The 71,426-nt window shown below is 42.4% G+C and overlaps 2 protein-coding genes and 1 non-coding gene across 6 annotated transcripts in view; 2 read left to right on the forward strand and 1 right to left on the reverse strand.

Annotated features, from left to right (window-relative positions):
* The first annotated feature begins 6,722 nt into the window (after positions 1-6,722).
* Ric3 (RIC3 acetylcholine receptor chaperone) lies at positions 6,723-56,146 on the forward strand. Of its 4 annotated transcripts, none has more exons than XM_027410041.2 (6): positions 6,723-6,846; positions 34,106-34,326; positions 35,270-35,342; positions 37,575-37,668; positions 44,535-44,683; positions 55,707-56,146. In XM_027410041.2, the coding sequence occupies exons 1-6, from the start codon at positions 6,723-6,725 to the stop codon at positions 56,144-56,146; spliced, it is 1,101 nt and encodes a 366-aa protein (XP_027265842.1). The 4 variants fall into 4 exon arrangements, with proteins under 4 accessions (XP_027265842.1, XP_027265843.1, XP_035297219.1 ...); XM_027410042.2 differs by having other exon boundaries at positions 44,538-44,683; XM_035441327.1 differs by lacking the exon at positions 6,723-6,846 and having other exon boundaries at positions 34,129-34,326; positions 44,451-44,683.
* LOC113835093 lies at positions 54,345-54,453 on the forward strand. The gene has a single exon (XR_003484325.1). It is a non-coding gene; the product is annotated as a U6 spliceosomal RNA (small nuclear RNA).
* Positions 56,147-64,004: 7,858 nt separating the features above from the next.
* Positions 64,005-71,426, reverse strand: part of Tub (TUB bipartite transcription factor) — a 19,103-nt gene continuing 11,681 nt past the window's right edge. Inside the window, exons 4-12 of the mRNA XM_027410040.2 lie at positions 71,035-71,178; positions 69,634-69,801; positions 68,530-68,648; positions 67,497-67,694; positions 67,105-67,217; positions 66,384-66,501; positions 64,909-65,007; positions 64,520-64,691; positions 64,005-64,138 (exon numbers count right to left, since the gene is read on the reverse strand). Coding sequence (XP_027265841.1) covers positions 64,005-64,138; positions 64,520-64,691; positions 64,909-65,007; positions 66,384-66,501; positions 67,105-67,217; positions 67,497-67,694; positions 68,530-68,648; positions 69,634-69,801; positions 71,035-71,178 — 1,265 coding nt within the window. The remainder of the gene's footprint in view (positions 64,139-64,519; positions 64,692-64,908; positions 65,008-66,383; positions 66,502-67,104; positions 67,218-67,496; positions 67,695-68,529; positions 68,649-69,633; positions 69,802-71,034; positions 71,179-71,426) is intronic.

The following is a 71,426-nucleotide window of genomic DNA, read 5'->3' on the forward strand; positions in this document are numbered from 1 at the left end:
GATCCCCTTGCAGAAAGAAAACAGTCATTATCAAAAAGCCAGTTGTCGTTATGCCTCTTTAGAAAAATTTCCATTAAAGATAAAGCAAATTTTAATTAGATTAAGTATCCAATTACTGTAATTACATTTTTTAAAAATTCACATCAGGAAGATGACCCTTTTTAAAAGGGTTACAGGAATAATTAGTGTATTCATATTAACCAAAATGTATTGGGTAATATTTATACCCAGAAGACAAAGTACATTCTACACATTTCACCTTTGGGGAAAGCTTGCAAATGTTTTGGCAGTGGCATGAATATTTATAGGCAAGAGTGTGCTTTAGTGAGATTATGTGAGGAAGCATTTAAATGCTCACCCATTTTTACCCAGGGGTAAAGTATACAGAAAATGTAGTTCGGAGATTATGGATATGCAAAGTGTGACTTAAGCAGGGAATTTCTATTAGTTTGCTTAATTAATTGGCACCAAAGATTATTTCTCCTTTTTCAGGGCAAAAAGAAGGTATCTGGCTGTGACTTCTCTTTGGAAGTAGAGAGGTTATTGTCCTTTTGTCCACTGGCCACCAGGAAGCATCTGTCTTCATATTCCTTACCTTTGCCTAGCCTGCCCTGTTGGGAAAGGAATCTGGGCATTCTAGCGGCTTTCTCCCCAAAGCTTTTCTTCTCATTCCAGCTTTCTTTCTCCAGGCGTGCCTTTCAGCTGCAGCTACACCTGCTCTTTCTGTTACACATGCACAGGTTCCCTCAAGCTTAGTGGGAGAGAAACCACAGTTTCCATAACACAGATGAGAAAATCACTGGTTCTCTAGAGCTTGGATGGGCTCTGAGTGTTCCACTACAGAACTGGTCTCCTGGAAGCTCTGCTGACTGATCCTAGTGGCCTTTACTCTGCCCATTAGGATCAAGAAACTTTTGCTAGATCCTGGTGTGAGGCAGATGGGACCGGAACCTGTGGACAGGGAGCCTATTTAAGGATATCTGTTTTCTTATTTTCTTGGCTCTTCCCTGGTTTTCTTCTTGCTGATTTCTCTTGAATCTTATTTTCACATCTCGATTGAAGTCCCTCGTCCTCCAGACTTCCCAGGAGAGATCTCTGTCCTTGTCCTTCTCTCTTCAGTCCTGTGAGCACATGCCTTCCAGGGAGGCCTCACATTTAGGCAACAAAGAAACAGCTGTCACGTTAATCCAATCACTTGACAGTTACTTATGAGTAAATACTCTGCAATTATATTTTCCCCTGCCTTTCTCCCTGTAAAAACTCTGCAAACAATTTTATGTTAAAGATGTTTAACTTCAGGATTGATTTCATGGACCTAGCTCAGCTGCTAATCACCAAGGTCACCCCTTTTTGAGGCCCTCATGACCAGGAAATGACCATCCCGCACTGAGAACTTCAGTTGTTCCTTTGGTCTAATACTGAGGGTATTTTAGTTTCCCCTCCTCTCTCTTGCCCACCTTTACTCTTCTAGAATGGGTCTCTTGGAGGCTTCCAGTCTTAAGGGATGCTGTCGGGATGCTAAAGTCAGCCTAGAATGTACCGGTAGGAAGATGCTGTTTGTTTCTAGGGAGATTACAAGTAATCCATTGTGATCTGTGGTCTCTGGCTATCCTTATGACCCCTTTGCCATGCTGGAATGATTTCCTACACTCAAAAGTCCTTTCCAGAACCGTTTCCTCAGTTAATGGCTGAATATATCCTTTTGCCAGGAGGACTGCAACCTTGTGAAACACACTCCCATGATCTGCTGTCACTACACCATTCCTTTAATGTGTGCCTGAACTCATTCCTGGCCCCTTGCTCTACACTGACTCCACAGCTGAGTCCTTGGTGTGTGGCCCTCATGTCTGCTTCAGCTCTGGCCTTTGCTCTAATATTGGTCCCTCTTGCTTCTAGATTTTCCACCATCCTTTTTCTGACATTTCCTGCTAAACACAAATATGTTTGTTTCTTCCCTTAAAAAAGAACAGCCCTAACCAGATTTGGTGGCACATACCTGTAATCCAGCACTTAGATGGAAACAAGAGGATTAGAAGTTCAAGGACAGCCTCAGCTACGTGGCAAGTTCTAGGCTATCTTGGGCTATATAAGACTCTGTCTTTGAAAAACAAACAAGGAATATAGGCCTTCGTCAACCTTCAGACATCCCAAATCATCACTGTACACCACTTCTTTCCATGCAAATCATAAACAGAATGGACTTGACTCACCAACTCTACCTCCCTGACATTTATTTAGTATATAGCTCATACCCATCAGATTTGTGGTCCTCATTCTCCAATACTATATTGAAAAACCTAAGCCCTTGCTTTGAGATAAGACCTTCATTTTTCTAGAGGATTTTAATTATAGTATATTTCTGGATCCAAGATGCCCCCTAAGCAGGCTCCTGTCACTTCCAGGACCACACTTCATCTGGCTGCAATGCTGAATGTGGACCCAGTTAGGTAGTCTGGACTTTAACTTGGTGCTCACTTTTCACTAGGCGGCTCCCCTGGTCTAATGTGATCACAGTCTCTGTCCATTCACTGTGGCTACTGGCTGAAAGCTAAGCCACCAGTTCATTCGTCTTCACACGGTCCTCCATCCAGGTACTACTATAACATATTTCATCTCTTAACCTCCCCTGGAACGAATCTTTCTCTGTGGCACTAGCTCCCAAATAATGAATGGAGGCTTCTTATTAATTATGAAAACTTGGTCTATAGCTTAGACTTGTTCCTAAGTAGCTTTTATGTAAATCAACCCATTTATTTTAATCTATGTTCTCATCTCTCTGTCCTGCTTATTAGGCTTCCTCTGAGTCTGGTTGTCAACTCCACCTTGTTCTTTCCAGAGTTCTCTCTCTCTCTCTGCTCTCAAGTCCTGCTTATATCTCCTGCATAGCTATTGGCTGTTCAGCTTTTTATTACACCAGTCACAGCAATACATTTTCACATAGTGCACAAATGTCCCGTACTTCACCCTGGTGCCTCCTCTCCTTTCTGTACTTCTCTTAACTTTTCTTATTCTAATGGATACTTGGCTATTTCCTCTGTGCTGTTTCCTTTGCACTTCTTTCCTAAACAAGATCTATTTTTTTCCCATGGCTCAAAGCCTAGAAATATAATATGTATACAACTCAACCCTCCTTGATGCTTTCAAATAGATGCTTCTTTATAAACAAACAAGCAAGCAAACCATTGCCACTAACAATAACAATAACAAAAATATAGCTCCAGGGGCCAAGGAGACAACCAAGACAGCAAAGGGCTTTGTCTTACAAGTGTGAAAAACTAGGTTCAATTTCCAGGACCAGTTAAAAACAAAAACAAACAAGTGTGGTGTCATATTCTTTTCAGTCCAGTGCTGGTAAGTGGACATAGGTGCATCCCCAGGGCTTGCTGGCCAGCTAGCCTACCTAGGCTAATTTACTTGGTGACCTCCAAGGCCAGTGAGAGACCATGCTTCAAAATATAAAGTGGATGTGTTCCTGTGACACTTGAAATGCCCTGGGGTTCTCTTCTTGATGTCCACATGCATTTGATTATACACACACACATACATGCACACCTGTATCCACATATACATGCACACACACACACACACACACACACACACACACACACACACACACACAAACACTTTTCACACCTCCTTAAAAGAACTTATCAAGTTCTTTGTTCATCATAGTTGTTTGTTATATCTCTATAATATTACCTTTCAATCTTATAACTCTCACTCAAGATTTTAACGTCTGGGTCATTATCTTCATCTGCCCATTTCTGTCACACATGGGAACTTCAACATAGCACTGTTAACTAAATTTTCATTGTTACCTCTTGAGTTTCCATTGGTGCACCTCTGGGCTTGGGCAACCTGTCCTGAGTTGATTGGTCAGCTGCAGCTGCAGAAAGAAGGTTGCTATGCCTAGAGGCCCTCCCAGGGCAGTTGCTATGCTCTACATTCCACTATTATCAGTAAAGCACATCCAGAGCCTGTCAGCTAACTTCTGATTTGTTCCTTGCCACATGGAGGGTATCTGGCTTTCTAGTGGTTAGGGCAATGTCTGTGGGATGGGGGTCAGCACATGTTGCTGAGTCAGAGGCCTATGTCTTGCTGGGTCTTTTCTGCAGCCTGTCATGGCTGCCAAAGCAGGGGGGCTGAGTGAGGGTCTGGGCCTTTCAGGTATTTCATGGAATATCAATATCAAAATTTGAACCCATGATCTTCTTGCCAACTTTATTATGTTCCTGTTATGAAATTTTTTGTTATATAGAATCAATGCTGATCCAGTCATACAAACAAGAGTTTGGGAGATTATTTCAGATTCCCCTGTATCTCTTGGTGGTCACATTCCATCAGTAATAGCTTCCTAACCTACACCTGTTGTCCATGAGCTCAGAGCTTCTTTGGCCCAGCCTTTGCAGAAAGTAAAACCAGTAGTACTAGTGAAAGTATCCCTGGGTTTAAATCACAGATTCCAAATTATTTCAGGTCGTTGTTGGCAAGTTTCTTAAGTTTTTTGTGCCTTGTTTTTCTCATCTCTCAAATGGTCATATACTATTGCTTACTTCATATAGTTACTAGGACAATCAATTGAGTTATGCTTGCTGAGTAGTTTTTGTCAACTTGACACCAAATAGAGTCACCTGGGAGGAAGGAACCTCAATTAATAAATTACCTCCATCAGATTTTCCTGTGGGAAGTATTTTCTTGATTGCTGGTGTGATATAAGAGTGCCCAGCCCACTGTGGGTGGCTCCATCTCTGGGCAGTTATTTCAAAACAGAAGCTGAGTAAGCCGGATGAACAAACCAGCATTCTGCTTCGGTTCCTGCCTCTGCTTCCCTTGATGATGGACTAGAAACTGTAAGTGAAATAAACTGTTTCCTAGTACAGGTTGATTTTAGTCATGGGTTTTTCACAGCAACAGAAAAGTAACTAAGGCAATACTCGCGGCTCTGAGAACACAGTAAATACTTCACAGCTTTCAGTGGTATGGATGACATAAATAAGGGTGCCAGCAGGGACAAACATCTGTAGGAAAGAAATTTGAAGGATATATTTACTTCTTTTTTTTTTGAGACAGAGTTCTCTATTATATAACATTGGCTATCCTAGAACTCACTCTGTAGATCGGGCTGGCCATCACTCACAGAGATCCACCTGCCTCTGCCTCCCAGGTACTGGGATTGAAAGTGTGCATCACCATGCGTAGTTTGGATATCTGCTTCTTAACTAGACCCTCAACCAGTTCTTCTTGATTCAGCTGCATGCCACACCCCGACCTTCAAAGATAACCAGTGCTTCTAATTACTAGGATTTATAGGTTCTTGGGAGCAGTCACTAAAATGTGACTGACTAGTGCTACACAATCTGAAATAATATTTTGGATATATATGTTTGAATAAAACTTACTTAAATTAATTTCACATATTTATTTTAACCCATTTAATATGGATATTAGAAATTATGACTTGGGTTTCTATTGGATGGTGTTGCTGTGCACCTTACACAGTTTTGACCCTTCTCATCTGCTATCCTTTTTTCTAGCATTCTCTTTAGTCTTGTAGGTTTATAACCCTTTTTCATTTTGGGAGGTGTCTAGGGGAAAGCAAAGATCAATTCATTTGTTATGCCCTTCATGTTTAGCTGGAAGTTCTCCCTATACCTTTTCAGGACCTAGTTCTGAGATCTACAGTCTCACCACTTTATGACTGGTCACCAGCTGCACATCCAGTTAAAATAAATTACTGGTAGTTCTCTGAACACAGCAGGAAGCTCCGGGCTTCCCCACCTTAGCTTTCTTTGCTTTTCCTGGAATGCACCCTAACCCCTCTCACCTGTCTGCCTACTAAATAAAGAACTCAAATTTCACCCCAGCAGAGCCTTTCCTGACTCCTCTTTGCAGCTGGGCTGCAGTCCAGATATTGTTTAGATACCTACCTGTTTCCCAGTGGAACCCATTTGATTTGTTACACCCTGCGATGCTAACTTCAGAGTTTCATGTGTACTTTAAAACTAAAAGAGTACATTTGTTAAAGGAGCAGGGGCAGGTGACATAGCCAAGGTTTTGTAACATAAAGAGGCTGGCTGAAAAGTTTCATTACAATGGTTGATCTAAGCTGTTTCTTCTGATGAGTTTTTGACAGGTGAAGATGACAGCAGGAATTTTCCAGGTATAGGAAACAGAATAAACAAATTCCCCTCGAATCAAGAAATTTAGTAGTAAATGAGTCATCCAGTTTCCAAAGAACACTGGTAAGACTAGGTCATGCAGGCCCTTAAGGTCAGATAAAGAAGTTTGATGTCATTTTTGAAGGTCATGGTAGGTTCTGGAAGGCTTTGAGGTACGGCTAGAGCTCAGCAGTCCTGCGTTTTGGTTTTATCGCCTTTGATTGCAGATGGAGTTGTGGAAGAGATGCTGGGAAAGTGAATTACTCCTGCAAATGAGGCAAGGAGTTAGAGGTGAGTGATGAACAGATATAAAGAGGAATGCAAAACAACCAGGTTCAGGTATGGGGATGCTCGTGCCTGGGTAACAGCTGCAGGGCGGGCTGAAGGCAGAAGCTTGCGGTTGACAAACACCGCACCACCCTAGGGCACTCGGCGTGGAGGAGGGCACAAGAGTCTTGGCCCTCGCGCGCCGCCGTCTGCGCAGCCCGCGGGTCGGTAGTGAGCCGGCTTGCGCGCTGCGGTTCCGGTTCCGGTTTCAACTCCTGGGCCCCGCAGTACGCAGCCATGGCGTACTCCACGGTGCAGAAAGTGGCGCTAGCCTCGGGGCTTGTCCTAGCCGTATCGCTGCTGCTGCCCAAGGCCTTTTTGTCCCGCGGGAAGCGGCCGGAACCGCCGCCGGGCCCCGAAGGTGAGCGCCGGCGATGCTCAAGGGCGGTCTTGCCCTCCCAGGCCCACACCATTCCCCTCAATAGCGTGCATGTCATCTTGTCACCTGTGCCTGAACTTAGTAGGTTGATTCTGTAGGAACCTTAGGGTAGCGGCGTTTCAAAGTGGTTTTGGATGCTCACTGGTTCAGCCTTTTGTTGCCTTGATCTAGCACACCTGTAATGAATGCTACTATTCCAGAGTCAGGAGGATCACTGTAAGTTCAAGGCCAGCCTGACCTGCTTAATGAATTCCAGGCCAGCCAGGGTTACATAGTACGACCCCGTCTCAAAACAACAAAGTCATCAAATTTTTGCTCAGTAATTTAAACCATTTTTTTATTGTTGTTCCTGAGGTAGAGATAAGCAAGTTTATACTCATACTTGTTAATTCTTGTTTTGCTTCTCTCTCTCTCTCTCTCTCTCTCTCTCTCTCTCTCTCTCTGTCATGAATGTGATGTTTCAAAATCAGCCCCCTTGACTACTACATTCTGGCAGTTTTACAGAATCTGTAAATGCATGGTCCTGAATGCTGGGAGAAGGGACTGGAATAGCCCTTGCTATTGTTCTCAAAGTTCTGCTGGCAACTTTATTTTGTGAATAATCTCTGTAACATCCCTGAGCCATGTATGTGAACAGTCTGTGAACATTTCCTCTGATTTCAGCCTGTTGGTTGCTGGACAGCTCCCTTTGAACTGTAATCCTCTTTGAATATGTGCATATTGGCTGTCCTTCCATCCTTCGGAGCATTACAGATTAAAAATACTATAAATGCAAAGCACCATGCTCTAGGGGCTGAAGGCAGGTTGAGCACATTATTCTGCCTGCAGAATGTTTTTGATGAGCTGTGCTTGTAAAGCTGCCATTTCCCCACCCCTTTCTGTCATTACAAAGTTTTGCTCATTTTTTTCTATCCCTTTTTTTTTTTTTGTCTTGAAGAGTGATTATCATCAAGATCATCTTCAAAATCTGTGATGATCCTGAACAGTGAAGAGTTGTAAAACCCTCTTTCCCCTGGCTGAAGTAGCTTTAAGAAGTACTATTGAATATGAATGGAAGACACTTCTGCTTCTCACTGTTGTAGAGGGTATAGAGTTCATTGTAGATGTAACTTCCTTCTCTTGAGATCCCAGGTACTGATGGGCAGTGTTCCCATCTTGATGTTTTTTTGCCGTTCCTGTTTTCTTCATTCCTGGAATGCTCTTCTCTTTCTCATTATTTAAGTTTCTGCTCAGATGTGCCCTCTTTAGACTTTGCCTGATGGACCCAGTTAAAGTAAAGCTTCCCTCAGGACCACTTTAAAGGTAGTCTTGACTAATAGTTATGGTACATCCTAACATATGTCATGCACACAGTGTGCAGACACTCACTGAATTCCAAGGAACAGTAGTTAAATCCCTGCCTCAGGGAACTCCTGGTTTAGTATGTCTAGTAGAGGAAAATAGATGAGCACCAAAGTATCAGTTGCTGGTATTCATCTGGTCTACACTGGGAACAGTGGAGATGTGTATCTACAACAGTTTGTTATTAGAATTTAACAAAGGTTTTATAAAGGTTTTTCTTTCTTCCCTGCTCAAGATCTAATACATATATCATGCAATTTTTCTATTTAAGCACCTGAGTCAATTTTTTTGATTATTCACAGTTGTGTAGCCATCACCCCAATAAGTTTTAGAACACTTCATCACACACACCCCCTAGGTAATCTGTCAGTTTTAGCTGTCATCACCTTCCTCATTTCCCCATCTGTAGTCAAGGGCAACCAGTCATCTTTTTCTGCCTCTGTAGAATTACCTATGCTCTTCCTAACTGCTCCCCCCTCCCAGATAGGATTTCTCTGTGTAGTCTTGGCTGTCCTGGAACTTGTGCTATAGACCAGGCTGGCCTCAAACTCACAGAGTTCTGCCTGCCTATGCCTCTTGAGTGCTGGGTTTAAAGGTATGCACCACCACTGCTTGTCCTGACTGGCCTTTTAAAACCAGCACGAAGTCTCAAGGTTCATTCATCTTCTAGCGTGTACTTCCTTCCTTTTAATGACTAAATACTAGTCCATTGTGTTGATAGGTCACATTTTTATTGATCTCTTTATTAGTTGAGGAAATTTGGGGTTTTGTTTTTGTTTTTTGTTTTTTGTTTTTTGTTTTTTCCTTTCAGCTCTTAGGGATAATGCTACCATTTGTTTAAAGATTTCTGTGTGCACTTATATTTGCAATTGGAACTAAAAATTTAATTTCCTAGTCGTATAGTTACATTTTACTTTGTGAGATACTGCCAAACAGTTAACAAAGCAACATTACCACTTTACTGGCCTACTAGCAGTATGTGACAGTTATGACTCCTCTGAATCTTGCAAACTGTAGGGACAAAGTTGAAATGACTACAGCCGTCTTGGGTCGTAATCACAATGAGTGCCCTTGAATAATCCTAGTGAACTTCCTGACATAGTTTGTAGACAAAACCTTTAAGTGGTGTATGGGACTGTATGAGAAGAGCCTAATGTTGAGAATATGTCTGCCATCTTTGGCATTAGATTGAGACAAACATGGTGTGTTCTTGGTTTTGGAGAAACCATTATGTCCTGATGGTAACAAAATTGTTCTTCTTCTGACCCAGGTAATGGAAAATCACCAGTCTTTTTGCTGTCTTGACCACCATACTTCTGTCAGAAAGTCCCAAATTCATGACACAACAGTCCTGGGTCCATCTACCTTTTTTGGTCTCATGGCCCCTTGCAGCTGTTGTAGCAGTGATCATGCTCTTCTGATTATAGCTGTCCTAATGAATCAGTCAGAAGTGGCATCTCCTTGTGGTCATATTGGTACCTCTCTGGGAATTGATGGCATTGAGGAACTTTTTTTTTTTTTTTTTTTTTTTGGTGTGTGTGTTTATTTGCTTTTTGAATGTCGTCTGTAGAGAAATAACTATTCAAGTCTTATCTTTTAAGAATTGGGGAGCTCGTCATTTTGTTGTTGAGTTGTATGTGTTAGTATGTCCATTATCTAGTCCACTTACTAGTCCATTATCTTTTCTCATTCAGTGTGTTGTGTTCACTTTATTCAAAAAAGGAAAGTTTTAAATTTTGATGAATTTCAATTTTCTTTTGTTGCTTAAGACAAATAAATCATTGTCTTATCTGACAATGTATTCCTATGTTTGCAAGTTCTATTGTTTATGCTCCTGCATTTACATCTTTTTTTTTTTTGTTTTGAATATATAAGCTTTACTTCACACTTATGTCAAAGTAACACACACAAGCGTAAGCAAACAACCTAAGAACCACAGACAATAGGCTCATAGAAGGGGACTTGTGTTCCTCTGAATTCAGGCTGTGGAGTCTCCTGAGGCCCCAAGTGGTATCGGATTTCACAATGGGCAGCTCTCAGCTTAATGGAATAATTGTTTCAAGTTAGTGGAGGAGAGCTCCAGGACATAGAGTTGTGGTACACTCTAAAATTCCCAGTTCTGAGCTGGTTGCTTAAATAGCTTATTAAATCTTGCTAATCACACTTTGCCACACACCATACATTTTCACTTTTATCTCTGGGTAGTGGGCCTATGCTCCTCAGGGACCAAAAATTCAAATTAATAAAAAGTTTAAAAACTTAGGCCCTGAAAGGGAACGTCTAGTGATAAAGGAAAATATAACTCCTTAAATCAGGAGTGCATGACTGGCACCTGATCCCCTGCTCTCAAAGAAGGAGATGTAACTGTCCACCACTCCTGTTAACTTTCCTTTGCTAATTGCTGGTAATAAATGGCAGAGGGGTGGGGGTGGATAACTGACAGACTCTGTAACCCTGCAAGCCCATGCCCTGTCTTAGCTCAGTCAAATGTATCTCCCTTAAAATGTATAGTTTCTGGCTGGAGAGATGGCTTAGAGGTTAAGAGCACTGGCTGCTCTTCCAGAGGTCCTGAGTTCAATTCCCAGCAACCACATGGTGGCTCACAACCATCCGCTATGAGATCTGGTGCCCTCTTCTGGTGTGTAGATATACATGGAAGCAGAATGTTGTATACATAATAAATAAATAAAATTAAAAAAAATGTATAGTTTCTAACTCTGTACTTTGTATGACCTTAAGCAACCATGGAAACTCTGTAATTTGTGGCCTTCAACCTTATGGTCTGTCCCTTTAAAAGCTTCTCTTTTTGGCTGGGTGGCATCTCATTTGCCTGCCATGCAGTGAGATCCTAGCTGGCCAGCTTGAAATAAAAAGAAACCTTTTGCTTTTGTATCAGAGTGTCGACTCCTTGGGTTAGTCTCTGGACTCTGCAAACCTGGCACAACACTCCCTTTCTTTTAATCTTTCTTCAGCCAGGCCTTTGCCTGCCTGGTTGTAAACTTCTGTCTTTTTTTTAAATTTATTTATTAGTTCTAGTTAGGGAACAAGCTTGTTTCACATGTAAGTCCCTTCTCCATCTCCCTCCCCCCACCCCCATCCCACCACCCAACCCCCACCCCATCCACCCACCACTCCCCAGGCAGGGTAGGGCCCTCAATGGGGGCTCTGCAAAGTCCACCAAATCTTCCTGTGCTGGTCCTGGGCCCTTCCCCATGTGTCCAGGGCCAGAGTGTAACCCTTCACGTGGGATGGGCTCTCAAAGTCCCTTCTTGCACCAGGGAAAAATACTAATCCACCACCAGAGGCTCCCTGGAGTGCAGAGACCTCCTTATTGACATCCATGTTCAGGGGTCTGGATCAGTCTTGTACTGGCCTCCCCGACAGCATCTGGGGTCGAAGTGCTCTCCCTTGTTCAGGCCAACTGTTCCTGTGGATTTCTCCAACCTGATACAGACCCCTTTGTTCTTCATTCCTCCCTCTCTTCAACTAAATTCCAGATTTCAGCTCAGTGTATATCTGTGGATGTCTGTCTCTGCTTCCATCAGCCACTGGGTGAGGGCTCTAGGATGGCATAAAGAGAAGTCATCAATCTCATTTTAGGGGAAGGGCTTTTAGGTTATCCTCTTCACCATTGCCTGGATTGTCAGATCGTGTCATTCTTGTAGGTCTCTGGAGATCTCCCTGGTTCCAGATCTCTTCTCGGACCTATTATAGTAGCTCCCTCTGATATGGTATCTCTCATCTTGCTCTCTTTCCTCTATTTTCCCCCAAACTCAATATTTCTGCCCCTCCATTTCCTCTCCTCTACTCCTCTTCTCTTGCTCTTATTGTAGCATCTCCTTCCCCCTTACCCTCATGCTCCCAATTAGTTCAGGAGTTCATGCCACTTCCATTCCTGGGGACCATTTATCCCTTAGAGTCCTTCATGTTTCCTAGTTTCTTTGGTGAAGAGGATTATAGGCTGGTAATCCTTTGCTCTATGTCTAAAATTCATATATGAGTGAGTACATACCATGTTTGTCTTTTTGTGACTGGGTTACCTCACTCAGGATGGTTTCTTCTAGTTCCATCCATTTGCCTTCGAATTTCAAGATTCCATTGCTTTTTCTCTAGCTGAGTTAGGCATCTAGGTTGCTTCCAGGTTCTGGCTATTACAAACAATGCTGCTATGAACATGGTTGAACATATGTCCTTGTTGTATGTACATGCCCTATTTGGGTATATACCCAAGAGAGGAATGGCTGGATCTTGAGGTAGACTGATTCCCATTTTTCTGAGCAACCGCCATACTGATTTCCAGAGTGGTCTTACAAGTTCGCACTCCCACCAGCAATGGAGGAGTGTTCCTTTTTCTCCACATCCTCTCCAGCATAGATTGTCATTGGTATTTTTGATTTTAGCCATTCTGACAGGTGTGAGGTGGTATCTCAGAGTTGTTTTGAGTTGCATTTCTCTGATGGCCAATGATTTTGAGCACTTTCTTAAGTGTCTTTCAGCCATTTCAGATTCCTCTGTTGAGAATTCTCTATTTAGTTCTGCACCCCACTTTTTAATTTCATTGTTTGGTGTTTTGGTGGCTGGCTTCTTGAGCTCCTTATATATTTTGGAAATCAGTCCTCTCTCAGATGTGGGATCTTTTCCCATTCTGTGGATGGTCGTTTCATCCTACTGACTGTTTCCTTTGCCTTGCAGAAGCTTCTCAGTTTCAGGAGGTCCCATTTATTAATTGCAGACCTCAATGTCTGTGCTACTGACATAATGTTCAGGAAGCGGTCTCCTGTGCCAATTTGTTCAAGGGTAATTGCCACTTTCTCTTCTAGAAGATTCAGTGTGGCTGGATTTATGGTGAGATCTTTGATCTATTTGCACTTAAGTTTTGTGCATGGTGACAGGTATGGATCTATCTGCAATTTTCTGCATGTCTGAATACAATTGTGCCAGCACCATTTGTTGAAGATGCTATCTTTTTTCCATTGTATAGATTTAGCACCTTTGTCAAAAATAAGGTATTTGTAAGTGCGTGGGTCAATATCAGGGTTTTCAATTCGATTCCATTGGTCTATCTGTCTATTTTTGTGCCAATACCAAGCTGTTTTCAGAACTATGGCTCTATAGTAGAGCTTGAAGTCGGGGATGGTGATGCCTCCAGAAGATCCTTTATTGTAAAGAGTTGTTTTGGCTATCCTGGGTTTTTTATTTTTCCATATAAAGTTGAGTATTGTTCTTTCAATGTCTGTGAAAAACTGTTGGGATTTTGATGGGGATTGCATTGAATCTGTAGATTGCTTTTGGCAGGATTGCCATTTTTACTATGTTAATTCTACCTATCCAAGAGCATGGGAGATCTTTCCATTTTCTGGTATCTTCTTTAATTTCTTTCTTTAAAGTCTCAAAGTTCTTATTGTACAGGTCTTTCACTTTTTTGGTTAGTGTTACCCCAAGATATTTTATGTTGCTTGTGGATATTGTGAAAGGTGATGTTTCCCTGATTTCTTTCTCATTGGATTTATCATCTGTATATAGTAGGGCTACTGATTTTTTTGAGTTAATTTTGTATCCTGCTACCTTGCTGAAGGTGTTTATCAGCTGCAGGAGTTCCCTGGTAGAGTTTTTCGGGTCACTAATGTAGACTATCATGTCGTCTGCAAATAGTGAAAGTTTGACTTCATCCTTTCCAATTTGTATCCCTTTGATCCCCTTTTCTTGTCTTATAGCTATAGCTAGAACTTCAAGAACAATATTGAAGAGATATGGAGAGTGGACAGCCTTGTCTTGTTCCTGATTTTAGAGGAAATGCTTTGAGTTTCTCTCCATTTAGTTTGATGTTGGCTATTGGTTTGGTGTATATTGCTTTTATCATGTTTAGATATGTTCCTGTTATTCCTGTTCTCTCCAAGATCTTTATCATGAAGGGAGATGGATTTTGTCAAAGGCTTTTTCAGCAGCATCTAGTGAGATGATCATGTGGTTTTTCTTTTTCAGTTTGTTTATATGGTGGATTACATTGATGGATTTTCATATGTTGAACCATCCTTGCATCCCTGGGATGAAGCCTACTTGATCATGGTGGATGATTTTCCTGATATGTTCTTGGATTCGGTTGGCCAATATTTGATTGAGTAGTTTAGCATCGATGTTCATGAGGGATATCGGTCTGTAGTTCTCTTTTTTAGTCATATCTTTGTGTGACTTGGGTATCAAAGTGATTGTAGCCTCGTAGAAAGAGTTTGGCAATATCCCATCTGCTTCTATTGTGCGGAACAGTTTGAGGAGTACTGGAATTAGCTCTTGTTTGAATTTCTGGTAGAATTCTGCAGTGAAGCCATCTGGCCCTGGGCTTTTTTTGGTTGGGAGGCTTTTGATGACTGCTTCCATTTCATTAGTGGTTATAGGTTGATTTAAACTGTTTATCTGATCTTGATTTAATTTTGGTAAGTGATATTTATCCAGAAAGCTGTCCATTTCCTTTAGATTTTCCAATTTTGTGGAATACAGGTTTTCAAAGTATGACCTAAAGTTTCTCTGGATTTCCTCAGTGTCCATTGTTATATCCCCCTTTTCATTTCTGATTTTGTTAATTAGCATGTTCTCTCTCTGCCTTTTGGTTAGTTTGGCTAGAGGTTTGTCTATCTTGTTGATCTTCTCAAAGAACCAACTCTTTTTTTCATTGATTCTTTGTACTGTTTTCCTAGTTTCTACTTTGTTGATTTCAGCTCTCGGGTTGATTATTTCCTGACATCTACTCCTCCTTGTTGTGTTTGCTTCTTTTTGCTCTAAAGCTTTCAGTTGTTCTGTCAATTCTCTAATGTGACTTTCCTCCAGTTTCTTCATGTGGGCACTTAGTGCTATGAACTTCCCTCTTAGCACTGCTTTCAGAGTGTCCCATAAGTTTGGGTATGTTGTGTCTACATTCTCATTAAATTCTAGGAAGTCTTTAATTTCTTTTTTTATTTCTTCCTCAACCCAGGAATGGTGCAATTGGGTGTTATTTATTTTCCACGTGAATGTAGGTTTTCTGCAATTTGTATTGCTGTTGAATTCTAGCTTTAATGCATCGTTGTCTGATAAGATACAGGGGGTTATTTCAATCCTTTTGTAACTGTGGAGGTTTGCTTTGCTGCCAACTATGTGGTCAGTTTTTGAGAAGGTTCCATGTGGCGCTGAGAAGAAGGTATATTCTTTTGTGTTTGGATGGAATGTTCTATAGATACCTGTTAAACCCAGTTGTGCCATAACTTCTGTCAGATCCTTTGTTTCTTTGTTAAGTTTCTGTCTGGTGGTCCTGTCTAGTGGTGTAAGGGGGTTGTTGAAGTCTCCTAGCATAAGTGTGTGTGGTTTTATGTGTGGTTTGAGCTTTAGTAATGTTTCTTTTACAAATGTGGGTGCTTTCGTATTAGGGGCATAGATGTTCAGGATTGAGACTTCATCTTGATGGACTTTTCCTGTGATGAGTATGAAATGCCCTTCTTCATCTCTTTTGATTGTTTTCAGTTTAAAGTCTAATTTGTTAGATATTAGGATTGCTACCCCAGCTTGTTTCTTGAGCCCATTTGATTGGAAAATTTTTTCCCATCCTTTTACTCTGAGGTATCGCCTGTCTTTGAAATTGAGGTGTGTTTCTTGTAAACAGCAGAAGGATGGATTCTGTCTTCATATCCATTCTGTTAGCCTATATCTTTTTATGGGTAAATTAAGACCATTGACATTTAGGGATATTAATGTCCATTGTTCATTGGTTTTTCTTTGTTTGGATTTTGTTTTGGTGGTGTCATTGTGTGTGGATTTCACCCTCCTGTTTCTTTTTGTGTTTGGTAAAATTAGATTATCTATTGCCAGTGTTTTTGTGAGTGTAGTTATGTTCGTTGGGTTGGAGTTTTCCTTCCAGAGCCTTCTGTAGTGCTGGATTTGTGGATATGTATTGTTTAAATCTGTTTTTGTCATGGAATATCTTGTTTTCTCCATCTATAGTGATTGAAAGTTTTGCTGGGTACAGGAGTCTGGGTTGACATCCATGCTCTCTTAGTGCTTGTAGGGTATCTATCCAAGACTTCCTTCACTTGTTTGGATGTTTTTTCTTGGGTTTCTTTAGATTCTTTAAGAGATTTGTTTATTTCTTGAATTTTTTGGTTTGTCTTTTCCTCCAGTTCCTGTAATTTTTTGTTTGCTTTTTCTTCTATTTCTTTAAGGGATTTTCTTGTTTCCTCTTTAAAGGTCTCTATCATCTTGCTGAGATAATTTTTGAGGTCCATCTCATCTTCATGCTCTGTGTTGGGCTTTTCAGATCTTGCTGGAGTGGAGTCCCTAGATTCTGGTGGTGTCATATTGGTCTTTCTGTTGTTGAGTGAAAATCTTATTCTGTCTTCTTCCCATATCTTCTTTTAGTGGGTGCAGGTGGGGGTCTCTTTATCTCCTCTTGTGACCCAGTGGTGTTTGGGGGCCAGGAATTCAATGTCCACAACTCTGGGTGGTCTTGCCTCTCCTGGTAGTCTCCTCACTCCTTGTGGATCGGTTGACAGAAAGAGATGGAAGAATGGGGTGTTCCCAGATTCAGGGAGCTCCTCCTTGTCTGTGTGTGTCTACCCCAAGCAGGCGGGCGCAGGCCCGGGGTGGTCAGGGTGAGTGATGGTTTGGGTGGGGGTTGAGTAAGGGCAGAGGCTCACTCACTTCATTCCTGGGTCGGTTGGCGGAAAGGGATGGAAGAGTGGGGTGCTACCAGATTCAGGGAGCAGGGAGCTCCTCCCTGCCTGGGCGTGTCTACCCCAAGAAGACAGGCACAGGTGTGTGTGGGGGGGTGGTCGGAGTTAGTTATGGTTTGGGTGGGAGTTGAGTAAAGGCAGAGGCTCACTCACCTCGTTCCTGGGTCGGTCGGCAGAAAAGATAGAAGAGTGGGGTGCTACCAGATTCAGGGAGCAGGGAGCTCCTCCCTGCCTGGGCGTGTCTACCCCAAGAAGACAGGCACAGGCGTGGGGGAGGGGTGTTGGGGGGTGGTCGGGGTGAGTGATGGTTTGGGTGGGGGGTTGGTAAGGGCAGAGGCTCACTTACCTCATTCCTGGGTCAGTAGGCAGAAAGGGATGGAAGAGTGGGGTGCTACCAGATTCCTCCCTGCCTGGGTGTATCTACCCCAAGCCAGCAGGTGCAGGCAGGGGAGGGGGGCGGGTGGTAGGGGTGAGTGATGTTTTGGGCGGCAGTTGGGTAAGGGCAGAGACTCACTCACCTAGTTCCTGGGTTGGTCAGCGGAAAGGGCCTGCATTTACATCTTTAGGCCTTTGTTTGCCATATGATAGGAGGCAAGAGTCCAACTCGATATGGGGGTGTATAGTTGTTCCAGCACCATTTTTTGAAAAGACTGCTCTTCTCATTGAATTGTTTTTGGCACCCTTGTAAAACTCATTCAGCTATAAACATGAGTTCATACCTACATTTTTATTCTGTCCCAATAGGCTATACATTGCCTTTTTTGAAACTATGAAGTTTCAGCCCCCTAAGTTTTACTTTTACAAGATGGTATAGGATTTTCTGGGTCCTGTGACCAGCATTTCAATGTTAATTTCATCACCATTTAATTGATTCCTGAAGGAAAACAACAAAGAGCCTAAGGGTAGCTGGGACTTCGATAGATTGTGTTGAATCCATTTTGAGAATATTGCTGTCTTACCAATGTTAAGCTCTCAATCTGTGAACACAAGATTTCTATCTTTTTAGATCTTTTTTTTTCAAAGAACATTTAGTTTTCAGTATTTAACCCTTATTTTGTTAAATGTACCCCTAACTATTTTCTTTTTAGTGCTATATTGTGAATATTTTGAGGTTGTTACTTGTTAGACTAATGTATTGAGCCTGTATTTTGCCACTTGCTGGACTTGTTCATTAGCTTTTTGAACATAATCATGTTGTTTTCAAATGAGAGGGTTTTACTTTTCATTCTGATCTACATCCCTTTTCTTTTACTTGCTTACCTAGACTAGCTGTAGTCTCTAGTCTGTGTAGAATAGAAGTGATAAAAGCCAATATTCTATCTTGTTTCTGATCTCAAGAAGAAATTTCTTGTATCATTAAATAAAGTATGGACGTGGATAGGGGTGACTTAGTTGTCCTTTATCAGATTTAGGAAATTTACTTCTGTTTATAGTTTGTTGAATGTTTTTGATCATGGGTTGGATATTGGATTTTTATCAAATGCTTTTTTACTGTCAAGATAATTGTGTGGTTTGCTTTTATTTTCATTGATATGATATTTGCATTAATTGGCTTGTAGATATTAAACCAACCTAGCACTCTTTGAAATAAGAAGCAACTGGAGAGAGAGAGAGAGAGAGAGAGAGAGAGAGAGAGAGAGAGAGAGAGTTCTTTTTTTTTAATTGTTGAGGTTCTAGTGTTATACTTCTTAATAAGGTTGCTTGGTATAAGACATCATCTATACAAGGCCTCATGACCCCAACTTTCCTATCTTCTTTATCTTCTCATCTCCTGGAACTCTCCCTTGTCATTGAAGAATGACTTGCAGTTGAGATCATTAGCCATCCAGTGGAAGGGAATTTCAGATAGAGGAAACATAGGGTCTTGAAAAAGGCATAAGAGTCTTGAGATCTGAGACCAAAGCTGTCAACAGACAAGAACAAGGTATGGAAATTTTTTTCTGCTATAGTTGAGGAGTCTGGATTTTATAGTAGCCATCATAAGTTACAAGAGAAGAAAAACATTCCATTTTAGAATGCGAGTGGATTGGAAGCTATATGGAGAATGTTCTTCAGGGAGAAGGATGTTGTCATATCTAGGTGTGATATCATGCCCATCACTAAGTCAATGTCCTTGAGTTCATCACTTAGCATGCTTTTAAGTGAGAGAAGATGTAGCCTGAGTTGTCTGACAGGAAGGGATTTATTGTATTCTGTAAATGAAAAGACTGATAGAACTGGCTTTCATGGTGGGCTGAGCCATAGCTTGTCTCATCAGAGCTTAGCTTTATACTGTATCCTCTTCACCTCTGGGGTCCTTCTCACAGTGTCTCACCCATCTCTATCTGCTATCTCAGGATAGGAACAATGTCTGCAAATATTCAAGGCATCTCATGCTCACGTCCTTCTGTCAATAAAAACAGAATCTCTTCTCTCTACTCACATCTCACCCCTATTCCATTTTTCCAGAGAAAATAGCCTTTCATTTTAATATCTTGATTAAGTTAATTGTGATGCTATGAGGAAAAAGGATTTGCAGGATATCCTGGTCCCAAAGGAAAATATGGCATCAGGGTAAGGAAGGCTGTCACCATTGTGAGGGGGGAGAAAAAGCAATTACAAGGGATGTTTTTATATAGATGTGACAGGAGAGGGAGAGGGAAACATTGTGAACTGTTCCAGTCTTAGGTGACTGGGATGGTGATGCTGTCCTTTACCTCAATGGGAATGGAAAGAAGAAAGACCATGAGACTGAAAGACCCGCTGCCTCTTTGTCTTCCCCGCCTGTGCCGGTGCTGGGTGTTCTCTCTGGAGCAGGCGGGATGGGCTGGGGAGGATGGGGATCGGGTGGGGGCGGGAGGAGAGTTGGCCGAGGAGGAAATGGGGCGCTCCCGCCGCCCTGCTTCCCCTCATCCCGCTGTCCCTGCTGCAGCTGTGATTGCAGATGTTGGGGGGCACCCCTTGAAAGACCCTGCCCCTTAGCTTTTTCTCTCTTGGTGACACTCCCGTACGCGCGTGCACCCACACGCTTGGCCACCGGCTCCCTCCCAAGCCTTCACCCTGGCCCGCCCGCCTGGCACCACGCCCCGGGGCTGGGGCCGAGCGAGGAGCCCGCAAGGCGGCGGGAGGGAGAGCACCAGGCAGGCCGGCCCAGGGGCCCCGCCCCCACGCTCCCGCCCGATGGGGAACGCTCCGTCCCAAGGTCAGCCATCTGGACGTGGAGGGAGGAACTGCCAAGTCTGTTGTACCCAAGATGAGATAGAGCCAAGGCCGCTTTGCCTAATTATCAGACCTTGAGAAAATGCTCTGTACCTCATTAAATTGTCCAATAGAATCCCTGTAACTATGCTTTTCGCTTCTGCACCGTGCTTTTTGCTATATAAGGACCCCTCTCCCTTGGCTCAGTGCGCTTGGCCCCACCGGAGCTAAGTCGCCCCGGGTACCCGTGTTTCCAATAAAACCTCTTGCGGTTTGCATCCAAGTCCGTGGTCTCGCTGATTCCTGGGTATGGGTCTCCTTCTGCGAAAGTACCTCTTCTGGGGTCTTTCAAGACTTTATTACTCCTATCTCCAGAGTTTTATTTCTTCCTGCTCCCTCATCCACTCCTCATATAATATAGTTGGAAATGGCTGAACACAGGCTAAATTAGAAGGGGTTTCTAGAATTGCAAAAATCAGCAGGTATAAAGCAGTCTTCTCCTGAGACAATCATCTCTCTTCATATTCCTCTTTAAAAACTATGAACTAAGTTTACTGTGAGTTTTTGGCAGTCTCTCTGCTGTCTTTGCTGTAGTGAATTAAAACTCCAGGCTGTTTCACTTCCTTTAACAGTCATCTAGGTTTGTCCATTTTGTACTGTTCACTTGGCATTTTGGAACCAAATATGGGAGTTTGTGGTTTTCTCTGTTGCCTTTTTCCTATTTAAATTTGTCCTTATCACTTCAGCTTCTTGGAATTCTTTAAAGGGAAATTCATTGTTGAATTCTTGTCTTTATCATTAATCTCACTATATTGATTTAAAAATTATTAAAATGTTTCAAGCACAAGCAAAGGTAGAATATGCAGTGTCTACAACTCTCTCACCCCTCCCACTGCTCCCCACCTGTTGTGGCCTGGCTTGCCTCAGCTTTAACCCACGACAGCCATGAGGTTCTACCTGAGTCGGGGTGTGTGAACTTGCAAGCTTCCAGGAACGCAATGACGATAAAGACCAAACACAGGCATCTTGTCATCTTCAGAGAGCTCTCAGTTCCATGTTGTGGAACTAGAGCCATTCCTTTATTAATCATCTTTTCTGGTGTTCCTTAACCACCATGCTAACACTATGAGGCAACCATTTCTCTTTGTTCTCCCTCTCTGCTCGCCCGCTTTGTTCCTCTCCTTCTGTCCTCATCCATTACTCCCATCTCTCTAGCTCTCTGCCAAGGTGAGGGCCTATCCAGAAGCTTAGGCCCATACAGATGCAAAATAAGAGGCATATTACCCTCAGGCCAGGTAAAGTTACAGCCTGGTGTTAATCAACAATACAATGGTGACTCAGAGTTTCCTGGCACCATCACTGTTTATGTCAGCCAGGGTCTGAACCCAGAATATTCCATAACAGAGATATTCGGTCCCCCATACCCACCCCCCACTTTAGCATCAACTGTGATCAGTGTGCCTTTGTGCTGAAGCCTGTAGATTTTTTTTTGCCTGTAGATTATTTTTAAAATGTATCACTTATTAGCAATTACTTTTAAGATCACAGAAACATTTTTGTGTGAAGGCCTTCATGCATTTATTAGTCTTTGCATTGCTGTGGTCCATCCTTCTCTGCCTGCTTGCTCCCTCTCCCTTCAATCTGTTCTCCATGCGGAAACCATAATGATCTGGTTCAAGCCTGTCTTAGTTAGGGTTTCTATTGCTGGGAAGAGACGCCATGATCATGGTAACTCTTTCAAAGGAAAACATTTAATTGGGGTGGCTCACTTACATTTAAGTTCACTATCGTCATGGTGGAGAGCATGGCTGTGTGCAGGCAGACATGGTGCTAGAGAAGTAGCTGAGAGTCTTGAAGATGATGGGAAGTTAACTGAGACACTGGGAGGTATCCTGAGCATAGAAAACCTCAAAGCCCAGCCCAACAGTGACACATTTCCTTTAACGAGGCCATACCTACTTCAACAAAGCCATAACTCTTAATAGTGCCATTCCCTATGAGTTTATGGGGGCCAATTTCTTCCAAACTACCACATTCCATTCTGTGGCCTGTATAGGCCTTTAACAGTATCATAATGCAAAATGCATTTAGTCCAGTTCCAAAACTCCCCTTAGTCTTTCACAGTCCCAACAATGTTTCAAAGCCCAAAGCTCCTAGTCTCTTCTGAGATTCATACAACCTCTTAACTGTAATCCCTCTTAAAATCAAAATCAAAAGAGCAGATCCCATACTTCCAACAAAATGGCACAGGATATACATTACCATTCCAAAACGTAGGGAAGGGAGCATGGTGAGGAAATGTTGGACCAGAGCAAGACTGAAAACCAGCTGAGCAAATTCCAAACTCTGCATCACATGTCTGATGTCAAAATGCTCCCCAGATCTTCAGTTCCTTTCAGCTTTGTTGACTACAACACATTTCTTTCTCTTGGGCTGGTTCTATTCCCAGTTAGCAGCTCTCCTCAGTAGGTATCCCATGACTTTGGTATCTCCAATGTCTTGGGGTCTCCAAAGCAATCCAGGCTTCAACTTCACAGCTTCACAAAATGGCCTCTCTAGGTGTCCATTCAGGAAACCCCTGACACCTGCCTGGTCTCAGCATCTTTCCTTGGGTGATGAGGCAAATTCCATAAACCGGTTCTTCTATCCTTAACTCTAAAGCCAGAACTATGTGGCTGAAACTGCCTGCTTCTGCTTCTTACTGGGGCTGGAACATATAATTACATCTCTACCAGCTTTGCCTTTCACTGCCTAAACTTCGCTGTCCTTGAATTTACTCTGTAGACCAAGCTGGACTCAAACTCAAAAGATCCACCAGCTTCTGCCTTCTGAGTATTTGGATTAAAGGTGTGCCCCACCACACCCAGCTCTAAGTTTTTCTTTAGTTCCTTTTCCCAAGTTGGAACCTTAGTGGGGTGGGAACTTGCCCTGAGGTCACCATTCCCTTTATTCCATTTCTTAATCTGTTTATCTCCTTGAACACAGGACTTAGCTCCATTCTACTTAACTCCATTCCTTTTCTCCTCATATTTTACATTTTCTTGCTCCTTATCATTATAAGTCTTCATTAGAGCTATCACTAATAACCACATGACAGAGTCTATACTAGGTTGTTTTGAGATTTCCTCTGCCAATAGAATTAATCTAAAACTTTCACCTTAGCCTCAGGCAGACTCTTTAGATTGGACAAAAAGCAGCCACTTTCTTCAACGAATGATCTTTTCTGCCTTATTTTTCTTCTTAGTGTTTATCATTATCTTTATTGTCTCTTTCCCCACTTAGAAAGGAAACCCCATCAGGGCAGGGTTTTATGTTCATCTCCTCATGACTGTATGTCCAGCTGTAGATCAGGGTACATAATGTAGATAGTATTTACTGTACACATGGTAAAATAAATGGATTAGTGCATGCTGCTTCCTAGGTATCAAGATTTTCCACCGTTAGAGTTTGTGAGCTATAATCATTGCCATTAATTATGTCATTTACAGTTACATAATTGGTTTTGCCTCCATGTGTTAAACTACTAAGAATTTTGTAAATTATATTCACAAAGAGCTTTAAGTGAGATGAGAATTTTGTATGATACAAATGAAGATAAAAATATGTATTTATTAGAGATATGTGCACATTTTAACAGTTGTTATATCTGGACTGTAGGATTATGGGTGGCTTTTATTCTTTACATGTTTCTGTGCTTTCCTTTTATGGTTGTACAGTTCTTTTATGATCAGAAAAGAATATATAATGGCTCTTTCCTCTCATACCCCTAGTATCCCCGCTGAAAGAATTCTTTTCAGAATCTACTAGGGAGCTACAGCATGCCTGCTTCTTTCTATAGTGGTAGATTTCACCAGCCACTCTATGCTCTGCAAAATGCAGCAATAATTTCCTTGATTTTTTTCAGACTTAATCTTTACTTGTGTAATTCATAAAATTTTCTTTAATCCAGTGACTTTATTTCTTAGCTCTATTGGTAGAAATTATTTGATGAATAGACTTGATCATTCAGATCATTCATTCCTCTGGAACTTTACCCCCTTAGTGTTGTTAATTATCCATTTAACCCGAAGGTTGCCTCTGTTGATAGAATTCATAGAAACTAAAAGCCAAGAAGTTCTGCTTTCTCTGCATCACTTTTATCACCAGGCAAGTTCCCTTTTTGCTTTAACCTCACTAAGAACACCATTCATTTATTTTGCTGGCATTTTTGCAGATCTTAACTTGTTTTGGACTATAGCCTCCTTGCCTAGCATTTGGAAGTTCAAATCATTCATGCTGATTGCTTCTGTGTTTGTTCATCATTCTGACCTTTTACAAAGACTTATCTCCTGACTTCACTTTATATTTACTTTTCCATCTTCCTTTCCCTACTTGTTGAAATTTTTTTGAAATGCCCAGCCACAAATGTACTTGAAGAGTTTTTCTCTTAAGGTCTTATGCCATGGAATTGAGTCTCTCTGTTTTAAAAACTGCTTAACCCTGTTTTCCCATGTTTGACCTACAGCTCCTGCTCCTGTTGCTATCACTGCATTCATTTTCTTCTTGGTCATGGTAGCAATCCCTCTGCTTACCATACATACCTTTTGTGGAATATAAACATCAGCACAATGGCTCAAGGTAACACTCTGTCCAGTGTTAGCTGAATCAAACTTGGAATGACTTCAGGGTAGTTGAATCCTCCAAGATTCTAGAACTGGCATCAGGAGAGTCTTGTCTACCACCTGCACTGGCCAGGAGCCTTTGCTGCTTCCAGTCAATAACTGAACATGTCTGCCATGCTGTCCTATAAGCCCCTCACTTTCATACATAAAAAAAAAAAAAAGAATGGCTACTTCCCAGGAAACTCATTGCCTGGAAAATTAGTTCAGTCTCTTTTGCCACTATGCACTTCAGTGGTGTAGGGCTCATGAGTCCTGATTTCTTTGAGCTGAAGAGATGCATACTTATGTATTGTATGACACATATATCAGATTACTCTTTGTTACTTTAATCAGTACCTTTGTATTGGTATATAAGTGCCCAAGGACAGATGTTTTATCATGTCTGTTAACCTTATGAAACAGACACATGTGTTGAAGGAGTGCTCAAAGAATTTAGGAGATGGGAGCCTTGCAGGAGACAGTTGAGGAAGAAGTCAGAGCTGTTCCAGCTCCAACATTAAGGCATGTTGTGTTAAATATTCCTACTAAAACGTCAATGCTCAGGGAGAAGCTTTTGCATCTTAAGGGCCTGGCCATTAAGACCATTCTTGAATTGTGGTTAGCAGAGATACAAACACATCCAGTTTTTTATTGATTTATTTGCCCCATTAAGACCTTTCATGAACTGCTCTAATGAGAAATATAAACACATCCAGTTCTTTATTGATTTATTTGCTCAAGAATGAAATGCTACAGATGGTTAATGCTACTTTCAGAAAGCTCTTTTGTTAATAGTGTGAGAGTGTGTTTGTTTGTGTTTGTCTCATGAGCAATAGGGTGGTTATTAACAAGCGAAAGTAAAACTCAGCTCTGGAACACCATTAAGCTTTTAGCCAAATCTAAGTGATATGCTAAAGGAAAACTTAATGACCAAATAAACCTAAATATGGGAAAGCTTTCAATAAACTGTTTGGATTGAGTCAAGTTACATTTTATCGAATATTTAAGTACTTTTACAGGTTGTCACATGACTACTTCCAGTGTTAGAAAAACTATAAATTTTAATATCTTTAATATTTTTATCCTGATCTTTTCATCTGCATCTTTAAAAGTTTTTATTCCATCTATTAACTTAGTGGGGGTGAATTAGAAGGTGTGAGCTGCAAGACAGGAGCCATTTCTCTCCTTTCATTATGTGGTTCCTGAAGATCAAACTCAAGGCATCAGGCCTGGCAGCAAGGACCTTTGCTCACTGAGCCATTACTGGCCTTCATCCATTTCTTTGATTTGTGTATGATGCACATGTGCAGCACATGTGCATGCAAACACACACACACACACACACACACACACACACACACACACACACACTCATGCACGCATGCCACATGTGTGGAGGTCAGAGGGCCTCAGGTGTCAGTCCTTGCTTTCTGCCTTGTTTGAGACATGGTCTCTTGGTTTGCAGCTGGGTACACTAGGCTAGCTGGTCTGCTGGCTGTGGGGGTTCTAGGGGGGCCATACTCAGGTCCTCATTCTTGTATGGCAAGTGCTTTTACTGCTGAGCCATCCCCAAACCCCATTAAAACAAACCTTTAAAAATTCCACAAATCCATTCATGACATAAAACTTCTTAATACTAAAAGATTGAAATAATATAAATGTTCTTTATGTGAAGAATGGGTAAATAAACTGGAGGTTTATTTAACATGCTGGTCAGTGGTATTGGTAAACTGAGCTATACCTATCAGCATGGCTACATTTCTGGGCCAAGATATTGAATTAATCATTCACAGATTAAAAAAAAAAAAAAGAGGTAGAGAGTTGAGTGGTATGTGCATAGTATAGTGTCATGATGTCAGGTCTTTTTTTTTTTTTTGGGAGGGGGGTCGAGATGGGATTTCTCTGTGTAGCTTTGGAGCCTATCCTGGCACTCGCTCTGGAGACCAGGCAGGTCTCAAACTCACAGAAATCTGTCTGCCTCTGCCTCCCGAGTGCTGGGATTAAAGGCATGCACCACCAATGCCCGGCAATGTCAGGTCTTTTAAAAATCGTGATATAAAATATCTGAGACAATCAACTTATAAAGAGAAAGGTTTATTTTTGGCTCTTAGTTTTGGAGATTCTGTGTTGGTTTGGCCTGCTATTTGGGGCCTATGGTGAGGTAATTTTGTGGCATGAATATATGAAGGGCAAAACCTCTTACATTAGCATCCATAAAGCCAAAGAGTGAGGTGGGTGCTGTGTTCCCACGATCACCCTTAAGGGCACACCTCCAGTGACTTGAAGACCTGGCACCAGACCCCCACCTCTTAAAGGTCACATAAGTTCATGGCTTTTACACTTACTTACCCCCAGTAAGTGTACCAATTTTGCTACTTTCTGAAAGCCTTGGTAGCTTAATATGGGGAAAGGCCAGATGTCTTAATGCCAGACAGTTTCCTCTCCAGCAGAAAGCACTGTGGCCAAGTAACAAATGCTAAGACATTTCAGGCAAGATGAAGACTGGAACCAAAGCAAGAAGAACTCAGAAGAGGGGAAGAAACCACCTTGATGATGGCCATTAGTACCAAACTAAAACGGAGCATTTGCTGTTACACTCTGACAGTAATGTTTGCACTTTGAAACGAGTTAAGTATTTAAGGCAAGAAGAAACTAAATTCATGGCAACCAGTTGAGATCATATATTTAGGGCAAAAATGATAGAAAGGTATAAATCATCTGGCTGAAAAAAATGTGGTAGACTATATATGTGCCACAAAACTTAAAATTTAAACACATTTAGGTAGCAGTACAGTGTCACCAAGTACATGTTTACAACTATCACCTCCCTTCATTCATAATATAAAGTTTCAAAACATTCAAATCCTATTGTATATATGTTACTTTATGCAGGCAGTGCTCATGGAAGCCAGAAGAGGGTGCTGGATTCCATAAAATTGGAGTTATAGATTTGTGAGCTGCCATGTGGATGCTGGGAACCAAGCTCCAGTCCTCTTTGAGAGCAGCCAGTGCTCTTAACTACTGAGTCATCTTTCCAGCCCCAGTATTTCATATGTTTTATGATTATTTAATCATTACAAATCATGATTACTTCAGAGAAATGTAAAAGCACACACTAATGCAATCATGTATTACGTGTTGGTACTGTACACTGAGTGAGTGAGACAGGCAGGCCCTGTGCCAAGCAACTTGGACACATAATAATTTGTTAGGTAAATTGGCTATCCTGGAGATGTTAATAAAAGATGGTGGGGGAAAAAAGACCTGGCTGAATAGCAGAAAACATTAAAGTAGTGGATAGCAAGTAAGTTAGATGGAAGGGGAATGTGAGAAGTTAGGCCCTTGGAAGCTGCATAAAGAACATATAGACAGTATGTTTCCATAAGACAGTGGTTCTCATCCTTCCTAATGCTGTGACTTTTGAATACAGTTCCTCGTGTTGTGGTGACCCCCAATCACAAAATTATTTTTGTTGCTACTTCATAACAGTAATTTCGCTACTGTTAAACCATAATGTAAATATTTGAACATTAAGGATGCAATAATAATTTGGATGTCAGCCCTCATTAGAAAAATGATTTGTAAGTCTTTCTCCTACTCAGTGGGTTGTATTCATTTCCTTGATGGTGTCTTTTACAGAACAAATTTTTAAATTTTAATTTTGTCAAATTCATTTTCTTTTTGTGTATTATTTTGGTGTTACATTTGAGAAACCACTACCTAATCCAGGGTCATGAGGACTTATATCTATTGTTTTCTCTAATTAGATTTTTTTACTTGTTATACTTAAGTCTTCCATCTATTTCATGTTAAAATAGATCCATTTCCTTATTTTTACACATGACTATGAAATATGGTATGGGTGTTCCTATACATTTGGTGAAAGGCTAGATCTACTCCTTCCAAATATGTTTATGTATGTATGTGTGTATATTTTTCCTGCACATATGTAGCTATGAGGAAATTTATAAATTAAGTATAATAATACATACCAGTAACTAACAATAAAACAGAATAATTGTAACAATATGCTGCAATGATAGCATCATTACTCTTCAGTTTTACTAAGTAAAATAAGGGTCCTTGAACAGTGCTGCCGTAGTCAACCATGATAACTGAGGAAGTACTAAGTGATTAGCCAGCAGATAGCCTATACCTCGTGGATACTATGGATATAGGGATGATTCACATTCTAGGCAGGATATGATGAGGTAGTATAACTTTATCCCACTACTCAGAAGGGTGTGTATTGTATAACTTTATTTCTGGAAATTTCTACTTAATATTTTTAGATTATGGCTGTCTGTGGGTAACTGAATTTACAGAAAATGAGACCAGCAGTCAGACTATCATGTGATGTTCCATCTGTTACTCAAAAAATATGTTGTGTCACGGGGAGTGGTGGCATACTCATTTAATCTCAGCACTTGGGAGGCAGAGACAGGTGGATCTTTGAGTTTGAGGCCAGCCTGGTCTACATAGTGAGTTCTAGAACATCCAGGACTACACAGAGAAACTCTGTCTTGAAAAAAAAAAATACACAATAACCTGAAAGCCAACATTTATCTTTTAATATAATTTGTGACGATTTAAGAGAGACATAGTCACCAGCATCCAGAACAGGAGCTGGTAACATGGTAGTTTCTCTGCCCAAAGTTGGGCTGCCTTTGTTGACTGTCTTAGTCACTGTTGTAATATTGTGAAGAGACACCATGACCATGGCAACTCCTATAAAAGAAGGCATTCAACCGGGTCTACTTACAGTTTCAGAGGCTTAGTCCATTATCATCATGGCAGAGAGCATGGTGACATGCTAGCAGATGTGGTGCTGGAGAACAGCTGAGAGTTCTACATCTGGACCTGTAGGCAGCAGAAAGGGAGACTGGGCCTTTTGAAACTTCAAAGCCCTTCCCTAGTGACACACTTCCTTCAACCAGGCCACACCTCCTGATCCCTCTAATGCTATCAGAGAGTTCCATTCCCTGGTGCCTAAGTATTCAACCATATGAGCTCATGAGTGTGGTGGGGCATTCTTACTCAAACCACTACATCAACCATTTTATTTTTTTCTCATGTTCTGAGGCAGTCACACTTTATAGCCCAGGTTGTTCGGGAACTCACTATGGTATCCAGGCTGCCCTCAAACTCATGGCAATCTTTTTTTTTCCTTGACCTGGATGTTAGGATTATAAGGGATGAGGCACCATTTTAGGGTTGACCCACTGAAACAAAGGGTTTCCCTCATAGCTTCCATGGCATCCAAAGCCAGTACTGAGAGGGAAAGGAAAGTTATTGGAGGGCAGCGTGGGTAAGAAGGGCTGCAAGGCTGGAGGCAGCTCCCATGCCCAGGAGCTAATGACCTTACCTCCCTGCTTCCCTTCCCCTACCCTACCTCAGGCAGAGTCCACCTAAAGATAGACAGCTCTCTTCATAGAACTCTGCTTTACAAGGATTAAAGTTCTTTTTTTTTCTAGACCCACGTATGTGTATGAATGTATGTATGCACATGTGAGATATATTTGGAGGCCATTGGAAACCTCAGGTATCTTTTCTTGGGTTCTTTCTTTCTTTCTTTCTTTTCTTCCTTCCTTCCTTCCTTCCTTCCTTCCTTCCTTCCTTCCTTCCTTCCTTCCTTCCTTCCTTTCTTTCTTCCTTTCTTTCTGAGACAGGGTACTTCACTGGCCTAGAACATGCCAAGTAGACTAAGCTGGCTGGCTGTGAAGTCCCAGGGATCCTGTTCCACTTCCCCATTACTAGGATGACAAATGCACGCCATCATGCCTGCACCTTAGGTACTGGGAATCAGACTCCAGTCCTCGCGCTTGCAAAACAGGCACTTTATCTACTGAGCCTCAAGCCACATGGCCTTCCCTTTCTTGGGTCATATGTATCATCTCTAATGTCTTTATTTTAAGCCCTTATGCCTTTGTGTTTGCTTAAAAGGAATACAAAGAAATTATGTGTGTTCAACTTGCATGATATTATCATTTGAAGCAAGAAATGCAGTACAGCATTGCTGTTGGTTGGTTAGCCCGAGAAGTTCCTCAGAGATACTCTCACATTGTGTGTAGCTGGGATCCTCACTTATGCTGCAGAAAAAATTCAGGAGTTATTACAAAGCAAAATGAATTTACTAAGAAAAGGATACTATAAACCCAGTGTACAGTTATCGGCTTCTTAAGAGAGTCACATTAAAGTACCTCCCTCTCTCTCTCTCTCTCTCTCTCTCTCTCTCTCTCTCTCTCCCCCTCTGTGTGTGTGTGTGTGTGTGTGTGTGTGTGTGTGTGTGTGTGTGAGTGATGTGATTTTGTGGCTTTTGAAGTTACATTGTTCAAATGATGTCATTGATATCTAAGTTTAAAACATTAAAAATATTTTGGTGTACTCTTTTGGGGGGATAGTGTTGGGGATTTACCTTGAAGAATTGTGCATGCTAGCTAGGCAACTGCTTTGCCAAATGAACCACATCCCTGGCTTTTGTTTAGAGGATTTTTATCCAAAGGTGGCTTATGAGGTAAGTGGTACATATTTACAGACAAGAAAGGAGTACTGAGCCGAGGGTGGTGGTGGTGGTGGATGCCTTTAATCACAGCACTCGGGAGGCAGAGGCAGGTGGATCTATAGACCAGCCTGGTCTACAAGAGCTAGTTTCAGGACAGATTCCGAAGCTACACAGAGAAACCCTGAAAAACAAAAACAAAACAAAAACAAAAACAAAAACAAAAAAAGGAGTGCTGTTAAGATAAAGGCATAGGTCAAAAAAAGTCAAAGTAGTATAGTAAAAGGTCCGGCATGTGTTTTGATTATAAATATGGTTCACATACCTGCTTGTAAGATGTCAGAAAAATATAGTTCAGAGATGAGAAAGGAATGGTAATAAAGTTAAACTTGTTACTTTGTTTGGGACTTTAGCATGGTCATTAGTTTATCATCTATCTCTCTTTGTGCCCCCCTTTCCCGACCCCATTTTGTTTTTGAGACAGTGTCTCCTGTAGCCCAGCTGCTTATTAATTCTTGACTCTCAGCCAGCAAGAAAGGCAAAGTAGACTGGGAGGTGGTGAAGCATCCTTTGCCGTTCTGTCTCTTTTCTTTGCTCTTTCTAGCCTGCCCTCTGCTTGCTTATTTCATACCAATCTCGAGCTTTAGGTATGGCAGGCCCTCTACCTATCAGCTATTATGTATCAGTTCCCTTTCCAACTTTTGAATCAGTGTCTTGCTATGTTACCCAATCCAGTTTTACCCACAGTCCTACCGCCTCATATTCCAAGTTCTGGGATTATAGGTCTATGCCACCATGTCTGTCTATAGGTACTCTTACAGTATAGTTTCTGAAAGCATAAAATTCTGTATTTGTGTCAATTCCATTTCAGTTTTTTTGTTTCCAGTTAGGGAGTTCAGGTACTTGAAGCTCCTTGGTAAATCATGATAGTGAGCATTCCATCACAGATCTGTAGTGAGTCATTCAGCCCACCTATCCACAACTGTATTTGAGAACTTCTCCCAGATTTACCCACCAGGGAGGGACCACTAGATCATCCAGCCTATGTATAGTATCACAGAGGACATCTGTGTCGCATTAGCAGGGTGGCTGTGTGTTTGCATTCTTACCTCAGTGCATGATTCTTTTTTCTTTTTCTTCTTCCTTCTTCCTTCTTCTTCTTCTTCCTTCTTCCTTCCTTCTTCCTTCTTCTTCTGTTTTGCATTGGTGTTTTGCCTGGATATATGTCCATGTGAGGGTGTCAGATCTTGGATTTCCAGACAGTTGTGAGCTGCCGTGTGGGTGCTGGGAATTGAACCTGGGTCCTCTGGAAGAGCAGTCAGTGCTCTTAACCACCAAGCCGTCTTTCTAGCCCCCAGCGCATGATTCTTGCCTTCCCATAGCTTGTCCAACTTTTGCTACTTTCCACCACCCTGCTAAATAGAAAGTCCTTTCTCATTAATTATGCATTTTGGTCACACTTAGTATTGTTAACTCACCACTGACCAGCCACTGTCCTACTTTGAGTTTGATCATTTATATGTTGGTAGCCACTTAGGCATCCCTTTCTGAAAGTTCTTTCCTCATCTATTTGGTCCCTTTTGCTGTGAATTTCCTGTGATGTCACCAAGTGGAAGGCTCTTCTTCTATATTATAGATATCTATCCTTTTTCAGTTCTAAATGTTAGACTTTTTTCCTTGACTTCATTCCTTCTAATTCTTTTCATGGTCTTCTGTATTGGACGGAACACCTTAATTTTGTTGAAGTCAAATGCAGCAAATTTGTATTTTTAGGGTTTCTTTAGCATTCTTTTGATCTCTGGTGTTCTGTGCTTTAGCGTTTATCCCAACACTGGTTTTTCAAACACTTTTACTTGTGGCTTTTTGAAGACTTAATTGTTTCCTTTTCTATGTCTCCAATTGGGCCTGTGGTGTTAACTTCTTAATGAGTTTTAAAAATGCAAGGAAATGGATGACAAGCCTCCCCTTCTCTAAGCTCTTCCAAGATTGCCCTTTGACCCTGTTTCTACTGTATGAATCCTGTCTGCTCAGCTATAGCCAATTCAAAGGGATGTTTGCCTCCCAAAGCTGTGTACTCAGCCTTCCTCTAAGGAATTTGGAATTAGGCCAGTCTTAGCTAGTTTCTTGAAGGAATCGTAACTTGAGAGGTTTGGAATGACTGTCTTCTACTGTGGGCACAAAGAAACTAGCGGAGTTATCTGAAGAAAGAGATTGAAGATGTGAGCAAAGAAACAAAGGGAAAAAGTTATGGTCCCATAGAGAGGAGTTTTCGCTAGAATGTGAAAGTAGCCAGCCTGGATCCTGATGACTTTCCAGTTTCTGCTTCTGGTCTCTCCTGAGACTACATTACATTTTCTTTTGTATTAGATAGGGGTGGCTAACCACTGTAACAGATAGACTCCAAAGTGTATAATGGCCCTTACATGATAAAAGCTCACTTTTCACTTACACATACAGGACCAGATGGTTCTAAGTTAACAGGGTGGCAGCAGTAGAGGCCTGTGCCACAGTTACTTAGGAACCAAGGTTGATGGAGGCTCTGCTGTTTGCAACATATGACTTTTAAGGTCTCCCTGGCCATTAGTATTCATCCTACATAAGGAAATGATCATGTAGTTGAACCTATGGGAAGCTTTAACTCTACAGGAGGCTGGGAAATGTAGTTTAGCTGTGGATCCCAAAGGAAGAGGAAATGGGCTTAGTGAACAAGTAGCGATTACCACAACATGCTTTGTATCCGTATGATACTTCTATCTTTCTAATCAAATTCCTGTTATTTTTTCCTTAAACGTGTTTGAGTTGCTTCTGTTATTTGAATTTCAATGCATGAGGTGTTTTTGCAATGTCCATATTTAAAAGAGATAAAGCTGATTAATTAATTTTCTCAGGAAAATTGGGCCGATTTCCACCTATGATGCATCACCACTCGGCACCCTCAGATGGCCAGATGCCTCATTTCCAGAGGTCCCACCTTGCAGAGGCTTTTGCAAAGGCCAAAGGAGCAGGTGGAGGTGCTGGAGGAGGCGGTAGTGGAAGAGGACTGATGGGCCAGATCATTCCAATCTATGGCTTTGGGATTTTTTTATACATACTGTACATTCTGTTTAAGGTAAGTGGAATTGTTTTAGACATATGTCAGTAAAAAGCTAATGTCATTTGTAATAAAAATCATCTCCAGTAAAACCATGAAAAGGTCACACAGCCCTTTCAAATCCATCATCTCTTTTAAAACTTTATCTCTTTGAACTAAAGGATGGCTGTCATATCAGTTTTATAGGTGAGAGGTCTTAGCATAGATTTACAACTAAAATGTAAAGCCAGGGTTTAAACTTGGATCTTCTAGTTCATAATCCAGTCAGCACCGTAATTCAAAGGAAAAGAACAAAAGACTAGGCATAAGAGGCTTGTTTGTAGGATGAAAACCAAGGTTTCCAAGTAGCCACTGTAAGGCCACATATAATGGTGCCAAGATATAAGATACTGTGTCTGATGTCATCTCTATAATTCTCCCAAGACAAACTGTCATATCTAGACACTAAGCACAACATTTCCTGGTTCTGGGATATTATGCTAGATCCTTTAAGGCAGACCCCCAATTTAGTTCCACCTCCAAGCAGGTTTTTATAGGCTACAAGCTTGTTCTCTGTGAAGAAGTGTAGAACTTTTTTTGCCTTATACTCATGCTTTGAGTAAAGTAGGGAGATTTTAGTTTCTTCTCACCCAGGAATTGTGCAGGCAGCCTGAGTTGATCATGAGGATGTCCCCGGGTGCTGCACATCGCCTGTCACTTGGATGACAGCCCAAGTACAGCAGACGAATATAAGGAGATTGATTGTGCTTTCTTTGTGCTTTGATTTTTGCTTTGATCATTTTTACCTTCTTGACTCTTTCAGTGGCTTTTAAAAAGACATTTCTCTACTGGTGATACTTGGTTTGATTTCTGACTTAATTTTTGTCTCCCAGCCTTTTCTGTCTTGTCATTTAATATGCGGTTTTCCATGACTTTGAGGTTCTGAGCTGCTGTTGATGTGCTGTGCCTCCTTCATCCTCAGCTTTCAAAGGGGAAAACTGCAGAGGATCGGAATTGCTCCACTGCCCCACCTGGGAACACCCACAGGAAGATAAGTAAGTGCTCCTTCCCATATATTCAGTGTTACTGAGTTGGAGTGGAATATATCCAGGGGGACAGTCTGTGGTTATGTCCCTAAAGCATTTCTCAAAAGTGTGTGGATATTGGACTTAAAAGGCTAATGCTGAAACAAGCACAAGGCTGCTAGCTCTTTGATACATGTTAGCAAATTAATGGTCAACATTTGGCTTAGTTACTTTTCACTTTCAGACTTCAAAACATTTGTAGCAAAAGTGTTTATTTTTCAGATGAAAATTGAGGGAGAAATTGCATCACTGTCACAGTCTATTATTAGCTGTTGACACATTGGAGTCTTGAAATGTGCTGTCAAAATAGTTCCCATCAGAGTATTCTGTGCTGTCAGAGGAAATGAAATGTATATATCGTAGTCCTTTTCTCTAAGAATTTATAGGTTAGAATGATTCCAGGAAATAGAATCTATGGCTTAAAGAGCTTGCTACATAAGCGTGAAGACCTGAGATGGAAGCTCCAGTACTCATGTAAAGCCAGGTATGGCTGTGCACATCTGTAACTCCAACACTGGGGAGCCTTAGGTTTCCCTGGCCAGCCAGCCTAGCCAACACAATAAGCTTTTGCTTTTTTGTGAGACCCTGTTTCAAGGGAATAAGGGAGAGAGTGACAGAGGAGGACACATCTGCACACTAACTTGCATGGGTTGCACACAGACACATACTTCACACAGGAAAAAAATAACTTGTGAGAAGGCACTACCTAGAAAGAGAGGACTTGTCAAAGGCATTGTGGAATCGTGTCTGGATTTCCTGAGTAAAACTTATGCAAGCATCAACTCTTGAGCTTCTTGAGGGCTGGATGGTGTTCATGGTCAGCGGCTGTGGAAAGGGTCTTACTGTGGACCCCAAACTCACAGAGTTCTGCCTGCCTCTGCCTCTGCCTCCTGAGTACTAGGATGAAAGGTCTGTTCCACCCCAACCATCAAAGGTTTTCTTTTAAATTTATTTTTAAGGTTTTCAGATTAAAAGACATTTTTCTCAAAAGAAGTTTTTAAAAGTAAGGCATCCTTTGGAAATCTTAACTAGTCAAGAATCTAAAGAAAGCTGCTATGTCTGATCATGAGATAGTAGTGGTACATATATCAGTAATGAAAAGAAATTGTAGACAGTAGGAAGTCTTGAACTGATGAGAGGATTCAGTGGGTGAAAATGCTTGCTGAGTTTGATCTCTGGAACCCATGTGAAAAGGCAAGATGTTGTGGTATGCGTCTTAATTCTAGCAATCCTTTGCTGACATGGGAGGCAGAGACAGGAGAAACTGTCCAGAAGCTTGCAGGCCAGCTAGCTTGAAGTGCACCAGAAATGAGAAATACCCTGCCTCAACAGACTGCAAGGCCAGAACACACACACACACACACACACACACACACACACACACACACACACACAGGTGTTTGTGCCACACACACTCAACACATACACAAAAATAAATAAAAACAAGCTAAAACACACATTCTAATAATAAATAAAATTTAAAAAAAAGTCTGTTAAGACTGTCAATTGTCAGAGACAGAAAGATGTATGTCAAATGGTAAAATGGACTCCTAAGACTGCTTTTTATAAGAATGGCAATAGTGGTGAATTAGTTATATCCTTTATTTAGGAATCATGCAAAAATAACTACATGTAGGGGGCAGAGTTACACTATAGCCTGGTTTATTCTTATACTAGACAACTAGGTCATGGAGGTCTTAACCATAGTTCATGATTTCCTTTTGAAGATACGTAACAATGACACTATTCATTCCTAGATGCTTCCAGACCTTAAGTACAGGCAAACAGGGCTCACTTCAGAGTCCTGATCCTTTTTTCTAGTACTGTCTAGGCTTGGTGCCTTACCCAGAAGCACTGTTTGGTTTACAGTCATCTGCTATGTTCTTCATTTATTGTGGGGTAACTTTGCAGGTAGGGTGGTTTTCAGTGTTGGATGTTTTCTTTAGTTGGCTCTGCTAGGTTACTGTGTGGAGGAGGGAGTGATTTAGTTGTCATTCCCTAAGTGAGTGTATGTTCTGTTGATACTGGTGACCAGACCTCCAAGCCTTTTCTGTGCTGATTGTATTAGTTAGAGAAGCTCATGTCTATTCTCTTGAGTCTCTGAAGAAGCCTGGATTATCACAGATCATTTCAGCTAGCTGTTTCTTGAAAGAGTTTAGGGAATTGCATATAATGGTTCTTAGATTGATGCTTGTTTTTCAGCCAACTTTGAGCTTGTTCAACTGCAAGAAAAACTAAAAGAGACAGAAGAAGCCATGGAAAAATTAATCAATAGAGTGGGACCTAATGGCGAGAGGTAAGTTTTCTTTTTTCTTTATTTGTTTTTGAGGCAGGATTTCTTTGTGTAGCCTTGGCTGTCCTAAGCTAGCTCTGTAGACTAGGCTGGACTTGACCTCACTGAGATCCATCTGACTTTTCCTCTGAGTGAAAGAAATGAGACAGTGTGGTAATTCATCAGGTAAAAGTTCTTTTTGGTTTGTTTTTGTTTTTTAGAGACAGGGTTTCTCTGTGTAGCCCTGGCTGTCCTGGAACTCACCCTGTAGACCAGAGTCACAGAGATCCTCCTGCCTCTGCCTCCCGAGTGCTGGGATTAAAGGTGTGCACTGCCATGCCTGGCTTGAGAGGTAAGTTTTCATCAAATAGGACTCAGAGTACACTTTTTGCTTTTGATGTGTAGACTACATGTTTCTTTTATGTAATTGTCAGCTTAGGTGTAATATATGTATTCTTTCTCAATTGACATTTCCATTTTCATACTATTGAGAAACCTGTTTTCAAGCATTAAATGTGGTACACATTATTGTGAGAGTTTGTGAAAGTTGTAAATCTTGTAAAGTCAAATTACCTAGTTTTAAGAAGGCTCTTTCTTAGTTGTCTAATGTAAAATTTTAAGTAAAACCTGTCTGGAGAGATGACTCAATGGTTAAGAGCACTGACTGCTCTTCTAGAGGACATGGGTTCAGTTCCCAGCACCCACATGGCAGCTCACAACTGTCTGTAGGTCCAGTTCCAGGGGAGGGGATCCAATGCTCTCTTCTTACCTCCCTGGGCATTGCACACATGTGGTGCACAAGCATATATTCAGGCAAACACTCATACAAATAAAATAAAAAATAAAATCTCAAGGAAAAAAACAACTGACATCACAGTAGACATTGTTTTGTGTTGACTCACTCCTAGTAGTGCAGAATTAAACATGCAAAATAGGTTATCAAGGTCAAATTAACCCTTTAGGAAGGAACACTTCTGCTCTACCACACTGGCCAAGGATCTGAAAAGGTAGGTGCAGGAGGTTCATGAAAATGGGAACAGTTAAGAAAACAGGACACACACACACACACACACACACACACACACACACACACACACACACACACACACACACAAAGCCAGGAAGGAAAAGCCAGAATGTGATTTTGTGTACCAAGACAGAGTCAGTCTCAGCTGACTCTCCTTCTAATGGGAGAAGGGAGAAGGTCATGGTGGGCCATAACAATTTCATGCAGGGTACAGGACAGTCTCTCCCACACCTTCATAGACTGTGGAGTCTTTGATGTAAGGAACAGACCTTGGTCTCTTTGTTTGCCATCTTTGAAGTATTTGTGCCCTGTGCCTCCTCCTTTGCTCACTGACATCTAGTTTGCCCGTCCTTGGTTGTATATCAAAAGAGTAGGCAGCTGGGGCAATGGTGGAGCATGCTTTTAACCCCAGCACTTGGGAGGCAGAGGCAGGTGGTTCTCTGTGAGTTCAAGGCCAGCCTGATCTACAAAGTGAGTTGTAGGACAGCCAGGCCTGCACAGAGAAACCCTGTCTCAAAAAACCAAAATAAAATAAAAATAGAAAAAAGAGTAAGGCATCCTCAAATTGTAGATTTGTGGCCTGAAATTTCCTTATAATAGCTCCTGTGCTGCTGAAATGCTATTCATGCAGATAATCAGTGGAACATTGCTTATCTATGTCAGGAACTTTGACCTTTTTATAGTTTAGAAAGTAGGCTTACAATCTAAAATGTTTTCTAAAGTCGCATATATACATGACTGTATCTGTGAGTATGTAAATGTTGACTAAACTTACTAAAGACTGCTCTGAGCTAATTGCTTTTATAAACATTATCTAATGTACAAATGTATGTATAACTACATATATTTTTGTGGCTTTCCTTTATGTGTGGAGAACTATCTTGACTTTTATAGACTCTTATGCCTCAGATAAATATCTGTACCTTGGTCTGGGCTGTTGACTGTCCTAAGTAAGCCTAAGGCTCATGAACTCCATAAATGAATATCTATGGTTAGAGCCCCTTACTTGGGAGATGCAACCCCAGGTTAAGAAACCATACGAAGATATCCATTTTCACCCACCATGACTCAGACTCAAATTAAATGATCCATCACTTTCATCCAGTGTGTACCATCTCTCTATTGACCTGGCAGGAGTTCAGTACTGTAACTCCTAACTACCTTCTGTCTTTGTGTTGTATGTGCAGGCCCAGGGGAAGTTGTCCCTGTACTGCAGCTAGAGTTGCACCATTTCTTTGTTCCTGGGGACACACAGGTCTTCACCTCTGTAATGTCTTATTCTTTATAAGATACTGAGGTGTGGATCACTTGAGAACATACTTATTCCAGCCTGCAAAGCAGCAAATATGTAGTGTTACCTGGAATACTTCTCAGGAGCTTGAAGGCAACTCTACTTCCATGAAAGCACATTCCCTGGTGGCTAAGGACATTAGGCATGTTTTAAAGCACTTATTGGCATCTGTTTTTTTTCTTTTGAGAAGTCTAGTAGCCTATTCATTGATTGGATGATTAGATTTTATTGTTTAATTTTCTGTTCTTTATATATTCTTGATGTTAATCCCCTATCTGATTTGTAGCCAGTATAGATCCTTTACCATTTTCTGCAGGCATCTCTTCACTCTGGTGATTGTTTGCTTTGCATGCTGTGTAGAAGCTTTTCAATTTCACATAGTCCTATTTGTCAGTTCCTATGGAGTCTCCTATGCTATTTGGACCCTTGAAATAAAAATTCTGTGCCTAGATGATGAAACGTTCACGTCTTGTCCTCTAGCAAGCTAAAAGTTGTAGAACTTAGCATGACCTGGGTGGCTGGGCCTTACAGACTCTTGAGTGGACTCTCTTCTATTTTCACGCTCTCCATTAAGGCTTTGATCCATTTGAATAGGTTCTTGTTCAGGGTGCACCAGGCTTTCTTCTGTGCCTGCCTCTGTGGCATTTTTCTTCTGCAGGTCTAGCTTTCACAATTATCAGAAGAGATACAGATGCTCCAGTGTTTTCTGTTAGATTTTCTTTATCATATCTTGACTTCTGTGGGGCAAGGAGAGGATTTAAGATAAGCTTACAGGCTCCATCCTTTTGTATAGTAGTCACATACTACATACTTTACCTAATGTTCCTGACTACAAGATGTTGGCCTGAAACTGAGAAATAGTCAGTCCTGAAACTGTACCTTACTTTTATCTATGTATGAATAGAAACACAGACATGGTTCCTGACGTGACTTGTACATTTTTCAGACACCCTTCACCTCAGTGGTATAGGTCTGTATACATGCAGTGACCTCTATGCTATGTCTGACATTAAACACAGTATCAAACTCAGAGATAGAGGTTAAGGAACTAAGGTGAGATATGCTTATTTCTGCCTTTAGAATTAGCAAGGTTTCCTCCTAAGAGTAGTATGTCTGGTCAGAAATAACTTACCTGCTAGAAAGGAAGTACTGGTTGTCAAAGAGCCTAGTCCTGAGTGGCCTGGCCTTGAGACCCTCCCTTACGTGCTGTCTTGTATACCCCCCCAACCCATGTAACTACTCCTTTTTCCTCTAAAACATCTTTTGCATCTAGAACCTTGCAAACACATTTTCCTTTGCTGAAGCATTGACCTCCCACCCCACTGCATGCTCACTTTGACTCTGGGTTGCTATAGAGCTCTCAACAAGGACATCATTTTCTCTAAGAGTCCTTACCTGAAACCACAAAAGCAGGGTGGTCCTTTGTGTTCACATCTCCTGGGCTTGTTGGGTGCTATATACAGCTTACTGCCATCTAGGAATGTCTTCCCTGATGTCCTGTAACCTTTGGGAGAACAGAATCATCACTGTTAAGTCTTGTTTCTCATGCTGGAGCACCAATCATGTCTGTAACTGTGAAATAATGAATATTTAAAGCAGGGTCTCTAGAAACAATAACATCTTCTTTGGAGCCTCTTTTTCATTTGTTCTGTGAAGCCCTGTATGGTTGATAATAGCAGGTAGTAGTTTCTCAAGAGTAACTATATCTGGGAGAGTGATAACCTCAGATCTGCTGGCTTAAATATTGTAGACATTCGCTAGAGTTGTGTGTGTTAGCAGTCCTATATTGAGTGAGAATCATTGGTATTGGCAGGATTTTTCTTGCAAGGCCCTATGCCAGAATCTGTTTCCTTGAACTTTTCAGCTTCTAGAAATTGCTCATACTCTGGCTTATGGCTCCTTCCCTTATCTTCAAAGACATCAATATTGGGTTGAGACCTATTCAGATTGTATCACATTAACTTCTACTACTCTCTTTTCCCACTTCTAAGGATCCTCTTAACAACAGGTAAAGGGATGAATGGTGTTACCCAAACCTATAGCAGAAGAAGAAGAGAGACTTGTCCCCAAAGGAAAACTAGATAAGAACATGGAAGGAAAAGAAACATACAAAGATGCCTGAAGATTTATAGTATTTCCTGGGAGATTCTGGCATTAACTAAGATAAAACACAGAAGAAAAGAAAGAAAAGAGATTTTAAGGTAGTGGACATGGGCTGAACTTTGAATATGGTTGAGATGCTGTCAGAATACCCACATATAATATATAACAGCAACAGGACTATGTGTTGTTGGGGTTAAGATCAAGGTCTTGATGAGGGATGTGATCACCAAATCGTTGAGGCCATCATGTTCTGTTATTACCCTTGGTCTTTCTGTTTTGTTCTCTCTATATTTAACTCTTGGCTTTGGGCTTGATGATTCCTTTGGTTAAAAGTCAGGTGGCATTATTTTCCACCTCTGACCTTATTCTAGCATTTTGGAATCTGCCATAGACAATCTACTATCTTGCTCTGCTTGTTCAAGTAGCTTCTCATGATTCTTGGCCATGTGGGTCCCCATTTTGAAGGATTGAATTTTAAGGTTAATTTGAAATTTAATGTGATGACAAGGCATCAAGTCAAGATACTGAGAAAATAATTGGGCCACATGGACATCCATGTAAAAAGTAAAGACTCAAGATAGGGTTAGAACACCTTCTCTTCAGGGTAATGGTGTAATCTGTGATCCTGGGTTAGCCTTTCTGGAGTGTGACTGTGAGAATGGAGACTCGGGAGTCCTAAGATTGATCCTTCTTGATTGCCAGGCTTTAGTAAGTGAAGAGAGTAGGTCAAGGTCAGAACTAAAAAGAAATGATTAGAGAAGTGGGAGGGTGCAGATGTGTTCCTGGCTAAAGCAGGAAGTTTCAGAAGGATGCTCTGTAGTAAGAAGAATCAAAAAGAACAAACTGGAAGATAAAGACCCCTGGACTCAGGAGTAAAAGTCACTGATGGTTTTTTTTGTAAGTTTTGGTAAATGATGGGGTGGAGACCATAATTCAGAGAGGTAGAAGAAAACAGTGAGGAATGAGTACCAGCCAGATGGATGTGTAGGTATTCAGAATGATGAGTCTGTGGCCATGCTGCCATGAACATGTCTGACTGCCCTTCAGGAGTTTCGAGGCAAGCTGAGACAGTATGAATTCCATAAAAGTTTTCATTGTAGTAAATCCTGAAGATATGATCATGTGTGTCCTGCACTCTGTATTTAATGGGCAGCTCAGACACACATTTTCAAAGTTAAAAGGATGTTTTAGTTTGGAATTTTATCTGTTCTATTTTAAAGGTTTCCATTTCCCAGGAGTCAGGAAGCAGAGGCTCAATTTTGTTTCATTTAGTAAGTGTCAGAATACTCCATGTACAGTTAGAGAAGTGGTCTGTAAAAACTGCTGGCCAGAGCTTTGTGAAAGCACATAGATTGTCCTATTCTGCCCCTGAATTCTACCACAAAATGAATCATTTTCATCAGAGAGGTTGGAGAGCTGAGGTGGTTTTGTTTCTTTCCCAGTGAAGATGGTGGAAGTGGCACACCCTCCTTTTCCTTAGTTACAATCTTTTTTTAATAATTTATTTTATTTGCATTGGTGCTTTGTCTACATGTGTGTCTGTGTGAGAGTGTCAGATCTTGGAGTTACAGACAATTGTGAGCTGCCATGTGGGAGCTGGGAATTGAGCCTGGGTCCTCTGGAAGAGCTTTCAGTGGTTTTAACCACTGAGCCATCTCTCCATCCCTCCTCAGTTACAATCTTAATGTTTGAAGGAGAAGCCTCTTTTTCCTGTTAGGTGAAGTTTGTTAGGTTGTTTTCCTCTCAGGTGTGTCGTTATCCTCAAGCCTTGTGCTGTTCTTGCAGATATTTGCCCAGAACCACTGCTAAGTTGGCTGTCATATGAAATCTAAACTGTAGAAGTTGAGTACTGTGTGGGGTATGGGCTCATTGGTAGAGTGTTTGCTTAGAGGAGTTCTAAAAGAAAGGAGAGGGAGTGGGGAAGGAGAGGTGGGAAAAGAAAAGGCACAGACTGTAACCACCATGTATGAATTTCAGCTTGTAGATCTCAGCTCCTCAGTTTGTCTACATGATTAAATGTTCTGAGTTATGTACCTCAGAGAAGAAGCCTTAGTATCCCAGTCCAGTATTTTCCTGTGTTTGGGACCAATGGCTTAGAATATTTGCCATCCTTGCTTCAGAGTAAGTGTCTCAGAATAAAGGGAATAAGTATATGAGTTTGAGGGATATTGCAGGAGGCTGGGGACTCAGTCTGGTAAATTGCTGAGACCACTGTGGTCTTGTTTCCATGTCAACGCATTGTGGACTCAAACAGTCACTGAAGGATTTTGGAGACCAGGTTCCCATTCATAAAATCATGACATGGAACTAACATCTCTGGTGCCAGCCATGACATTCCAGAATCAATTCTAGAGTAACCACCTGCTGTTAGAACTCCTCTTTGAGGATCCAAACAGATGATGGTGAAGTTTCTCCCTGTTGCTTAGGAGTGCTGACCACCAAATGGCTGGATTGTCTGATGTTTCTCAGCAGAGTACAGACTGTGACATCTGACCAAGAGAAACAATTATTGCATCAGCTCCGAGAAATCACCAGGGTCATGAAAGAAGGCAAGTTCATTGACACATCTACTCCAGAGAAGGAAGCTGAGGAAGCCCCTTACATGGAGGACTGGGAAGGTAAAATGTCCCCTTACTTCTTTATTAGCTATCACCCAAAAAGGACATTTAATGGGTTTCCTTAAAAATCAGTTTGGTACTGAGACATGACAAATCTCTGTTCTTACTTGTATAATGTTTACTGTTTATAAGTGTGCAATTGGAAAGTTTGGCAAATATGTACAGTTGTAGTCACACTATAGCCTCAGAATAGGACAATTTCATCACCCTAGAGAATCCCTCCCTCCTGTCTCTGGCAGCAGCTGAGTTGCTTTCCACCCCTGTAGTTTGGTTTTTCCTGTATAAATGGATCATATTGCAGATATGCTGTGGTGGGTGTCTGTCTTCTGGTTAGAGTAATGCATTTGAGATTCATCTGTGTTGCTGAGTGTATTGCAAGTTCTTTCTGAAATTGCTGGGCAGTATTGTATAAATATACCACAGTTTGTTAATCCACCCACTGGCTGATTAACACTGGGCTCTTTCTAGCTTTGAACTGTAGGATCTGAGCTGCTGTGAGGTTTGCATGCAAGGATTCACAAGGCTTCTTTTGGGCATACTGTGCTTCTCTTTTGATGCATGCTTAGGATTGGAATTTCAGGGTTTGTAGTGAGTGTATGTTTAAATTTATAGACATTGAGCTGGCTTTGAAGTGGCTGTACATTCCCATCAGCAGCTTGTGAAAGTCCGTTACCCCATATCCTTGCTAATGCTTTGTAAATGTTAGCCATTCCATGAGATTAGGGTGGCATCGCAGTCACAACTAAAATTTATATTTCCCAAGTGACTTATGATACTGAACAGTTTTCCATGTGCTTATTTTCAAACTGTATATTTTTGTTGAAGAGCCTGTTCAAATTATCTTTTTTTTTTTTTTTTTTTTTTCCGAGACAGGGTTTCTCTGTGTAGCTTTGGAGCTTATCCAGGCTCTGTAGACCAGGCTGGCCTCGAACTCACAGAGATCCACCTGCCTCTGCCTCCCGAGCTCCCGAGTGCTGGGATTAAAGGCGTGCACCACCAACGCCCGGCTCAAATTATCATTTTTGATTATTGGTTTGAATGTGTTTTTAAGTTACAACATATTTATTTATTATATGGAGGTATTTTTTGAGACAAGGTTTTGTGATACAGTAGCCCTGGTTGGGCTATATTCTCACTCAGGCTAGTCTTGAATGCATCATCCTTATACCTCAACATCCCTAGTACTGGGATTATATGTGTGCATCACCATGCCCAGCTATAAGGGTTTTTATGTATCTTGGATGCAAGTACTTTACCAATTAGGTATTTTACATGTATTTCCTCATAACCTGTAACTTGCCTTTTCATTTCCTTAGTAGTCTTAAAGTCTTCATTTTTATGAAGTCATATTTTTCATTTATCTTTTAATTCATATTTTTGTGTGTTCTGTTTAATGTTTAAGACATTTTGCCTAATCTAAAATGTTTCCTCTGGAAATCATATGGCTTTAGTGCTTGCATTTAGGCTTATTTTGAGAATATTTTTTAATTATTTTTTAATTAAAGTATATCATTTTCTCCCTTCCCTTCCTCCCTCATTCTCTCCCTTGAGTTAATCTTTATAGATGGTGAGTCATCCAGACTTAAATTTGCTTTTGCATATGTCAATACTATTCTCCTTTAAATTTGATGAATTGCTTTAGCACATTGGTTGAAAATCAGTTGTCTCTCTCTCTCTCTCTCTCTCTCTCTCTCTCTCTCTCTCTCTGTGTGTGTGTGTGTGTGTGTGTGTGTGTGTGTTCTAGGTGTGAAACCTAGAGCTTTGCACATGTGGGCACATACTCTATCACTGAGATCCATTCTTAGTTCAATACCAATCTTAGCCCTGAAAACATATACATACATGTAACATACAGATTGAGCAGGTTGTATTTATATATTTAGGAATGCACACATACATACATACACATGTCACAACAATTAAAGGAAAAGAGCCCTACATTGGTTTTTGAGTTCTAGGATGACTACAATCATGTGTTAAGACCTACTTTGTCATGATATATGTCTAGACTCAGTTTGCAAATGATTTTTCCCCTTTTACTAAAAATAGATTCTTTTCTCATATAATATATCCTGATTACAGTTTCCCCTCCTCCACTTCTTCCAGTTCCTCCCCACCTCCCTTCTCTTCCTGATCCACTCCCTTTCTGTATCTCATTAGAAAATAACAGGTTTCTAAGAGATAAGAACAAAACATAACAAAATAAAATATAATACTATAAAAACAAAACCATCACATTGAAGTTGGACAAAGCAAACCAACAGAAGGAAAAAAGCCCCAGGAGAAGGCATAAGAATCAGAAACCCACTTTTCACAAACTCAGGAGTCCCATAAAAGTTCTAAGATGAAAGCCATAATATATATGCAGAGGACCTGGTACAGAAACATGTCGGCCCTGTGCTTGCTGCTTGAGCTTTGCTCAGTTGATTTAGAGGGCCTTGTTCTCCAAGTATCCTCTATCCATACCCTCTGGCTCTTACACTCTTTCTTCCTTCTCTTCAATGGGGTTCCCTGAACTCTAAAGGAAGGGATTTGATGGGGCATCCCATTTAGAGCTGTGTGTTCCAAGGACTCCCTCTCTGTGTAATGTCTGGCTGTGGGTCTCTCTATTTGTTTGCAACAGTTATTTTTTAATGCTGGTGTTTATAAAGGCTACTTACTAGTGATTTTCTTTTATCCTATACTGTCTTTGGACTTTATTTCAGAGTAATGCCAAGCACTGCCTCATAAAATGTACTGGGTTGCAGTCTTTTCTGGAAGAGTTCGTGTAGAACTACTGTTAATTCATAATCATTAGCGGAGTTTATCTGGACTTGGGAGATTTTTGTGTTTTGGAATGTGTGTGCAGGCACATGTGGGTAGACTTGCAAGAATAAATTGAATTTCTCTAATACATTAAGTGAGCTTTAAAAGTAGTTTTAAAAGTTTTACATACTTCATATAAATGTCTTGTTAGAAAAAAGTTGTTCATAATCTTCCCTAACCTACTTAGTGTCTATGACATGAGGGGAGTGTGTACTTCTCTGTCCCAATACTAATAATCTTTTCTTCCTTTTCATTTCTTTTCTTGATCAACTGGACAGAGACTTTAATCTTTTCAAAGGCCTGTGTTTTGTTTTCATTGTTAGGTTGGCTCTGGAGGATATGGGAGGGCTGATTTAGCCTTAGTAAGCCTTGTGTGAACCTGGTGTCTTACAAGTCTTCTACTCTGGAGAGTAGAACACAAACTGTTCCTACCTATGTATAAGCTTATGATGGTCTTACTGCTGATGCTTAGTGGCATCTTGTTTCTTTCCATGTTTATACTCAGCTACAAACATGAAGTTCCCTCTGTGTGTCTCTGAAGTGTTAAAGAAGCCCTGCTGTTCTCAGCAAATTCTGGCTTCCCTTCCTTCTCTGAATTCCCATGTCTGTTTTTCTTAACCCAAGGAACTCAGTAGGGCCCCTTTTCTCTTCTTGGGGATTACTTTAGACCACTTGTTTTACAGTATTTGAAGATCTGCAAAAGATATAAACAGACTTTTCAGCAAAGATGATATACAGATTGCAAATACACCCATCAAAGCATATTCAGCATAATTTCCCTCTTAGAAAAATGCATATTAAAATCAGAATATGATAGATGGGTATAGTTGTGTACACCTTTAATCCCATCAGAAGCAGAATCAGAGGCAAGTAGATCTCTGTGAGTTTGGGGCTAGCCTGGTCTATATAGCAAATTCCAGGCAAGAAGGTTACATAGTGAGACACTGAAAATTAGGATAGTGTGCTTCTCCATACCTTTCAGAATGACTGAAATAAGAAATTGCCACAGATTAGGATACAAAGAAAGTATGCATTGTATTAGTTACTTTTCTGTCTCTGTGACCAAATTACTTCCTTTGCCAATGGCAGGAAGACTTAGTGGAACATCCCATTTCACAACAGGGAGGGTCCAGGAAGCAAAGAAGTGAACAGGGATCCATCCTCAGCAATCTGTGTCTTCCAACTAGGCTTTGCCTCCTCCATAGCCTCCCAAAATAGAACTACCAGCTGGGAACCAAACATTCAAAATATGAGCCTGTAAGGGACATTTTGTATTCAATCCACAAGAGGATGTTTTGGAAAACAATGTAGTAGTTTGTTAAAAAAAAAAAATCTAAGCATGTAAATACTGTTTAATACAGCAGTTGCAGCCTTGACATTTATCCCCATGAAATGAAGACAGAGACATATAGAACTTGTACATGAATATTATTAGCAACTTTATCTAATAGGTAAAAACTAGGATCAACTTGAATGTCCTTCAGCAGGTGAATGGTTAAATGGTAGTACATGGATAACATAGTATTCCACTAAGCAGTAAGAAGGAATGGATTATTGATACATGCAGAGACTTATGCTGAGTGAAGGTCAGCATGATTCTGTATGTAGAATACTCTTCAAATGCAAAGTTGTGGGGATAGATAACATACTAGTAGTTGCTAGGGGCTGAGGAGAAACATACCAGTAGGGAGGAGTGGGTGTGGCCATGAAGGGCAACAACATAAGGCAGCCTTGTGGATGGATACATTCTCTGCCATATTCTTTCTTTTTGTGTATGTTGCATGCTTGCATGTGTATGGGGTTGTGTGTATGTATGCCCATTCACATGTATGTGTGTAAGCAAGAGGTTGAGGTCAGGTGTCTTAATTGCTTTCTACCTTATATATTTAGGCAGGAACTCTTATTTAAATCCAGAGCTTTCCAATTTCACTAGTCCAGCTATCCAGCTTGTCTTAAGGATCCTGTCTCTGTCTCCCAAGCATTAGGATTATGGCAGGTCATTCATACCCACCTGCTCTGTACATGGGTGCTGGGAATTAAATTTCAGGTCTCATGCTTGCAGGACAAGTGCTTTTCCACTAAGCTACCTCCCTAGCTCCTGTTCTGCTAATGTAGATATCTTGTGTGGTGGTTTGAAAGAAAATGGGCCCCAAAGGGAGTGGTACTATCAGGATGTGTGGCTTTGTTAAGAGTGGCGTGGCCTTGTTGGAGGAGGTGTGTCACTATGGGAGTGGGTTTTGAGGTGTCCTATTCTCAGAATACTTCCCAGTCTATTAGTCAACTTATGGTTGCCTGCAGGATGTAGGACTCTCATCTATTACTCCAGCATTATGTCTGCTTGCACACTGCCATGATGATAATGGAGTAAACCTCTGAAACTGTAAGTGAGCCACCCCAGTTAAATGACTTTCTTGTAAGAGTTGCCTTGGTCTGGTGTCTCTTCACAGCAATAGAAACCCTAACTAAGACATCTTGGTTATGATATTATGCTATATTTTTCTTCATGCTATATTTCAATCTACCTATCTCAAGATAGAAAAGTAATTTATTAAAAGTAACACAAGAAGTTATAGCACAAAGATTAATGGTGAAGCTTTCTATACATAATATTTTCACCTTCTTAGTTAAGATTATATAAGAGTTTAAAAAGCTAACACTGGACTGGAAAAATATCTATGGCAAATATGGATAAAAACAAGTTGATGGGTTTAATGTATAATAAGTTCTATGACTAATGAAGAAGTCACTGAAATTCAAATAAACAGTTCACAAAAGAAAAAAATTCCACCAGCTGTAAAACTTGTGAAAATATTTCAACTTCACCAATCATCAATAAAAGAAATTTTTTTCTTCCAGTTTGAAAATCTGTATTTTACATTTTATTCCCAAATATTACTCTTTCCCTGTCATTTTCTACCTGCCTTGTAGGTTACATTGAAGTCACGTAGAATTTTAGCTATGGTACTAACTTTGAAAGATACCTGCTTTTTCTGCTTTAGGTATTGTTTAACCATGATGTATTTCCTGCTACATTACCAATGTGACTATTTTACATTGATACATCACCCTTTCCATTTTTCTATTCATCTCTTCTTCCCTCCTTCCCTACCCTTCTCCCTTCATCCTTTCTTTTCCTGAGACAGGCTCTCACCATATAGTCCAGGCTGGCCTTGAACTCCTAGTCCTCTTGCCTCTGCCTCTTGAGTACTGTGATTTTAGGCATACATGGCTGTAACTATTTTCCCTGTCTCTAGTAGGAATTGAACTTATAGCCTTTGAACAGAACTTGCATGTTAGGCAAGTGCTTCACCACTGAGTTCCATCTGCAAACCATTTAAAAGGTTTAATGGGTCTTGCTAAGTTACCCAGTCTGGCCTTGAAGTTGCCTTGTGCCTTTTGCCCTAGGTAGCTATGATCTCAGGCTTGAGCGTGAAGCCTGCCACCACTTTCTAATAGCCAACTTCATGGTTACTGAATTTAACTTTTGATGAATTTTTGTATTTGTCAAGACAATGTCCTGCCATACTTTTGATGTTTACATGTTAAAGTCATGGTCCTTAAACTGACATTATTTGGATGTGGACCTTTAGGAAGTGTGGGGCCTCAGGGAAAGTCCATTGTTCATTTCATGGATGCCCTCAAAGGGGACTTGTGGCACCCTAACCACTTCCTCTTTACTTCCATGTAAGCAGCTTGGCTCTGCCTCGTGCTTCTGTTGTAATGTGCTGCTCTTGCCAGAGGCCTAAAGCAGTGGGCTTCCCAATCTTGGGTTTGAATCTCCAGAACCTTCAGCCACAATAAACCTTTCTCTTTATGAGCTAATTATCTTAGGTATTTCATGGAAGTAGCGTAGAGCTGACACAAGGGCATCAAGCATTTTTACTCTCTGTAAAGTGCCAGAGTTGAGAACACTTGGGTATCTATATGGAGTTTTTATCTTGCTGCTAGAACATTCATGGCCATACCATTTTCCTTAAAGTTGGAATATCCTTGTTCATTCTGTACTTTCCCTTGACTGAAAACAAGAAATCTTTCTCTGGTCTGATCCCTTCTCAGTGGGTAGACTGTTTATAGTTAGCTGTTTGTTTTCTGTATGGGAATTCATTTTCATCTTACATTTTAAAAATCTGAATTTGGTCACAGTCATTGGTTCTGTTTGTGTATACATGAATGATTTTTTTATACTACTTTGTTTTATACTACTTTTGCCCAGCAGTTAGTGAGCCTCCTGTCAGTGAGTAGATGTTTCCTTTCATCGTTTTTTATTGATGTTTTGATCTATTTTACTTTGCTTTCTCAGTCTAGTCATTCAAAATGGGGTGCAGTCATCAACCTCTACAGTTTCTCAGAATTCCCATTTGTCATTTGTATTTGTTATAGGAGAATTATTTAGTGTAAACTTTTAATGCATGGATTTGTTTTTCAGCCGTGTCCATTTTAATCTTATGACCTTTATTCCTGGGTATAAATTTTTCATCTAGTGATCATGCCTGTTTACAGGAATTCTATTTCCATTGCTCTGTATCCTCTCAAATGTCACTAGTTGACATGTTAAATCCATTCCCCATGTTGACTTTTATTGATGGCTGCTATATAATTTGCTTAGTTTGGTTTTCATGTTTTAACTGCTGTGTTTTTCCATGATCCTCCTGCCTCTGCCTCCTTCAGCAAATTCTATCGGCACGCGCCACCACAACCAGCCTGCTGTGTTTTTCATAGAAGCAGTGAATCCTTGTTGTTTGCTTATATCTTTTTAATGAAGTTTTAAAGTATTAAGTAATTTGGCATGAGCTACTTCAGCATTTGGGTGGGGCATTAGTAATAGTTTTGGGTTTGACATCAGTTTTATCAAGTATAAATATTTGATTTTTAGTTTTCCATTTATATGGGATATCTTCTATCCTTTCTCCTTCACTCTATGTATGTTCTTAGAGTTGAAATGAGTGTCTCATAGGCAGCATTCAGTTGGGCCTTTTTATTTTTTTCAAATCTATTTAGCCATTCTGTTGATTAGAAAATTTAACTAATTTATATTCAATGTAACAGTTGATAGGTAAGGACTTACTAGTGTCATTTAAACATTTTATTACATTTATTTGTGTGTTTGTGTGTGTTCTTATGCATGTGGGTGTGCAACAGTGTGTGTGTGTGTGTGTGTAGGTCAGAGGACAGCCTATTGAAGTTGGTTCTATCCTTCCATTATGTTGGTCCTGGGGATGGAACCCAGGTTATTAGGCTTGGTGTTAAGTGTCTTTACCCACTGAGCTGTCTCACAAACCCCTGTTATTTTGATAGTTGTTTTCTGATTCTTTTATAGATTCGTTGTTCTTTTCCTCCCTGTCAGTCTTCCTTTGTGGTTTGATTTTGTTGTTTTGTTTGTATCTGTTGGTGGCTTTCTTAAACCCTGAATCTCCAGTGGATTACCTGGGGTTGGAAGGGACCATAAGACTGAGTCTGCAGAGGCTATGTGTTGGAATGGGCCTGGAACCTTGAGTCCATAAGGTCTAGTTCTGGAGCCATCTAAGGGCCTATCTTGCATGAGAAAGCTTTGTGGGCCTACCTTTAGGTCCTGAGACTGTGGAATCCACAGAGGTGCTTTGGAAACTTGGTTATATGTATTGGTCTGGTATTCACATCTACTGGAATGAACATGGGTCCACTAATCCAGTAAACTGTGGAGATTAGCTTCAAGACTGTACCATAAGTAGGTAAGTCTGGAGCCTGTGTCTGCATTTAACAACTGGGTTTCTGACTTCAAAGGTATCTTGATTCTGGACAGATCTAGAAGCTGTGGCTGGGTTTGCTAACTGGTTCAGGGCTGGTCTGGAACCCAAAGCTTGGTGTTGCTGGCTGGACCTGGACCTGGACTGGACCTGTGGGAGCCAGTATAGAGATTGCTAGGTGTAAGCATGATAAGTAGGGTCATGGGACTGTCCTGTACTTTATGCTGGAGTAGGCCTAATGCCTGGGGCCATGGAGGCCAGGATGACCTGAATCCAGGGGCTGCTGGATTGGGTTTAGAGTTTGAGTCTAATTGTCTTCCCTTCTATACCAAAGCAGGTAGTCATTGAAATGCAAAGCTCTTGGTGAAGAGTGAAGGCAAGCAAATGGACTTCTCTTGAGAAGTCAGTGGTTGAGATCTAAGCTACAAGCTCCTGCCCTGAAGTTGTGAAAGCCTTGGATAACTATTGCAGTCCATTTTCTATTGCTGTAACTGAATACCAGATGAGGTCACTTAAAAAGGATTGAGACTTATTTAGTTGATGGTTCTAGGAGTCTAAGAGCATGGGTCAGCATCCACTTGGCATCTGGTCAGAGCCTTCTTGCCGTGTCACTGTAGGTCAGAGGGCATCACATGGTCAGATAGAGCAAGCTTGATGTCTTCAGTTTTTCGTCTTACAAATCTGAATGCCATCTTGTAGAACCTACCTGCAGACCTGATTTAATCCCCTCCTAAAGATCTCCCCTCAAAATACCATTAACATATGACTTTGAGGATTGAGCTTCAACAAGGGTTTTGGAAGTGACACTCAAACCATAGAGGTGGTTACACTCTTGTTTTACCTAGCACTCTGTCAATTGTTGTTCTGGGAGTGAAAGTTGCATGGGCAAGATTCTGACATTCATGTCCATGCTGGTGGGGGTTAGTAAAAGGGGGTTCACATCTCTGGGAGAACTGGTGTTTTTTATGTGATTCTTCTGTAAAATAATTTGGTCTACTCTCCATATTTCTAGAAGCCAATCTTGAGGAATTGGAGTAGGTGATCTGGTTTTATATTCAGAGCTCCTCATTGTCATATAGTTTACAATGTGGACAAGTTTGAAGGAATCTGCTTGAATGTCTTATATATGAATAGTATTGCTTGCTTCAGCAGTACATATACTAAAATTGAACAATACAGAGAAGATTAGCACAGCCCCTGTGCAAGGATGACACGAAAATTCATGAAACATTCCATGTCAAAAAAAAATTAGTAAATCATGTCAGTTGTATGATATGGAGAAATAACCATGACACATTTAAATCAAAAAGTATAGGGCAACAGTCCATATTCAACATGACCTTTATTAAAAAGGCTGGAAAATATATGGAAAATCCATATATGATTTTAAAAGCCAGAGATAAATTACCAGTGGTAGAATTCTAGGTGAATTGTGTTTTCTTTTAAAACTTGTCTATAATTAAAATTAGTAGGAAAAATATAATAAAATGAAGGCTATGCTACCCTCCTCAAAAATTCTGCAAAGTCATAATAACTTTTTATAATCAGAAATGTTGTAAAAATGTCTTTAGATACCTCACATTGTACCAAAAGATTGCTATTTTTCACAATTGATGGACAAAAATGTATTGGAACTGAATATACAGTTACCTTCAACATTCAAATGGATTTTGAATTCTCTAGCTTTCTGCATCGTGTAGTGAGCACTGCATTGCCAGAACTAGCGTATGAGCTCCAGCATGGCCCATCTGCTGCTCAGGCTGGGCTTGGCTGACACAGATTTATTTCATTTCATTCCTTATTTGGCATAGCCTCTTTCTCATTATCATAGCTGAGGTTCAGTGCCAGTGTTACTCATTTTGCTTACCTGTGTGTTGTTTTTGCCTTTTGTTCCATTTTGTGAGGATAAAGATGCTGATGGAAATTCTGTCTCTGAAAATGCAGCTCTTGTCCTGTGAGATCTTGGTCATGTTTTGCTAACTTGCCCCTGCTTCTGACACTTAGACTATTTTGGTTGTTTTGAAAATAGAAAGCACCATGCTTTATTTTTCAAAGGATTTAGCATCTCTTTTCCTAGCCCCACCCCCACCAGAAGATGTGGAAATGGTTCCAAATAGAAATTGTAAACACTAGCCTTAAGCTAAGCCCTCTCCATCTGGTACTGGTGCAATTTTTTTTTTTATGCTGAAGGCTCATGCTGTTTGCTTAATCTTCATCAGTGCTGCAGAGACATGAGGGGTGAGACATCCCTCTACCTCAAACACCTTAAGAAGGATTTTCCTCTGCCTTGGTTTTTATTTCAAAGAGCACAGGGACAGCCAGCCAGACTGCTAGGAATTTGTTCAAGTGAAACTTTAGGACTATTAGAACCATCTTAGAGATTTATTGAATGGATTTGTTAGCATAGGATAGCTGCTGCCAGAGAATCCTCTCTGATCCTGACACTTATTTTCAAAGATGCTCTTTGTAAGACTTTGTTCTGCTTTCCTCTCTAGGTTACCCTGAAGAGACTTATCCAGTGTATGACCTTTCTGATGGTATCACGCATAGGCAAGAAACAATCCTGGTGGATTACCCTGATCCAAAAGAGCCCTCTGCTGAAGAAATAGCTGAACGAATGGGAGCCATGGAAGAGGAAGGGTCAGAGCATTTGAACTGGGATCATTTGCCCACTGACTCTGGAGCCCAGAAAGATAATTCTGTTACCCTGTGTGATCCTAACCCAGAATCTTGCTCCTGCTGTTTTCATGAAGAGGAGGATCCTGCTGTCTTGGCAGAGAATGCTGGTTTCAGTGCAGATGGCTACAGTGAGCAAGAGGAAGCCACCAAGGAAGACTGGCCCCAAGACTTTACAAATGAAGGGTTGGGGGTCAGCACTGATAACACACACATGGGTGGCCTATTGAGGAAGCGCACCCCCCAGAGTTTAGAGTGAAGGCAGCCTCTTTGATGAAGTATCCATTATTCTACTCCCAAGGTATCTTTCCCAATTTCATCCATGACCCTGTGCTCTCTACTTCCTTCTGTGTTCAATATCATAGAACTTGGGCCACTACCATGGATATTATCTATACTTCCTGATGCTTGCACACTTGTCACCTTGTAAAGTAGACATTATCGTGAACACAGGACAGTATCACCTTTCTCTTCCTGCTTTTCTGCATCAGAGACACTAACCCATTAGGTAATTATACTTGGTTGATTGTGCTTAGAGGTGGTACCACCTTTGCAAAGGTCTGACTCCTCCTCATAGGAGTAACAGATGGTTTGCCTATGAATGAGCATTGGATTAACAGATGTTGGGGACTTAAGGTTTTAAGAATGAAGATTTTAGACTCCCAGATGCCTTATTCTTTGGGCCTTGAACTGGTTAGTAGTCTCCTGAGGAGAAGAGCATGTTTATTTGTGAGGCTGAGGGGTCCAGAGCACAAGACGGCTGACTGAGCTGCAGCCTCCCTTTAGAGCCTTCTAGGTTAAGGTCCCCTGGCTCCTCCAGAGTAGCAGGCTGTGAACACACAGTCTTATCTGGAGACCATTTTGCTTGTAGATTGCCTTGGTCCCTAGCTTCCCTTATCCTTACTCTATTGAACAGAACTTCCAGTCCAGAAACACCTTTGTACATCTGGTCATCTGTGGCTAGGGGAAATCTGAGGCATAAGTACTAGTCTGTGTTCCACAAAGATGAAGTATGAGGCTTTTGAAGCTACAGGCTGGCCTAAGTATGGTGTCCTTTCCATGAGGAGTTCATGTGACCTGTGAATCCTAACGAGGGTGAGTCAATTGGTTTATATGTAAGACCTGCAAGTTGAAAGAAGGTGTGTCCAAGGATATTCCCAGACATGAAATGGGGAACTCAGAAATTAATTATCTGTGGAGGTGGATACACTCTTTAGAGTTCTATTATGCCTGACATGAGTAATACGCCAGAAAAGTTTGTACCACTCAGAGCATCCTGGCTGCCATCAGAAGGTAGGGGACCACACTAAGATAGTCAGCTACTACAAAGCTTTATGTGTTTGTTGGACTAGAAAAGGCCCTGAAGATTGAGTCTTGGTGTAACTATCACTAAGTGTAAAAACCTGTGTAGGTACTCTTGTTTTGGAAATTGTTTTCTGTGTGGTTCCCTAATCCACCATGTGAAGCTGATTTAGGATAGCCCTGAGTTCTCATTTGTCCTTGGGTACGATCCTGTTACAAGAACTTCTTTCTTATTCATTCATCAGTTGCCCTGTGCTGAGTACTAAGACTGAAGAGTTCCAGTTTAATATGGGAGCCTGACAGATGCACTATGAACTATAGGAAGGCTTGAGATTGTTAATTCTTCAGGCATAGAAAACTGGGTCCTGATCTTCCCTGTAACTCTGGCTGTAGAATTTTGGATGGGTTCCTTAGGCAGTCTGAGCCTGGTTTGGGCATCTGTAAAGTAAGGGTAGTAAAAACACAAGTCTCACAGGGTTATAAATGTAAATGAACTAGTCAGTGTGCATAAGGCAGCCTGACTAGCTCCTGCATAACAACATAGCATGTGGTAGCTATTTTATTACAGTGTGGACCCAAAACTACAGGACCATGGAAGAACAGGAATTTTTTTGCCAAACTACCAGTACATTTCAGAAGAGACTTTGTGGCATGCTAAGAACATGAGCAAGGAAGAGAGGACATTTTGGCAGAATAGTGGGGTGAGTACATGGATACTTAGCTGAAAGAAGTTACAGAGTCAAGTGTTATTATTGGGGATTAGCTATGGAAACAGTTCCTGCCAGAAGGACCAATCCCTTGTGGTTCTTGCCATTGTAGATAGTAGTTTGCATATAGGAATATATTTGTCTGTATACACCAAAAACTTCAATGTACCTTTACAGTAATTTAGAATGTAGGCTTTTTTAAATATATATTTTTCAGACTTGTATCCTTTGGATATGATGATTTTACATGTATATCCAATCTAGGGGGACCTATATCAAGGGGCTGGTTTTCATTATGATGTTCATTCTCAGTGTTAAAGGCTGCAGATTTCATCAAGGCCTTGCCATTAGGTTTGCACTGACCTCTGGGGCGCAGTAGCAGTAGCTTAGCAGTAGCTAAAAAGCCACTGCACATCACCTAGGACCATGCTTGGTAACTCAGGTGGATGATCAGCCAGAAGGTCCCCTAATGTGGTCATAGTAGGAACAAATGACAGTACCTCATTATAATTGGGCCCGGAGGTATGTTGAGGAGTGGAGATGGTTTAAACCTCTAGAAGTCTGTCAGAGACATGTTCTTTGTACTCAGACTTAGGTGATACAATAATTTATGGTCTGCACACAGACACTTTGAAGAAAGGAAATTAACATGGCATAATTAATACTTTATCACTGTGACAAAATACCTAACCAAGGCAACTTAATGCAGGAAGAGCATAGAGTTTGAGGGCGGTTCTTCCTAGCAGTAGGAGCCATGAGGACTTGTTCAGTCAGGGAGCAGAGAGAGACAAATGCTAGCTCTTGGCTTGTTTGCCCCCTTTTATTCAGTCTGGGACCCCAGCCAATAGGATGCTGCTGCCCACAATGAAGATGGGTCTTCCTCAACTAAGCTGTCTTGTAAACTGTCATAGGCAGGTGTGTTTCCTTGGCATTCTAAATCCCATCAGGTTGGCAATTGAGACTAACCATAGAGGCAACAGGTGTAAACCAAGATCTTCCTGGACATGTGTTCTACAGATTTAGACTTTTTTCATCAACCTGATGATGGCTAAACAAAACCCTTTTCCCTTTTAGAATATCCTGTATATGGTCTTCCTCACAAAGACAGAGGCTGGGGAGCCAGACCTTGATTCAGGTAGGGAATGCTTTAAATCACATCAAAAACACCTGAGTACAAAGTGAACCCTATTTATAGATCTGCTCTTCAGTTCTTTTATTTAGACAATTTGTATCCAGAAAGAATATTTTGTGTGCTACTGTTGAACAGTGATCAGAAAGAACACAAACCAACTATCCTGTAAGCCATCAGTTAAAACATACTTTCTAGTATCAAGAAAACAGGGCATTCCTTCACTTCAGAGGATACCAGTGTCCTTGTAGATAGACTGGGAGTTATGTCCACCTTATAGGATTGTTTATGGAGTACTTGTCCCAAAGTGAAATGTGCAGTAGGTGCTTAGCACCATCACTGTCTTTTATCTCTTGCTTCTGGGCTGCCCCACTTGCTACCCTCTCTAAGGCCACTGACAGCCAGGATTGGTCCAGGGTCACTCTGTGGGGTATACGTGACTTTGTGATGACTCCCTTTAAGAGCAGACCATTAGCTCTGATGCCTGTTTTCAGTAACAACTACAGGCTTCCATCATTTGGCTTCAAATCTACCACAGACTGAAGAAGATCCCCACATATGTGTAAAAGTCCTGTTTAAATGGGCCCAGCTCTGAACATGGCCTGGAGTCATGTGGCTGGGCTTTTCCCACCCTTGAGTCATACATCCCAATTCTGTCCACAAGGACTGTGCCCACCAGGCACACTTAGGAAATACTGGCCACTTCCTTAGGGTGACCCAGATGACCGTGAAGTATCTTCTAGCTTCACTTTCCCCCACACACACTATGGATGTGGCACCACAGGAGCAGACAGTGTTGACCTGTTATGTTGCTGGTTTTAAACACACTCTGTGCCTTTTTTGTTGCTACCCATCTGACCTTTTGAAGGTCCTAGGAATGAAAACATTTTTTTCCTCCATGAAAAACAAGGACACAGCAGTCAAACAGTTCAAGTTTAATTTGTTGATACATGTCTGTACTTAGACAAACACTAAATTCTACAACATACATAATGTCATTATGGGAAAATACCAAGTTTGTCATTGCACATACCAATAAATAAATACATTTGCTTCAGAATACCAAAAAGTTTATTCAAAAAGTCACTTAATAAAAGCACAGTTTTGCAAGTTTGTCTAAAACTCCAGATAATTTTAAACAAAAATAAAATGTCTGACCACTCCAAAATAGGAAAAGACAATCATGTGCAAACAGACATCCATGTTCTAGGCGCTGTGAAAACTGCTAGGTGTGCTCCCAGCAAGAGAGATGCTGCCTGTCCTCACCAGGCTGGTCACATCCAGGAGGCTGGAGCTGGGCTTCCCCCTTCTATGCTACTCTGAGATGCTCTATAGAAGTCTCTAGATTTCAGACTCATCTCCAGCTCTCCCTAGACCTCAATGGGGGAGGAGAACAGAGGAGAGGGGTGCAGTATCTTTCTTAGGAAAGAAAGAAGGCACAGTGATGAGCAAGGAAAGGTAGTGATGAAAACAAGGGTTAGGTTAACCTTCACTAACCAAGCTTTGACAGCCTGCATCTTTGTCTTGCAGGTAAGGAGACAGATGGAGGATTATGTAGTTTTCTCAAATACTCTAGCTGCTGTAAATGCAATTCTATGTTTCTGGACCAATTCACCTCTGCACTGAAAACCCATCCCAGTACTTAAGATCTTGAAATGACAGAAAATTGCAAGCTGGAAGTGAATAGAGCAGATGGCCATAAACTAAGAAACCATCCCACGGCCTGTTCTGGAGACTAGAGCAGGTCTATAAGCCAGATCCTAGGGCAGTATAAAGTCCTAACTCTGCAGGTGAGTTGGACCCCAGTCACAGTGCTAGGCACCACAGAGAGCATAGTTTGATGGCACCTGGAATCCCATGAGGATATGACAGCTGGGGCAAGGAATATAGAGAAGGGAAGAAGGCCAGGGCTGCTGCTAGGGGAAACCAGGCTGTCCATTAAGGAGACCGGTGTTGTGCTTGCAGAGCAGAGCTGTGAACATGGCTCCTCCCTGCAGACCATATCTGAGCAGTCATTCCTATTACTTAAACTTAGAACTTCTACTTCTAAAGTTTGGAGGCAAATACCCTGCCATTTCCAGAAAGAAGGGACAAATAAACCACTTCTACAACATTGTTGCCTCATCAATGAAGGTAGGTTTACCCAAAGTTCTCATCCAGCCTGTCATCACACATCTTGACTCCCAATACCTGTCTTCCCACAGGCATGCACCTGGCTTGCTTCCCCTAGTGTCAAGATTGTTAAGGCACCATCACTATACCGTGCTCATTTAAAAGAATGCACATCTCAGCTCCTTCTCCAGTGAGACCAATACTACATTTCCTTGACAGTCTCCTACTTGGAACCATGGGAGAAAGAACATGGAAAGAAGAGACATAATCCACAGTGGTCACAACTGCCTTCTCAGTCTTTCCCTACTCAGATGTGATCTTAACTTCTATTGGTTGATTGCAGATTGCCCTTTCCTCCAGACATACATGCACACACACACACAGATGGACACAGAGCACCTTGGAGCCAGAAGGACAGAAAAAGCTAGACATGGAGAGGACTTGGGGAAGCTAAGGTCACCACTCTGCAGAGGAACTGTTTTGGAACAGAGGGTGGAGAGTTTTAGGATGTAGAGCCAGTAGCATACAGAGGAGCTGCCTAAGGTTCCATCTGCCCCACACTCTTAGGGACTGTCCACTCATCATCACTCTGCTGCCTAGTCAAGGACCAACTAAGAGAAGAGGATGTGAAAGATAAGAAATCTTACCATGGGAGAGGCTGAACCCAGGTGATCCCCGGGGCCCTGGTATTTGAGGTCCATGATCCTGTGCTCATAAAAGGCAATGTCACCAGGAGCTGAGTCCTAAGATCTGACCTTGTGATGCTGGTCTGAAGCAGATGACTCAACTGCTCTTGTCACTCAGTGCCCAACAGAGGGTCTTGTGCTGAGGCTGCCTTTCCCCACAGTGGGCCTATTTCCTGGTGCTACCAAATTTATATTCAAATAGCCAACAGCCCCTTTTTTGTGTGCTAAAGCAGAAAGCAGAGGTCAAGAGTTTTCCATTGTGCTTTCAGTGCCACCCTTAACCATGAGGGGCTCTTCTACCCACTAGACTCCAGAATCAGCCTGTTCAACCTTGAGATTGTAAACCCAGAGAAAGAGCTTGACTAGAATGAAGATCTGGTTTCTACCACCTCTAAATTCTTAAAGAGTTAGGGAAGGAGGGCAAACACAGAACTGTGGGAAGGAAATAGATGGCACTGTAATCTTTCATCAGGAGATAGGGCAGCCCCAGCATAGAAGTCCTGGTCCTTCTAGAAACTAGACTGTAAACAAAGGCTAACTTACTGGAAGGTCCTCTCATGGGGATGTATGGCTCAGGTGTATCGTCAGATCCTGCTGCAGCAGATGTGCCTTGCTTAAAAGGAAACAGGAAAATCCCGATTTTTTTTTTCCTTACGTACTATTTCCATCAATCCAGCTTCCTTACCTGTAGAGCCTCATTTACATATTCAAAGTGTGACTTTTTAAATTTCTACTTAGCTTCTGAGCATATCTATTTTAAAGCAGTGTCTAAGTGCTCTTTGCTTCCCACTGGTTTCTTATCTCCATCTAGGCAAGAAGCTTCTTGCAAATGACACACAGACAAGGATTAGAGTTCCCAAGCCCACCAGATGAGTGGTGCCATCCAAGGAAAAGTGGCAGTGGAGGGGATGTCCAGACCCAGTCCTTAAACCCTCAGGCTGCCTGTCACATCTACACAAAGAAGTGCGCAGTGGCCCTGCTGAGGTCTGCACAGCTTGAAGCCCTCAGAGAGGGACCAGGCACAGGCCAGATCCGTTCAGACAACTTTCAACAAGGAACTGCCTGATGCCCTACTGAAAGGTTTTCCATCTTAGACATTAACTCTAAGGGTCCAAAGTCTCTGGAATTGGGAAAGGAAAGGGCATGCAGAATGGACCCCAGAAAGCCAGAGAGTCTAGTTTCTGGGCAACAATAGGAACAAAGGAACTTAAGGTTCTGAACTCTGCCATTAACCAGTTAGGTAACCAAGAGACAAGTCCCATGTTCTCGGGGATCAGCATTGCTTTTGGTGAGCCACACAGTCCTACCACATCTGACCTCTTATGGCCCTAAAATATCCTCTGCCCTCCTCACCTGGTTCCATTCCCCTAAGAACGGCACACAGCCCTCAAGGATCAGGGCATGCTGGCAACAGTGGGAGCTGGGTCTTCCCAGAGAGGACATTATTCCTGAAGCATGCCATTACTTGAATGGTGACCTATCCTATGTAGATGTCAGAGGAGTTGCGCTGGGGCTGCTCGACATCCAAGAGCCCTGATGGAGGGAGCCTACTTGATGACTCCTATAACCCCCACCCACTCAGATATTTGGCCTTGAGAGCTGGGTTCTTGCTACCATTCTAAGCCACCAGCTAATTCACACAGCCAGGCCCCTGTAATCCTAGCAAGGTCTGCCACTCACCTATCCCCACCCCCCAACTTCCCTTAGGCCTGATGGGCCCTTCTGAGTGGGAGTACTTTCTGCTGACTGCCAGGCCCTTTGCTACATAAAGCTTAAGTGCCCTATACACACACATACACTCACTGCACCCCTACCTCCTGGGACACCCATTGTCCTCTTGACTTGTAGGCTGAGTGGATGGCTGGGCCACAGCAGCCCTGCTTGTGCTTCCCCACCCTCTGTACCTCCTGCTGAAGAGGTCACCCTATGCGGTAAACAACTGTGGCAGGGTACTGACACAAGGTTGGTTATGTGTGTTGACCTTGGGGCACAGAAATACTCTTTTCCCTTCATACCCATTTGCTGTCCCCCTGCTTCAGCAGCAGAGGCAGAGCAGCCAGTTTCTGGTTGGTAAGGCCAGAAAGCCCACTGAGGGCCTATGAACAGAGGGGAGGCAGGGCTGTCTCCGCAGGCAGGCAAGCTCCACTCCAGACCGGGCCACCCTAAAGGCAGAGGAGGCCTCTACTCACAGGCCAGCTTGCTGTCAAAGCTGGACAGCGCAATGGCAAAGGCCTGCAGTGCACACAGTGGGTAGTTGTAATCCATGGTGAACACGTCTTCCGCTACCCGGCCAAACTGCATGACGATGTAGTCCGCTGTGGCCATGCACAAGCATGATGGTGGAGACAGGAAGAACAGGTAAGACAGGCCACGAGAGGGAAGGAAAAAGAGACACCAAAGGATGAAAAAACAGGCTCAGGAGAAGAGCCAGGTGTGAGGAGCAAGAGGGTAAAGAGGAGTGATGGATACAGACAGCAGGGAAATGGGGAAGAAAGACATCCATTTAAAGAGTGTTCCCAAGTCCCAGGTTTGGCTGGGCACACAGAATCTAGGACCAGGGCTCTCTAATCACTACAGTTGGAAAGATCTTTCTGATATAAGCCATATACCCACATCCTGTCACTGGCTGGTATGGACTGGGGAGTGGGGGCTAGGCACCACTATACAGTGTCAATAAGGAGGGCAGCAATACTTACGGTCATTCCCATGGATGATCTGGAAGTTCTTCACAGAAGCCTGTGTGACACGCCCATGGAAGTTGAGTACATAGGACTGTGTGTCATCATTCCAGACTGGTGTCTTGTTTTGCAGCTCGATGATGCTCTCCGTGTTCTTGTTCTGCCAGCGCGCTAGCAGTGTCTCGTGCTCCTGGTGGTAGGAAAGTGGGGGCAGCTTTACTTGAGCCAGACCCAGCCTTGGCATCATAGCCACCCAAAGAGGGATCTTACCCAGGAACGAGACTTCTTAGAGTTCCCTAAACTTCCAGGGTTTCTTGAATTGTATCCCCTACACATACACCTTGGGGGAATTCTGCCCTTAGAAGCTTATTCAGAGGCTGGGGCATGGGGAAGCATTAGAGACTTACATTACGGGGACGGATACAGACTCTCTCATGAACCATGTTCATGCCTGGGACAATCACACTCATCTTCCGAGGTCCCTTGAAGCCTAGGACATTGGTCTCCTGGGAAAACAAGAGAATTTAGCGCCGGCTACTTTGAATTGCTTACCCATGGGGAGACTGGACCAAGGAGGCAAAGATGAAGAGGAATAAAATGTCTCCAACATCTATATACTTGATAGTCTAATAATCACTCTAAATTTAGCACAGTCTAAACTACAGCCCAGCTTGCTTCAGTCAATGGCAGCTCAGCACTTAACATTCACTCACGTGAACTGGAGTCACACTAACTTCACTCTCATGCCCCATTCCTAATGCATCCACAATTTCTATCAGGTATATGTTCAGATTACACCAGAATCTAAGGTCACCAGACAGTCACTAATGCAACTCTTATGTTTCCGCCCTGGGCCGCCAAGGCTCTCCTCCCCACCATCTGCTCTCAACACAGCACCCTCACTATCAGTCCCGGTAAAGGGTATGTTTTTTTCCCCTATTGAAAACTCTTAGTCTATCTTCAGGGCCCTGTGTGATTTGTCCCCTAGTACTTAGTTTTCTTGTTATCTTAACTCTCTTCTGCAATCACACTGCCCTCAACAGACATGCACAGCTGGTTTTCATGTCTGATCTTACCCAAGAGTTACCTTGGCAAGAGCCTCCCTAAAGGTCCACATGCACCTTGACATTTCATATATCCATATCTCTAACTTGATTTTTGAGCATTGATCAAAAACATATTTCACTTACATCTGTTTTATGGCTTGTCTCTCAATAAACATTTAAATACTATAAGGGTTTGTTTCTATTTCTGACATCCCAAGTCGTTCCGACAGTACCGGGAATATAGATGGGCTCAGGCTGCTTCTCTAAATTTGGCCAGCAGGTGGCACTATGGGATCATGCAAAATGGCTGAGCAGTCAAAGTCTCTTAAGTATCCCTGCCCAGGTTCACAGGGCACTCCATCCTTCACTTTTAAGAGTGAAGAAACCAAGTTTGTAACAGAGCATGCTCATATATTTATATTCCAGTCTTGTTCTTGTTGGTATAATGTTAGAAAATGACCCAACTCCAAGCTTCAGTTTCCAGACCCCAGAGGGAACAGGATCTCTGTTCTGAAAGGGCCTAGGATCCCTGCAGTGCCTGGTACTGTAGCTACAGCAGGGAGATGGGAGTGAGGTCCAGAAAGGAACCCAGGATCCTCCTGGGTCAGGCTGCAGGGCCAGAGATGGCTCCCCAGAGATCTGTAGGCAGTTAGCCTGCTGTGGTCAGAGCCCTAAAGATAGGTAAGATCTGGGTCCCTGTCCCACACAGGGTAACTCTACAGAGAACAGCCATTTAGACATAGCCTTGACCAACCATCAAGATAAGTGGGGTGGTCCCCACCCCAGTCAGGCACTATGGCCTCAGTTACACTTCTACCTAGAAACTACGAACTCACATAGCACACAGCAGCCAGCTCCTGGCGCAAAGTCCCACTTTCCAGTGTAGAAGACGATGCCTTCTGAGGGTTGACGCCATTGTCATAAACAGTGAACTTCGTGCCCATCAGGTTGGACCTGAAAGAAAGGCACAATCAACAGGCTTGTATGCCTCTTCCCATGGAGGAGGTACTCCACAAGCAGTCAACTCTAAGTCAACACAACTCAACGGGCATCTCACTTCAATGAAGGAAATCCAGGGAGTGAGTCAGTGTTCGTGGGTTCTATGAACCAGAGGTAGGACAGAGACACTGCTTTTTCTGGAAAGCGCGCCGAGTGGCATCTAGGAGGCCAGAGAGGAATCTACCTCATGGAGAAGGGCTGTCTGTCCTTTCCAGGGCTATGTCCAACTTTGGCTACTCACATCTTCACTTACTCTTCCTCAAGGAGACCTCACTTGAGGCCTCCCCATCTCACCTCTTCAGGGCTTCTTTGCAGCCCTGATCCTTGTCTCTGACCAGAGAGCCAAAGCAACTCTTTCATGGTGGCCAACGTCATTGGCAACATCCTGTCACTCACGCTGGCCTGTACCCAATACCTTGGAGCAGCTTAGTCCTGTCTGACTCACGGCTGGGCATTCATAGATTGGCCTGTGGTTGGGCTTGATGGAGATGACCTCATTCAGAGGTATCAGAAGGCTTTCTGCTCCCCTCCCTCGCCTTCCTACAAGAGCACTGGTACCGTAATTTCCCAATATAGCTGTCGCCTCCCCGAGACAAGTCTGTTGGGTCCACAGAGATGAGGTAATTGGAAGTTTTGCTCTTCTTTCTCTTCCTTCCCGCTAGGAGGAATACCTTAAAGAGTAAAGCAATATCACAGTCCAGATCCAGCCTCTGGCCCACGTTTATGGTGGCCACTCACTCTCTCTCTCACACACACACAAACGATCACCTTGCTTCATCTCCCCCAACACATCTATATGTGCGCAAACATACAAGCACCGACAAGCCCATGAGTCCACCCAAAACACTTATTTCCCTGGAGGGCTGAGAGGCCAGTGTCAGAGCTGAGCTTCCCTCATATTCTAGCCTCTAGGCCTTCAAACTGAAAATACATGCGCAGAGAAACCTCACCTTCTTGCCATCCTCACGGTCTAGGTGCAGAAAGTAGGTGGGGTACATGCCCCGGTCCATCCCCTTCTTGTCCCGAGTGATGCGGCATTTGACGGTGATCCCTTGTGGGGCCGGCCTCAGAGCAAACTCCTCTAGATCCTGGACCTCAATTTCTACTGGTGGCTCTGGAGCTGCTGGACTGGGGGCGGAGGCTGCCTCCTATGGAGAAGAGAGTAGAAGACTAAATCAAAAGGCTCGCCACTTCAGATTGGTGGTCTAGGATAAGAGTCCGCCTCCTGATTCAGTCGGGGTCGCTGGAATGTGGATGTGGCCACCGTGCCCTAGTGTCAGGAGCTATCTGCTAGCTTCTCCCCTTTCCTCAGCAATTCCCGGTGGCAGAGACAGGAATAAGAGCAGGTTCTCAGGAGGTCATCCTGTCCAAGTCCAACTCTCCCTGCATCCTAGCCCTTGCTGAAGAGACAGGAGACACAGTGGGAAAGCAGAAGGGCCGAGTTGGAGAAGCGTCATACTAACAAGGAAACCCAAGGAAAGCCAGCACCTTCTAATGTTATCATTACGCAACCAACCACCTCATCTTCTGGTTATCAACTTGACATAGTATAGAGTCAAGGGCGTGATGAGGATTGTGCTTGCCCAGACCAAACTGACCTGTGGCCATGTCTATGGTGGATGGTCTCGATGTGAGAGGGCTCGGCCCACTGTGGGTGGCACCATCCTTCAGCAGGTAGGCTCGGGCTGTATAAGAAAGCTAACTGAGCATGAAGCTGAAGTGGGTGCTGTTGTGCACGGAGTGAGTGAGCCCGCAGGCAGTGTTCCTCCATAGCTTCTGCCCGAGTTCCCTCAGTGACGGACTGTGACCACTGGGACAATGACGGCTGTGACAGTGGAAGCCAAATAAACCCTTTCCTCTTCAAGATGCCTCTTGTCAGTGTTTTTATCGCAACAGATAACGACCTAGAACACCACCCCTAGGCAGCCCTAACCCCTGATGTCAGCCTCTTACTGGGGATAAAGGCTGCTCCACTTAAGTTACCTTGATGGACTTTCTGCTAGTGGCAGAACTAGGGCGGGTGTTGCTGTTTAGCTGGGAGGAGCTAGAGCTGTTTTCATCCTCATCCTCTTCCTCATCAAAGCTCATGCTGCTGGAGATGCCTACGGTGAGCAGAGGACATGGAGGAATGAGCAAACAGACAGATTTTTATAATGAGAATACAGGTGGTCACATGGAGATGCACGTTCAGACACTGACTCACCCACACCCAGGCACTCATACAGCCATCTGCACACCCTCACATTGCTGTACGTACTCCCACTCATCTAGACACATACAAGGACACATGTTCTCTTTGGTGCACGTGCACACATGAGCTGGGACTCATCATGATTCTCTTTGGGATGTATCCCCACCACCCAATTTTAGCTCAGTCCCTACATCACACCTCTTTAGTTACATCATCCCTATCACTTGTGTAGCAAGGCCCGAGCTGAGCTGAACCTGCACAGGGACCATCCTCTTCTGACTAGAGGCCATAGGTGGCATCAGCCACAGACTCTGACAAGGACTCTGACTTAGGTCCTCATTCAGTCTGTGGGTGGGACTGACTGATTTCTCCAGCTTGCCCTGAGCCTGTCTCAGCTGTCCTCCCTGACCCAGAGTACCACTCTGGGTGGCCCTAAAAGTTCTTTCCCCATGAAGCAGTCTTTTAGTAGGTCCCTCATAGTGTATGTGGATCTGCCAGGCTGCACCCAGGATTCCCTGGAGTAAGGGAATGCCAGAGAAATTGGGCAGTGTGTTTCTAGGAAAGATATGCCCAGCCTCCCAGCAGCTCAGCAGACAAATGGACAACTTCTTGTTGTCCAAACAAAAGGGAAAAGAAATCTGCACATAAACCTGGGCCTCATAGGAGTTACAGACAGGGATAGGCTGCTGGCTGCTACCCCAGTTGATATTGCTTTTTATTAACTTGACCTCATCAGGGGCTCTGGCCCAAAACTTCTCATCTGATTCCAATAATGCCCCTCCATGACATCCAGGGAGGGACTGGACCAAACACAAGAAGGCTATTTTCTTGGAGATGAGTGCATCTAAGAACCTGGGACTGAGCTTTGGTCCCAGCTGGGCCCCCATGGGGCTCACCCTTCCTCTGCATCGTGGCACGGAGCTCCTGCCCGCTGGGCCGTGTGCCCCCACCGGCTGCTGTCTCCCCTGCATCCTTGGCGTGGTCTGACTGTCCCACAGTCAGGATCTGCACTGGGCCTTGGGCCTCAGACTTGTCTTCTGCCAGGGTTGCTGGCCCGCTGGTGCCTGCAGGCCAGATACTCCTGAGTTACATCCAGAGGGAGAGGAAAGCCTGGACTCTCAGGTGTCCATGAAGGGAGAGGGATGGAAGATAGGACCCTCTGCAAAACCTCATTTTCAAAACCAGTTTTTAAAAAAAAAAAAAAAAACTAACGACTACTGTCAGCCTGTTAATACTCGGTAAATTGTAGAGGGACATGGCTTCATTTCTTCTCTTTTTTCCCCCCAAAATAACTGCCAAGGGTTGGTTTGAAATACTCCATATCCTTAAGACAGACAATACCATCTACAAAATCAACTGCACAGTGGAAAGAACAAGACAGAAAACAAAGATCAATCCAAACCATAACTGAGGGCTGTAGTCCTTCCTGGACACAGACATCTACAAGCTACTCATGCTGGTGTTCTCTCTTCACACACTTGCACACATACAATACACTCACATACATCATTAAAACAGGGCTCTCCCTCAAAGGTTACGGTTGGCACCTAGTTGCCTTCCCAAGCACATGGCCTCTTGTCCCATGTGCCCTGTCATCTGCATGCAGAGCCTGCCTTCTTTGCATTTCCTGCTTAAGGGGCTGCAGCCTGAGTGACAGAAAAAGACCTGGCCCACAGGTGGTGGCTTCTCTGCCTGGCTGAGCATTGCTCAGTGCTAGAGAGCCAGCTCCAAGACAAGGATCCTGACGCCCATGTTCAACTATGACACAGTGGCCTAGAAATCAATGGTCATGAACAAGGATTGAAGAAACGGCAGCCAGGAAACAGGACTTGGGGAAATGGCCACCATCACGGTCACTGATCTCTAGAAATCTGTTAGATTGAGGGGCACAGGGAATACATTGGTCTGTGGGTCAGAGAGGTTTGGAGACAGGGCAGGAAATTGGGAGAAATCCACATGACAAGGCAGAGCTGACAACTGCCGTGGGAGCAGAGAGATTCCACCAAAGAGAGCATCTTGGCCTGGGACTGGATAAGGAAGCTCAGGCTGAGGTAAGCTGGGCAGAAGGGGGTGGTCCTGAGCCACAGCCAAGCTGTACTTCCTGGCAGTCTGACAAGGTCTTCCACACCCACAACCTAGCCAAGGTACTCATGAGCAAGGCCTACTGATGGGCACCTTGAGCACAGCTGAGTTCAGTCAATGAGAATGTTCATACTGTATCATCTCAAGTCTGGAGGATAAGCTCCGCCCCCACAGTGGCCAGGCCCCCAGGAGGTCTGAGGAGAAGGCAAGCTAACCTTTATGTTTTCCCTTCTTCTCCTTCCTAGGAGCCCCACCCTGGCCCCCTGATGCAGCTGATGCCTTGGTTTTCTTGGCTGAGGCTGGTGCTGGTGGACGGGTGGCTCCCAGCTGCACACTGGCAAGTGAGTCGGCCTCTTGAACTGCTCAGGAGAAGACAGAAAAATGGGTATGGGATGAGATGAGAGCTCCCACTTGACCACAGTTCCCACCCCTGCCCTTGTGTAGCTCTTCACCTACACCATCAACCACTCATCTCAAACAGGCAATGGTCCAGGGCAGGCCTTCAGACTACTACAGTCAAGTGGACAGCGAGGAACCAAAGTACCAGGTCAGCCAACTGTTCTGAGTCTAGGCAAGGGCAGGGGGAGTGTCATGAGAATGTACTGTG

Source organism: Cricetulus griseus, chromosome 3 (assembly GCF_003668045.3).
Source record: "Cricetulus griseus strain 17A/GY chromosome 3, alternate assembly CriGri-PICRH-1.0, whole genome shotgun sequence".
In the NCBI taxonomy this organism is placed as follows: domain Eukaryota; kingdom Metazoa; phylum Chordata; class Mammalia; order Rodentia; family Cricetidae; genus Cricetulus; species Cricetulus griseus.

Excerpts from the sequence above, each read along its gene's own strand:
- Ric3 (XM_027410041.2), top strand. The coding sequence starts at position 6,723 with ATGGCGTACTCCACGGTGCAGAAAGTGGCGCTAGCCTCGGGGCTTGTC. Across the intron at positions 34,327-35,269 it reads TACTGTACATTCTGTTTAAG|CTTTCAAAGGGGAAAACTGC; the intron begins GTAAGTGGAATT and ends CTTCATCCTCAG. Across the intron at positions 35,343-37,574 it reads GAACACCCACAGGAAGATAA|CCAACTTTGAGCTTGTTCAA; the intron begins GTAAGTGCTCCT and ends CTTGTTTTTCAG.